Genomic DNA, 72,089 nt, shown 5'->3' with positions numbered 1-72,089 from the left:
CCTCCTCCAGGTACTCACCCTCCTAATATCCTTTACGTAGGGTTCCCGGAGAAGGGCATCTGCTGCCAATTGTAGGGGGCAGGTGGGCATCTATGGACGCAGACATTCCTTTAGATAGCCAGGTCCCAAGCCGTTAAGGGCTTTATGGGTCATAGCCAACACCTTGAATTGGGCCCGGACATCAATAGGGAGTCAGTGAAGCTGACGGAGAACTGGGGTTATATGAGAACAATGCCCAGTCCCCGTCAGCAGCCTGGCAGCTCTATTTTGCACCAATAGAAGTATCCAGACCGTCTTCAAGGGTAGCCCCACGTAGAGCGCGTTACAGAAATCTAGTCGAGAAGTTACCAGTGTGTGGGTCACTGTCACCAGGCTGTCATTCTCCAGATAGGGACGCAGCTGATGGATCAGCCAGAGCTGAAGGAAGGCACTCCTCGCTACGGCCGTCACCTGAGCTTCTAATGACAGCTCAGAGTTGAGAAGCACTCCCAAGCTGCAAACCCTGTCCCTCAGAGGGAGTGCAACCCCATTTAGGACAAGGCCCAAGTCCCCCACCCCGAAGTCCGAACCACCCACCAACAGGACCTCCGTCTTGTCTGGATTGAGCTTCAGTTTATTGGCCCTCATTCAGCCCATTACCTCGGCCAGGCACCGGTTCAGTACAGCCACTGCCTCATCTGGATTGGTGGAAAACGAGAGGTAGAGCTGGGTATCATCAGCTTACTGATGACTCCGCAGCCCACACCTCCTGATGACCTCTCCCAGCGGTTTCATGTAGATGCTAAATAGCAAGGGGGGACAAAATGGACTCCTGCGGAACTCCATGGCATAACTGCCATGGTGCAGAACCATAGTCCCTCAGCACCACCTTCTGGAATTGGCCATTGAGATAGGAGCGGAACCACCACAAAGCGGTACCTCCAACACCCAGTCCCGCTAGCCTATCCAGAAGGATGCCATGGTCGATGGTATCGAAAGCCACTGAGAGGTCCAGGAGAACCAACAGGGAGGCACTCCCCCTGTCCTTCTCCCTGCACAGGTCATTGTACAGGGTGACCAAGGCAGATTCAGTACCATACCCGGGTCTGAAGCCGGACTGAAATAGGTCCAGATAATCAGTTTCATCCAAGAGTGCTTGGAGCTGTCCCGCCACCACCTGCTCTAGCACCTTGCCCAGGAACGGAATGTTGGCCACCAGTCTATAATAATTGGTGGCCATCTCTGGATCCAGGGATGCCTTCTTTAGGACTTGCCGGACTACCACCTCCTTTAAAGGGGCAGGCACCTGGCTGTCTCTGAAAGAGGCCTTGACCACCTCCAGGATCCAGGTCCCAATCCCGTCCTTGGCATTCTTGAGTAGCCAAGATGGGCAAGGGTCTAGTAAGCAGATGGTAGGACGTACTTGTCCAAGCACCTTGTCCACATCATCAGGCCACAACAACTGAAATTCATCCGATTGAGGACTCAATGGCATCATTGACACCTCCCCAAAAGAATCTGATTCAATAGTAGAGTCCAGCTCGTGACAAATCTGATCAATTTTCTCCCTAAAATGCTTGGCGAAGTTGTCACAGTGGGCCTTCAAGGGTGGCACCAGATCTTTCTTTGGGCCCAGATTTACCAGCCCCTGCACCACCCGAAAGAGCTGCACCGGACGGCATTGTGAGGAGGCAAGGGAAGCCGACAAGAATTTCTTCTTCATCACCCTCACCACCACAGCATAGGCCCGATAGTGGGCTCTTAAGTGTGTTTGGTCAGAATTTTCCCGTGATCTCCTCCACCTACGCTCTAGTCGTCTCCCGGCCTGCTTCATTGCCCGCAATTCAGATGTATACCAAGGGGAAGAGTGGGCTCTGCCTGGTGGGAGAGGATGCTTAGGAGCGATTATGTCAATAGTCCTGGTCATCTCCCCATTCCATAGTTCAACCAAGGCATCGACAGGAGCACCAGCCTTGTCAACCGGAAAATCCCCCAGAGCCTTCAGGATTCCATCAGGATCCATCCAACTCTGGGGGCGGACCAGCACAATAGGGTCCGCACCCTTACAGAGGGAAAGGCTGCTCTCGAGCTCAAACCTCACGAGGAAGTGATCTGACCATGACAAGGGCATCAAACATAGGTTCCTCACCCTTAGATCACCCTCTTCCTGCCCTGTCGAGAAAACCAGGTCCAGCGTGTGTCCACGTTCATGGGTCGGGCCAGTGACATGCTGAGACAGCCCCATGGCCGTCATGGAGGCCATGAAGTCCTGAGCTGCCCCGGTCAGAACAGTCTTGGCATGGAGATTGAAGTCCCCCAGGACCAACATCCTGGGAGTCTATTTCTGCTTCCTGGAGACAGAGTTAGCATAAAAAAGAGAAGCACTGACTGCAAAAAGGCAGCAATGGTGAGATACGAACAGTGGTGATCAGATGCCATCTAGTGACAATTTATGGGAAGTTGTTGCTCATGAAGAATTGGGTTCTTTCTTTTTGCAATGTCACTTAATACTCTGGGTCTTAACGTTTATGACATCCCACCGTTTGAATACCTGAATCATATTTGGGTATTAATTCATATAATGCTAACTATGGATGTGCAAAACTTTAATTCCCATTCAGAAAACACGGGAACATGTTCCTCTTAACCTCAAAAGCAAACAGAAGGAGAGAGGTCATTTGCACAATTTCCCCCCTAGGTTACATTAGCAGGCATAAAAGTTTTGTCTGCAGATGCACACTTCCCACTTACAAATAATATGTATTTCCCCTGAAAATTACATTGTCATGCTTTAGCCCGTGGGAAGAAACTGTGCATTGAAAATCCATGTTTTTCATGCTAAAAATACAGAATGTTTTTTGGATGAGAAATATGCTTGTATTATGGAACAAAAACAAGACAAGACAAGACAAAATGGCCATGAACGTGGAAAATGGAGAACTTCAAGAAGCTCAAGCATTGTTCATTCTTCAGTCCCTAATGCACATACTTTTCATATCCTGCATTTTCTCTCTTTCTAAAGTATTCATCCGCTTGTTTTCAGTGTGTCTGCTGATTGTGTACGTCACAAAGTGCCCTCAAACTGGCTTTCACATGCAAATCATTTCAACAATACCAAAGTGATATGAAAAGCACAGTTTGAAAGCTAATGGAAGTTCTGAAAAAGCAAACTCAGAGTCATGGCCAGCGGTAGCAGCGGGGTTGTTCTTTCTGCATTCCCCTGAAGGTTTTTCTGGAATAGGGATGTGGCGAGTGAAAATGCCCAGCAGAACGACTTCAGGGCTCACACCAAAAATGGCATCCCTGTTTCAGATTCAGTGCGGCTTCGCACTGTGAACGTTTGGAGTGTGGGCCTACCTTCTTCACGCTGATGGTGAGGAGAAGTGCAGCCCTTCCTTCCGTCGCCTTTTGGGATGCCTCCGTTCATCTCTGGTCTGCCCCACCCCACCCCACCCCATCCCCTTATCCCCGGTGGCTTGAGCTGCCTGGCATAGGTGTGGCTGAGGAAGCAGGGCTGGAAGCAAGAGAAGGGGCGGCACCGTCTGTTCCCACCTGCCGCAATGCTCAGCAGCACCACCGCCCGGGAAAGGGTGGCTTGCGCTTTTCCGTGGGAATGTATTTCAGCAGAGTAGGACAGGCTAAGGAAGAAGCACAGCAATCAAGACTGAAAATGCCATTTGGGGCAGAGATGGACTAATTGTGCAATACCATGAACCGGCATGGTGTGGTGGTCAGGATGCTGGACTGGGGACCAGGCAGACCAGGGTTCTCGAAGTCCCCATTTGTCCATAAAGCTCCCCAGGTGCCTTTGGGCCAGTCACTCACTCTTAGCTCAGCGTGTCTCATAGCGCCGTTGTTGTGAAAAAATAAAACTGTGAGTTGCCTTGGGTTCCTCACAGAGGGAAAGGAGGTGGAGAATAATGATGGAGTAAAAGTAATGGTAGTACTATTTTTACTGGTTGAGAGAAGAGGACAAAAACAAGTAGGAGATCATGGGATGACTCTGACCAAACACACTTCAAAGCTCATTATCGGGCCTATGCTGTGGCGGTGAGGGCGGAGAAAAATATTTTTTTTCCCACGTCCTAACAATGTCGTCCGGCAGAGCGTTTTCGGGTGGTACAAGGTCTGGTTCATCCAGGCCCTAAGAAAGACCCTCGATGGCCCGTTGTGATGACTTTGCCAAGCATTTTAAGGAGAAAATCGCTCAGATTCGTCACGAGCTGGACTCCACTAGTGACTCAGAGCCTTTAGGGGAGGAGCCAATGTTGCCGTCTGGTCCTCAATTGATGGATGAATTTCAGTTATTGTGACCTGCTGATGTGGACAAGGTGCTTGGACAAGTATGTCCTACCACCTGCTTACTGGACCCTTGCCCATTTTGGCTACTCAAGACAGCCAAGGACAGGATAGGGAACTGGATCCTAGAGGTTGTCAATGCCTCTCTGAGGGAGGGCCGGGTACCTGCCCCTTTAAAGGAGGCAGTAGTCCTGCCTGTCCTAAAGAAGGCTTCCCTGGATCCAGAGATGGCCACCAATTATAGACCAGTGGCCAACATCCCGTTTCTGGGCAACGTGTTAGAGCGAGTGGTGGCGGGACAACTCCAAGCACTCTTGGATGAAACTGATTATCTGGACCCATTTCAGTCTGGCTTCAGACCCGGGTACGGTACTGAATCTGCCTTGGTCACCCTGTACGATGACCTGTGCAGGGAGAAGTACAGGGGGAGTGCATCCCTGTTGGTTCTCCTGGACCTCTCAGCGGCTTTTGATACCATCGACCATGGTATCCTTCTGCATAGGCTATTGGGCTTTGGGATGGGGGACTTTGACCTTGTCCTGAATGGGGTTGCACTCCCTCTTAAGGTCAGTGCCCATAGCTTGGGAGTGCTCCTCGACCCAGAGCTATTGCTGGAAGCTCAAGTGACAGAGGTGGCGAGGAGCGCATTCCTTCAGCTTCGGCTGATCCATCAGCTGCGTCCCTACCTGGAGAACGATTGCCTGGCAACAGTGACACACACATTGGTCACTTCCCAATTAGACTTCTGTAACTCGCTCTACATGGGGCTGCCCTTGAAGATGGTCCGGATACTTCAATTGGTGCAAAATAGAGCTGCCAGGCTGCTGACAGGGACTGGGCGTTTTTCTCATATAACCCCAGTCCTCCATCAGCTCCACTGGCTCCCCATTGAAATCTGGGTCCAATTCAAGGTGCTGGTTATCACCTACAAAGCCCTGAATGGCTTAGGTCCTGGTTACATAAAGGAGCGCCTGTGTCCATATATGTCCTCCCGCCCCTTGAGATCGGCAACAGATGCCCTTCTCCGGGAACCCTCCGTGAAGGATATTAGGAGGGTGAGTACTCAGAGGAGGGCTTTCTCCACGGTGGCGCCCAACCTATGGAATGCGCTCCCCAGAGAGGGCCGCCTGGCACCGTTGTTACTTGTTTTTCGGCACCAGGCCAAGACCTTTTTATTTAAATGCTATTTTAATTGTTAAGGTTTATTTATTGATTTTAAACTGATCAGGCTGTTTCCACTATATTATGTATTTTATTTTTTCTACTTATTTTTTTTTTGTATTTATAGACAGGATTTTAATGATTGTAAGCCGCCCCAAGGCTTATGCGAAGGGGGCAGCATACAAGCTGTCTACATTATTATTATTATTATTATTATTATTATTATTATTATTATTATATATATTATTATAGACTCTCAGCCCAACCTACCTCACAGGGTTGTTGTTGTGGGGATAAGATGGAGGAGGAGATGTAAGCTGCCTTGAGCCCTTTGTCGGAAAAAGGCAGGATATAAATTGAAAAATAAAAATAAAAAAATAAAAAAAATAAATTATTATAACATTTCTATGCCGCCCCTTGCCGAAACCTCGGGGCGGCTTACAACACGATAAAATACAATGAAATACAATAGCACATAATAAATTACCATTAAATACAAAATACAAAAAATACATTGGTTTACAAATATAAGATTAAAATTATCAGTATAACTTAAGTAAATAAAAATATAGGAGGAGAAAGAGAAGGAAGAAGAAGTTGCCCTGGCCAGATCATATGTTTTAACAATTCAGATGATGTTTAAATAAAAAGGTCTTTACCTGGCGCCGAAAAACCAGTAACGACGGTGCCAGGCGGACCTCTTTGGGGAGTGAATTCCATAGGTTGGGTGCCACCGCAGAGAAAGCCCTCCTCCGAGTACTTACTCTCCTAATTTCTTTCATGGAGGGTTCCTGGAGAAGGGACTCTCCCGCAGATCTCAAAGGGCGGTCGGGCATATACGGACATATATAAATAGTATATACGGACATAAATAAATAGGAGCCGTCTCTTCCCGTGTGGGCCTCTCTACCTGACCTGGGGCATGCTAAGATGAGTGTGAGTTTGGGAATGAGCACAACACAGGACCTACTCAGTTGTGGCACCTACACTTTGCACTTAGCTGGGAGTCTATGGGGTCGTCTTTGCTTCTCACCTTCCAGAGGATGGGGGAGTGCCAGCTCTATCAGCAAGGCTTTCTCGTAGGCCACTAATGTGATCAGGGGCTCTTAGAAGCACTGGTGTGGAGACATCTACTTTTGGCTTCTGGGATCATGCTGCTTGAGCCCTGCTCTCTGGCTGGCTCACTTGTTCTTGTTTCATGTTCCTTGATAGAAGCCCTTGGGGACTTAGGTGATGGAACAATGGTAGATAATGATTTTAATAGATCGACTTAGAAAAGGGCAACCTGGGGGCAAGCAGGGCTTGGGATCTCAAAGAAATGCTGGAATGACCAGGTCATGGGAGGATGACTCCAGGGTTCCTGCCCACAGGCAAAGCAGCAGACATCAAGGTCAGTTCAGTGGGGGGGGGGGGGAGTGCCAAGTCCTTCCACTGCCTACCACTTTTCTATTGCAATCCTCCCCTTAGAGGTGAGGTGGGTGGCTGCAGGAGGAAGGCTCTTTTCCTTGGTAGTGCTCTGCCTTTAGAACATTCTCCTTAGGAGAACTTCACCCAGCACTTAAACTAGTTTCTCTCAGGCAAAGTAGGGTAGAGGTTAAGCACCGTCCTTCTGGACTGTTTCACAGTTCACAGGCCATTGCCAACCCTCTTGCTCTGCACATTTCGGGTCTTCTTTCTCATTTCTCATCCGCTCTGATCTTCAGCTGAGGCTGCTCACTCATGCCATCTCCTAGCACTACTGATGGGCAATAGGAAGCTCTCAGCAGAAACAAGACAATGCCAAGGTTTGTGGAAGTACAAAATATATAGGGAAAAACAGTTGCATGGGAGCATATATGGAATATGCCATATTTATGTATAGTTTGGTTTTCAGACATTCTGTTAATACCTCTCGTGTATGTATGTGTGCCAGCCTATTTCAGATGTAAGGTTTTCATTTGAGCAGGAGAATAGGGGCCGGGCTAGGATGGGGGCTGTAGATTCCAAGTGCTTTATGCAGGATTGCGTATAGCAATATGGAAGCGCTCTCCCTCTCCCCATCCTGTTATGCTGACGGGAGAGTCTTAGGGGCGGTGGTTTGCAGCGCTTCAGCTGCTTCTACCAGGTGCTGTTCCAGCAGAGTATGGGGTTTGAGGGGCTGTGCCAAAAGTGTTATAGGAAATGTGGGCACTTAGGAAGCGTATGAAAAAAGTAAGGCCGCCATTTTTAGTATCCGGTTTCCATTTTCTAGAGCTAAGGGCAAGATGGGAGAATGGAGTGAGTTGTTTGAAGAGAGGCAGGAGAGCTTGCCAATTTCAGTCTTCCATTTTTCCAGCCTTAAACTTGGTCCACCCCTAACTTTGAGAATTTGAATTCACACATAAAGGCCCCTGAAGATGGTGCATATTTTTCAGAATTTTTGTGACACCATTTTGCCTAATGTATACAATTTTAAAGGATCTTTCCTGAGACTAATATATGATTAATGTTATTTTCACAGATATTTGCATTTCTTTGTGAACCATCCCATAATATAGATGTTTTTGTATACATTCTTCTGATGGACAAATGTCATTACTAAATTTAAGAAGTGAGTATTTCAACGGGCAACTGAGTTCTATCTGCAAATGTGGGTCAACATGCAGAACTGGTTCTTTTGCTTTAACATGCAGACGGCAAAAAGTTTTCCCATCAGGAGCAGGAAGTCTTTGGAAGGCGAATCATGCTGGTGTCAGAAGGAGCAAAAGTAATGGGCCTGGAAAATGCACTGAAAAATAAGAGTGGAGGAATGGGAATGGAAAAGAGGGTTTTGAAGTGAAGGATGAGAGGAGTTTGCTAGATTTTGGAATCTGACGGGGATGTGACAGTGGAGGCTGCTGGTGCCAGTGTCAGCAGTGCTGTGCACCCTTTCTGGATTTTGCTGCGAGGGGTAAAGGTGGTATCCATGGTGCTGAACTCAGCTCATCAAATGTTTGGTGTAAAGTCAGGGGTGGATGAACAGCCTCCACTGGAAACTGGAAACATCATGTGGGCCGACTGCTAGAAGATAAGAATCACTTTAATTAATTAATTAATTATTTAAAACTTTTCCAGACCATCCCTTACTGAAGGGATGATTTAACAGTACAAAATGTAAAATAATAAACAGCATCCTAAAAATTCAACTGACAATAAAACCCCAATTAAAACAATTGGATCTTAAAACATTGGCAAAATAAAAAGGTGTCAGCCTCACACCGAAAAGAATGAAGTGACGATGCCAGGCGAACCTCTCTGGGGAGCTAATTCCACAATCGGGGCGCCATCACAGAGAAGGCCCTTCTCCAGGTAATCACCCTCCTAATCTCCTTCAAGGAGGGCACCTGGAGAAGGGCATCTGCCCCAGAACTTAAGGGGTGGGCAGACAAGCATGGAAGGAGACACTCCTTCAGGTAACCAGCCCCTAAGCCATTTAGGGCTGTATAGGTCATCACCAGCATGCTGGTTTTAGAAAGCTGCATAGAGATGCTCGATAGAACAAGGAAGCCGAAGGCTTTGCCCAGCTAGGCCAGCAGTGACTGGCCCATGATCTCATGTCTGCAGAGAGGGCAACGAGGAAGGCTCATGTACCCACAGCGGCATTACAGGAGAATGCGGCTTGGCCACAAAGGGCGCCTGAGAAGCAAAGGAGAGAGGTGTGTTGGTGGTGTGGCCAGAGCACAGCCTGCTCAGAAAGAACCGCCCCCACCCCCATGCATAGCTGCCCGTGAGACCCCCTAGGTCCCCACTCCATCATCCTGCTGTTCTGCTTACTTTTTAGCCATGTGCCTTGCGATGATCACCTCCTGGGCTGTTTACCTTCTCTTGCTTTCAGCCGAAAGCTTTTCCAGGATATCAGCGAGCGGCTAAGGTGGAGGTCAGAATCAGTTTCCTTGTCTGATCAGGACGGCAACATATTTCCACCCGTCCTCAATGCAGCCGATAAGATGTAATTCTCCCTGTTGGAGATTATTGGGGTCAATCCAGGATGGAGCAAGGTCTTGCAGAAGAGCTCAGCAACCAGAGTCTCTTCTTCATGTGCCATTTAATCAACCGGTCCTGGTGACCATGAAATGCCCTCGTGGAACATTTGCTGGCAAAAATCCTAGCCAACGTGTGTGTCAAAATACCCCCGACACACCTCTATTTGCTGCCTGCTGCGCAAAGTGCTGTGTGCCATGTGAGGGGGAGAGGAGGAAGGGATGGGGGCCCTGCCTCTATTTTTGCGACTTCTGTCTGAAGTGGAAATGCATCCCCAGGGATGTTCATGGAGGGGAGAAAAACTTTCTTAATTGTCTCTCCCCTGGGTTCCCACTTCATTCCTCAAAGCAAAGGATTTATTGGGCTATAAATAAGGTGACTCTGAAAGTCATATGTTTCAGTGCTAATCTGGAGAAGAAAAGAAAAGGGGCGAAAATAACATTGCTTCATCAATGAGAGATTCAAGAAACCATTTGGGTTTTGTCCCCTCTGGATATACTGTATATCTCTATGTTTTAAACATTATTCTGACCTTCGTACTTTCAAGAGCTAGTGCAGAGTAATAGCTAAGCTGATGAGCTGAAAGCTGGAAAGTCACCAGTCCCAACCACATGTAACAATATTCAAAGCCAATTTGACAATGGAAAATGGGTGTGCCACTGACATCCGCGGTGATGTTCCCCACTCTGGAGTTTTCTCCAAACGTTTAAGGACATGTCCATGGTGTGACGGCTACTTTGGGGACAGAGTCCAGCCTGAGTCACACAGTGCAACACTTCAGAAAATGGATTGATGATGCTGGCATATAACCCATGTAACCCTCAGGTGTAACCCGTCAGAACCAGGCACCTTTGTAATGTTCAGGGTGCTAAGGAGCTCCTTACCTTCTAGGGGAGTGACTCAAATCTGTGCCCCCATAACCCCCACTTCATCCCCCCGCTCACCCAGGCACATCTCCCCCAACCTGCTCTGGGGAGAATACAGAAGCAAAATAACCATTTAACATCTGTACCTGTTCCCTTGCATCCGGTCCCAGATCCATCCAAGCAGCCCCACTCCCCTTCCTCTTACTATTGCACAAGAATAGAAGCCCCTCCTTTTTGTTGCTTTTAACATTCTTCACGAGCCTGAAGATCAGCAGCATCTTTTGCACCCCCAAGACCTCTCTTTTTAGAGCCATTCATCCTTTCTGAACTCCCGTGTCTTCCAGAACCCTCTCCCAGGACACTTTCCCCAGCCTGGCCTTCAGTTGACTCGACCTGGCACTCATCCCTGTTCTCCTGACCTTGAAGCATAGGATGGAGTGTTCACTTGCATCTGGAGCTCCCCTGATTTCTACATCAACTTTCCCATATAACAATGTCTCTCTCCCAAGATACCCTTTGAATCTGTCCTGTCAGCATATTGTCCACAGTCTTAAGTTGACCTGGTGGGCAATGGCATGCCCCCATTGTCAGGTCCCTGCCCCCATCTAGTCCTGCCAGTCTTACCCAGATCACCTCTATCTGGTCCCCTTCTACCCGGCCCCTCATCTCATTGCACCCTACCCCTTCCTTAACAAATACTGCTACCCCTCCCTCTTTTCCCTTCCTGTCCTTCCTGAACAGAGCATGTCCCTCCATGTTGGCATTCCAAACCTGATTTGTGTCCCACATTTCTGTGACCCCCACCAGGTCATACCCACCTGTTCCCAGGAAAGCCTCAAGCTCTTCCGGCTTGTCTCCCATGGTCCTAGCATTGGTGAATGTACATCTCAGCTCTTTCCTGTGAACCCCAGTTCCTAGCTCCCCCAGCCTCCTTCCAAAAGCCATCTCCTGTTCCCTCAAAAAGCCATCCTTCAAAAGCCTCCTCATTTTTGTGGGCAGGGTTTTGCATGAGGAAAAGCACTCTTTAAAACCCAATAAAAAAATAACTTAGAAGTAAAAGAGCAAGCAAGGTGCAAGCCAGACAAGTAACCATGGGGAAGACATCTCACCATGGGGCATCAAAAAGTCCTAGTTTCGGGAGTCATCAATGATGCTTCAGTCAGTGGGGCTGCTTGATCAGCATTTACACACAGACTAGAAAATGCCTTATGGTGAGAGACGGCAGTTCCGCCGAGCCCAGTATTTCAACGGACAGCACTTCCCATTAATTTTGGACAGGGGCCTCCTGTCCAACTACCCGTAGATGTTAGTGACTGAAACAAGTTCCTTCAGTTTGGTGGTAAAGGTGCTATTTAGCTTGCTTCTCATTTGTGGAAGCCTCGTAAGGTCTGGAACATGTGGGGAGCAGGTACTTTTTCTTTCTCTCCCTGTTGCCCAGAATTCCCTCTCTTGGTTACCAGGCAATGGAGGGTTTCACTCCACACCCTTGGCTCTGGTTTAGATCTGGGTCTCCAAGTTTGCAGGGTGCTTGCCAGAAATAAAGCCCCTTCCAGGAGGGGAAGAAGGCCTGTTGCTGTGAATGGCTTCAGGCTTTCTCACTCAGGAGGCTCCTCTCCCATGCCTGGTGTCATGCCACTGAGAGCAGCAAGTGGGGAGAAGACTGGTTGGTAGCCACTGTTCACAGAGCCCCTCTTCTGTGTCCTGTAGCCACTGGGAAGGTTGCTGGTTGTGCAGCTGGAGGTCTGCAAACCTTGGTGGACTTCTCCTTGGCTTGGCTCGCTCTCCATACTGGGCCTCTGCGGGGGCTAGAGGGAAAGTTTCTGAAAGGGCCTTCCCAACTCCAGCTCCAACCATCTCCTGTCACTCCCCTCCTTTGCATAGCAGAAGCAGAACAATGGGGTTTTCTTTTCTCCTTTTGGCCTCAGACTGACTCCAGCACCTTTCATTGTGAAGTCTTGGTGGACAACTTCTAAATCTCAAGCACTAAGGTGGAACTCTGAGATTAGACATGACCTTGTACATTCCAGCTACAGCAGAGAGTTTCCACAGGGAATCAAGTGGAGTTCAGCTCAGGTGCATTCCATGTGAGGGAAATCAACGCCCGGTCCCTCTCCAGCTCTCTGTGTTGCAGCCCAGCAGCAGGCTTCCCCGCCACTGGGGCTCTGTCCTCCCATTCTGGCGAGAGCTCCTCTGTGCTGAGACACATTGGTGCATACTGTACATCAGTGGTGGGCAGCCCTGGGAGGTCCCGCTGCACTTCCCTTTCTGCGGGGTATATTTTTTCTGGCACCACTGCTGCTGAATTCAGTGGCATACATGGTGGTGTGCCACCAAGAAAAACTAGATTTCCATGTAGAATATTCCACCTGCTAACCCCACTGTCATTTCTCCCCCCGGAAAGCCACGGAGCTGACCAGCATGAAGGAGACAAGAGTGGCCAACCCGATGGAATGACCTCAGTTTCGGGGTGACGGCTACCTGGTGATCAATCAGGTTTTCTAGTTCCCATAGATCAGTTGTGCAGCTTACCAGAAACAGCTTAGCATTTGCAGGCAGTGTATTAAGGACTTTAACATGGGCACACAAGGCCAGTCCTTCTTCCAGTCCTGGGATGAAAAATAGATATCTACTCAGAGTCCATCAAATTTCCCGAAAGGTGCCACCTGGGCTCGTTTCTTTCTGGTGCACATGTACAATTCTGTTTCCAGCTCTCTCCTCCCTGTGACTTCCTCTTGGGCTATTGAAGAAGCATCATATCCCTGCCAAGCACAGCCATCTGAACAACAAAAGGAAAACGTGAAAGCTTACAGTGGGGTCACTGAAAGAGGTGTGCTGTGCTTCGGAGCTTTATCATCAAGGTTGGAGGGTAGCTGATTATTTAATGTACAGTCTGCTGTCTTAATAGAAAATGAATGGTGTGCCCAGAATGTTTACAGATGTCCTGGCAGGGCAAGATAAGGATGGTGGAGGTGTTGAGTGGCAATAAAAAGACTCCTCTAGCTAAAAATTATCTTAGAAATGGGTGGGTGTGCTGTGAGGGTGGGTGCAGAGGTGTGTTTCTATTGCTAGAGGCCTTTTGACTTTTGGGCTGGGTATCCGGAGTGGGAGGGGGATCTAGCTGTATTCCAGTGACCTTTACCAGATGCATAATAGGTGTATTCCAAGGCCACAATGGAAATGGAAGTGGGTTAGCCAGAGCCAGAAGGTGATTTTCCTTGGGAGCTACAAAAAGAAAAGAATGTGAAATGGTTGCCAAGGAAGAGAGTCTGGGCTAGCAAACAGTATAATCATATATTATTCAGGTACCTGAGAGATACGAATGAGGATAATGGACCAATGTCAGGCTGCAGTTCGAGCAAGCAGGGTGGCTCTGAAAGGAAGGAGAAAGCAGGGCCTTTTAGAGGCTCACACGAGAGGCTACCGAATTCACGTCCGCCAAGGGCACACAGGATGCCCGAGGAAATCACGGTGGGCTCAAATGTGTTTGCATCTCTTTGAACCGGCCTACAGACTCAGTTTCAGAACAGCAGAACAGTTTTCATGAGTTGCCCATGTTCTACAGACCATTTTGTAAAACTTTCCATGTGAAAATTTAGTCACAGAAAAAGGCAGCCAACTGAAAAGAAAAACCAAGCAAAAATGCACATTTCCTCCCCTAGACTAACAAGTTATCAATACATTTGCGGGGGGGGGTGATTTTGGAGGGCTGTGCACAGTTTTGGAAGTGTGGATTTGTGCAAGGACCAAGGGGCAAATCTAGTCAATAAGTGGAACAAAAGGCATCTACAGTTGGAGATTTTACATTCTCCAAACATCCCTAACAGCACAATCATCCTCCCCAGTTTCAAAGGGGACGATGATAAGATGCAGCATTTTACTTGGGCAGCAAGATTCAAGCCATCGGAGAGCAAAAACAAACATACTCCCTGAGAGCTTTTCTATGCACTTGCAATTCTGCTGTATCTTGTCTGCTGTGTATTCTCTTAATTTGGAAGAATGGAAAAGCGATGCCTTCCTGAGGCATTCGTGACCCTGGAAGAACATTATCACGCCTAGAATCCAAAGCAGGATCCTGCACTTTCAGTGGTCCCAGCAGTTTCCTTGGTGTTACTGGGACTGCAGCAGTTCCGTTCCTTCTAGCCCCCACCAACTGAGGCAAATTTTGAGCTCGGTTCATAGGTGAAATACTCCAAGACTGACCACAAGATCCAGCAGCATGGCCTCTAGTTGCAGGGGGAAGGTGGAAGCCTCACAGAGAGTGGGGGGTCCTTTCCAGTGGCAGCTCCACATTCCTTATAACAGGTTGTTCTGCCATCCTTTTCACAATCTACTAAATCCCCTGGGCGATTCTTGACCTGGTGGCCTTCCATCCGGATGTCTTTCTGTGGCAAGTCTCTGTCTCACCACGGGGCTCTTTCGGTGACATTTCCCCTTGCAGATGTACAGTATCAAAGAGCACTGGCAATCCAGCTGTGTGGCCTGATGTGATAAACCCTTTAATTAATGGCAGGAAAGTAGCAGGTGCCCAAAGTCTGTTAGTCTTGAATGATCTTGCAGGATTCCTCTGGCTTTACAGGGCCTAATTAGAAGCTTGCTGTGGGGACTTGTCCCTTCCTCCACTTTCTAGGAGCTCTGGCTTTTAGCAGGTTAGATACTCCGTTGGAAGACTGGCTGCTTATTTTGCAATGCTGCTGGAATATGATGCTCGATCTGCCCCTCATTTTCCCTTTTCGGCACCAGTGGGTACATTTGTTAATTGTTTTACGTGCACATTGCATTTGTACACTGCCAAACTACTGAACTGATGAGAAGTCAAACTGTAGGGACTAGAACAACTTAACTTTGAAAAAATCAATTAATGCCAAGGACTTAAAATGCCCAGCAGTGACTCATGCAGCCTGGCTGAAGCTGTTCTGAAGGGTCTCAGGGACCAGGTCATTCTTTTTTCTTTTTCTTTTTTATTGATTTATATCCTGCTTTTTTCCTACAAAGGGGTCTAGGCAGCTTACATCATTCTCCTCCTCCATCTTATCCCCACAACAACAACCCTGTGAGGGAGGTTGGGCTGAGGGTCTGTGACTGGCCCAAAGTCACCCAGCTGGCTCCATGGCTGAGTGGGGACTAGAACCCAGATCGTCTCAGTCCCCTGCTCTTAACCACGACACCACACTTTCCATCTCCCCACCCACTCAGGGTCTGGAGACACTGCTCGGAGCTCCAAAGGGGTATTTATTTAGAATTTTTGTACATACAATAAATAAATAGTGCACATAAAATCCAGATTCACCCTGGCTGCAAAATAAAAACCTATAGATGATATTAAAAATTGTTAAAATATTGTTTAAATAAAAAGGTCTTAGCCTGGCGCCGAAAAACAAATAGCGCTGGCGCCGGGCGGGCCTCTCTGGGGAGCGCGTTCCGTAGGTGTTCCTTTATTACACTTTTATTTCACCCAATAGCCCGAAGGGTCCCTGGGCAGGTGACAGTTTAGTCTTGTCCATTCAACTCTCTATCAGATGAAGCACAATGCTTTATTGTTCGTGCAAACAGCGCTGTTCCATTAAGGAGCATCAACTGTACCAGGTGAAGAAAGCAGGAGTGCCGAGAGGGGGCAGCCAGAAGTCCTCCGCCTGGCCGTACTGCATGCAGCCCATTATTTGCCCAAAGGCCACATGTGTCACATGGTGTCTGCCCAGCAGGACTCAGGAGGTTCCCACTGCAAAGGCCCAAAGTGTCAGCAGGATCTGCACTGGAACAGCCAGCCTGGGGTGATGCAGCATGAAACCATAAACCAGCTTGGACAGAATGGCCTGACGGTATTTGTCCGTGGAGATGCTGACAAATGCATCCCTCGTGCTGTGCTCAGGACACCTCATCAGTCCCTTTGCTGTTGCCAGCGAAGCTAGACTGAGCACGGCAGCAGAAGGCGGGCTGAGCAAGCCCTCAAGGCCTGCCGAGCTGCCGCCTCCACGGACAGCTAGCCAAGGAACGCCAGGACTTGGACCTCCATGAGAGGATGGACACTGCTCCACTAGGAATCCCCAGAGATCAAGAGCCAGCAAGGAACGCAACGCCCATGGAGGTTGGGTTCAGCTTCGTGTAGGCCTCCTCGGTGGAACCTATGGAGGGGTAGAGCAGAGAGAGTTGTGCGCTGATCCCCAGCTCATGGTGCTAAGCAGCTTAATACAAGGTGGTGTGTGGGGCGCTTATCGAAAAAGGCATGGTTGATGGTGCCGTGGCAAATGTAGGGTATGAGATTCGGAGGCATTTGCTCCAGGAAGCCTGGGTGCCTATGTGAATGGTGTGCCATGCGGCTGAAACGGATTGATTAAGGCGTGGAGACACAACGGAGCCTGGGCAGCTTCCTTTCCCTGACTTCCCAGTACTACAAATGGCGGGAATGTTCATGTTGCTTGGGCAAACTGAAAAACATAATTTCAAAGAAGAGCCAAAATGATATTAATTCCAGATAGTTCTGCTAGACTCTTGACCCCATCGCCCCCTAAGGTGCCACCAATGGAGAGAATGAATGGGCAATTAGCCATCGTTAAGGCTAATAATGCAGCAACCACACTTGCTAAAAAAAAAATAAGATGTCGATGGAGAGCCCTGAGAACAGGACTGCTCCCTTTTCCAGAAGAAATTGAAAATCCCACATTCTGAAATCCCCCAAAGTAGTAAACGATGGCTGGACTCAGTTTGAGACCTTTCTGAGGAATATCTGAGCATTATGTTTAGCCACCACAATCAGATTCAAAGGCATAAAATTGTGCACAGGAGGAACATGGAAAACGTTCCAAAAAGGACCGTGGGTGTTTTCGGAATCTGAAATCATGCGAGAGGGAGCAGTGCAGAGAGGAGAATCCTGCGAGGGATGAGTCACACAGTGCATCATAAGAAGTGAATCAAACGCTGGGGTTGCCCTTGGAGATGGAAGCCACCCTTGTGAGGGATGGGCAAGCAGAAAGAAGCAGCAGCTGCTTTCTGAATTTCAGCGCAGGTTTTGCTATGGATCTGCAAATCAGAAACACTTCAGAAACTGAACTTTGGACTTCAGGCAGCTTCAAGAAATGTGCACTAGTCGAATGGGGGAAAGGAGAGAACAGAAAGGCAGTGGACCAAGCCTCAAAGCAGAACTCCGGGGACCTGAATGAGTCTCAGGCCTGCTGATCCTCCCATGCTGCCCCCGTCCTTTTGGCAGCCTCGTTTCATTTTTGAAATGCCACTGGTGGGGGCTTATTCACTCTTCCCCTAAATTCTGTCCTGATGTCAAACCTCTTCCGATTTCTTGCATGAAGGATTTATATATCTGTATCTATATCTACATCTGATACAAGCATTGCAGAGATTGACTGAAACAATAATCTAAATAGGGAAGTGAGGAAAAGCAAAACTCAAACTTGTAGAATCAGAATCGTAGAATAGAAGAGTTGGAAGGGGCCATGAAGGCCATTGGGTCCAACCCCCTGATGCTGCAGGACACCAAGTCACACCATCGCACTCAGAGGGCTGTCCAGTTTCATCTTGAATGTCTCCAGTGTGGGAGGGCCCACCACCTCTCCAGGCAGCTGGTTCCACTGTCCTATTGCTCTGACCCTGAGGAAGCGTTTCCTGATGTCCAGCCTGAATTTGGGTTGTCGCAGCCTGACTTGATTATTCTGTGTCCTGCACTCTGGCATCAGCAAGAAGAGACCTTGACCTTCCTCTTTGTGACAGCAGCCTTTGAGGTTCTTATAGAGGGATAGAGGAATAAACTCAACATTCTTCAAATGTCACCTTGAGGTGTTTTTTTCTTTTTCTTTTTCTGCCTTCTGCCCTCTTCAGATTGCAAGCTTTGTTTCTGTCTTTCTACATGACCATTCATGCATGCTTATCCATATGTATGCATCAATAATGATCTTTGAAGTGTACACATTCGTCTTTTATTGATTAAAAGGTCCTTGTGGGCATTTTTCAACTGGGAGCATTTTCTGACAGTGCAAATGCTTTCATATGCGTGTTTTGGTCCCAAAATCACATTGTAATCCCTGAAAGGTATGGATTTTAATTACAGACTGCATTTGAGCCTGTGTTTAGACAGGGAGGTCTGAACTGAGAAAATCCTGAGCAAAAATTGTCTGAAACAAAATCATAATACATTCCAACAACAGTTGCCCAAGTGTGAAGACAGCAGAAGCCCTTAATTCAAACACTGTGACTGAACACAGAGAAGATGAGGAAAACAAGACATGCCTTGGGTAACTGAACTCGGACCACCATTTCCAAGCATGAGTTTAATATATAATCTACCAGCACAAGGGACATATTTATTATTCTCCTATCTTCTAGCATTAAGGAAAGATTAGACCAAATGAGTCACACTAGACTATAATATATATGCAAATAGTTCTTTTCCCAGCAAGCATCCCTATATGACACATGATTTTTGAGTATTTATAAGCTATCAAAGAGCATGCACAAATTTGCTTGCCAGATAAAGTGTTTATAGTGATTTACATCCATTGCTGACGTGGTGTTGAATGTCCAAAGTGAATGAAGAGCTGGATTAAATATGTAGACAATAATGCTCTCGAAGCCCTGAACATCCAAAATGTAGAAAGCAAATTGGTTAGTGTAACAGGAGACTGAAAAGTTGGACCACCAGACCAAGCAATACTGTATGGGTATGGTTTGTTCAGTTCCACATAATGGCAAAGACATGGCCCATTCTTATGCATATTTGCTTGGAAATGTGTCAAAGCAAATTTAGTGGGTCTTATTCCCAATTAATAACATAATCCTTTGATGTTTGCTCAATGGAGCTTATGTGCTGAAAACTGCAGCATTATGAGTGGCACAAAACCTGCAAATTGTAAGTGGAAAGGCAAGAAAAATCATGGGGTAGAACCCTCAGACTGCTATCTTGAATCACTTTGCCCGTGAGCCTCTGAGTAGGCATGTCCAGGATGGCACTGTTGGATGAATCCCATTCATATAAGCTTCACCTGTGCATGATCTGCAATTTTAGTAACTTGCCACCAAAATGGGCAGGGATAGTAGATGAAATTCTTATTGTTTAGTTCCAGTTTAGTTCCAATGATGAAAATATATTATTTTCATATCCTGATCTGAATTTCATAGAATCATAGAACCATAGAATCATAGAATAGTAGAGTCAGAAGGAGTCATGAAGGCTATTGGGTCCAGCCCACTGTTATTTCACGACACCAGTTTACACCATCCCACGTAGATGACTGTCCAGTTCCTTTTGGAATGGCTAGTGTGGCAGAACCCATCACCTCTCTAGTCCCACAGTTGTATTGCTCTGACAGTGAGGAAACTTTTCCTGATATCTAGCCTGAACCTCGGTTGTTGCACCTTGAATAGATTACTCCGTGTCCTACACTCAGGCATCAGCAAGAAATCTTGACCTTCCTCTTTGGGACAGCCCTTGAGGTACTTACAGAGGGATACCATGGCCCGTCCCTCACCCCCAGTCTTCTCATGGCTGCATATTCCAAGTTCTCTCAGTCTCTCCTGATACAGCAGTGTCTCCAAACCCTGGATCATTTTTGTTGCCCTCTTCTGGACCCTTTCTAATTTTTCTGCATCTTTCTTAAATCTCGCTGCCCAGAACTTGGAACTCTAGATGGGGTCTCTGACTAGTGAGGAGTATAGGGAAACTACTACTTGTGATTTGGAAGTAATATTTCTATTATTCCAAAATAACATTTGCCCTTTTGGCAGCTGCATCATCTTGTTGGCTCATATTTAGCCTATTGTCCACAATAGCTCTAAGGTCTTTTTCTTGTTCAGTTCTGTTGAGCCACGTATTCCCCATCTTGTATCGATGCATTTGGTTTCTTTTTCCGAGGTGGAGGACTTGGCACTTATCCTTGTTGAATCTCCAGTGAAGAGATTTCTAGTGAAGAGCCTGCTCACCCCTGTAGCCATCTGGGTGTCACACTGACATAAAAACCCTTGTTTATCCTTCTTGTCGTATCTCCACCTTCAGAATATATGAAAACTATCAGATCAAAACAAGCATGCATGTGTAATGCCCAAATAGTTTTATTTTAACCCCTTTAGTATGTAGGCATAAAATTGACTAATTTTTAATACAGCCTTTGAAGTACAAAGACAGTTGAGCATGGCAATTGTCAGAGAAATGCTTCTGTTTCCAAAAAGTCTGGGGGCTTAGTGAAGAATTTGCAGCATGGAATAAACTGATTAAAAAACAGAACCAACTATGGCTCTTCAAATGTATTTTTTCTGAAAATCCACATCAAATCAAACTCCTCAATTGCTCGCTATAAAGTTACATGGGGAGCCTGTCGCGCATGTTACGTGCCATCAACTCATTTGTGACTTAAGGTGAATTGATGAGCGAACACTCCAAATGTCCTGCTCATGACAGCCCTGCTCAGCCCTTGTGCATGCAAAGGTTTGGCTTCTTTTATGGAGCCCACCCATCTCACCGCTGCTCCTTCTTCTCTTCTCCAATGAGTCTTGTCCTCTCGTGATGTTCCCCATGCATGTCAGCCTCCGTTTGGACATGGCTGCTCATGGTCTCGTTTGATCTGGGACCTGCTTGTTGGTCTCTCTGTCAGTCCAGGGAATTCACAAAGCATTCCTACTGCACCCTCTTTTTGAACACATCGATTTCTTCCTGCCAGTTTCTCTCACTGTCCAGCTTTCACACCTGTACATAGTGATTGGGAATACAAGAGTGTAGCTGATCTTGGCCTTGATCTTCAGTTAAATGTGCTTACGCTTGACAATCTCTTCCAGTTCCTTCACTTCTGCCTTTCCAAATCTCCATCTTCTTCAAACGTCTTGGCTGTGGTCTCCCTTTGAATTGTTGGGCCGAGGTATGTGAAATTTTTCGCAATTTGATTTCTTTATCATTAATAGTGAAGCTATGTAGTTCTTCTGTTGTTAAGATTTTTGTGTTGTTCATGTTCAGCTGCAGTCCTGCTTCTGTGGCCCTCTCATACTTTACTGAAAAAGTGTGAAATTGATCTTTGGATTTCACATTACAGGAGGCACCTGCTTATTCCTGGCTACCAGTTCAGGGTGTGGGCTCTAATGATGCAGGATTCTGCTGTGATCAGTTCTCTTTTTTAGAATTATTTTTATTATTTCCGTAACATAAACAGAATACAGAAAGAAGAAAATTATATGTATCTAAAAGTAAAATAAAGTTGTCAAGGGATTTGGAACAAGTATAATCAATACATTGAAGCCAACACATTTCGAAGAGGATGACCATAGTCCCTTCGCCATGTGGCCTCACCTGCTTGAACTGTTGTTCACGTCCTTCCTGAATCAGCCCCCTTTCCCACAGCTCTGGCTGCGTGATCCAAGGATGAACCAGAGTGTTCCTTTCCCTAATTGCAGGCCACACAGCCCTAAAGGAAAAGTCTCAGGAGTTATAATTAATTCTAAAATCTTAATTCTAAAATTATCACATACACTTGGGAGGATAAGTCTGCATAAAATCTTTGCATTCAGAAATGTGGAAATGTCTAGATGGAAATGTCTAGATGGAAATGAAGGGGTCTGCAGATTTGACACTTTCTTGCTTCAGATGTTTAAGGATCCGTTGTTTGTTTAAAGGAGGGGAGGACAACCACTAATTTTTTGGGAGCAAACTTTATTTAACAGCCAAGCAATAGCTCCACAGCCCACCTAGAAACGGCCTTTGCCATCTGTTGTTATACAGCTGCTGGATGCAACTTCTGACATTTGAATCAGGGAGGGGCAATGCGGATTGGCAAAGATGCTTTTGCTTGGAAAGGTTGCTTCCCTGCAGACTTGCTCTCCGAGGGCTGCAAAGGGACAGGGCAAAATGTCCAGGGCATGACAGTGTGGAGTAAACAGATGGGCTTGCTTTTGTGGCACATGGAACAGAACCCAGCTTCTCTTGGAATCTCTTTTCAGGTTGCTGCACCGAAGGTCTGGGGACAAAACGGCTTGTCTGCAGTTCATATGGGGAAAGCCTGCGTTTCCTGCACACATTATGTGCTTGTTAAGTAAAGTGTCAAGGGAGCATTTTTCTGCCAATATGCAGTTTTAGATGTGAGAGCAAATCCAGAATGTGAGGACATCCCTGCCTGTCCTTTCTGTTCAGGTTCAAAACCCACCTGAGTGTAGGCACACGAATAGTAGCATCTTGCCAGTAGGAGGGAAGGAGGGGCCCAGAGAGAGAGCCCGTGACATGCACCCAGGGGCTGGGGCTGCTGCCCGTCCAGTGTGGCCCTGCACGGCCGCCTCTGCCGCAGGAGGATGCCGCCAGAAGTATCGACTGGCTTCCTCCGGGCAGGTGCCCCGGCTTTGCACCCCATCCCTCGTGGTGGAGGTGATGCAACGTGGGGGCTGCATGGCAGGCCCTGTAGGCAGGGGGCCAGCGGCAGGCGGACACATTGCTGGCAGCTTGGTGGGAATGATGGCTGGATTCGGAAGAGGAGGTGGAGAGCAAGGTGGGGGTGCAGAACCTTTGGTGCTCCTTTACCTGTGCCTAGTGAAACTTCATGGGCTGAGTGTGGGCATCAGCCCATTTTGGAAGGGGAGGAAAGATTTTCAGGAGGGGGGGAGAGTAGGTGTGAGACCTTGTCCGTGGCTTGGTGAGATGTCAGCAGAAAGAGCCACTCAACAATTGTAGGAGCGTCATCGTTTGCGTTGTCCCTGCAAGGGCTGGACCAAATTTGGATTGAGCTGTTCACATGAGCAGAAGCCTCCCTTTTCAGCTTGGCAGAAGGCTGCTCAGAGCTCCGATGGTTCTCCATCTGTGGAGTCTCAATAAAGCTAGTCCTTCCTTGGCCACACTGGGCTGGGCTGCTTTTAGCATTGCTTTAATGGCATTGCCATGTGCCTTCCTGTTTCCATGTGCACTGGATGGCTGATCTGCACTGTTTCAATGGCTTTTAGTTTTGTAATTGCCATTTGTATTGCTCTTATTCTTTTTATTGAAAGCTGCCCAAAGAATCATTTGGGCTATGGGGTGGCATATAAAGATAATAAATCTAATATGATACAACCAATGAGCTGCGTTTCAAAGGATTGTTTTGAGTCTGGGAACCAGAGGGAAGGAAGATCATGACACACCAAGTTCTTCCTCAGGGTAGAGCTAAGGGGGCTTTTTATCCCTGAATGTGAGAAAGAAGAGGATAGAATTGGAGCAGAAACATCATTTTTCCTTTCGAGATCAGTGGGTCCTTGCTACCTTTTTCCTAATCGGGTTTAAGGCAACAGTCCCATGCACCTGTACGTAGCAGTGTGTTAGAATTGGGGACCACTCTTCCAAATGAACATGCCGGGGACTGTTGTACAAATTCCAGGGGCGTTCACTGGGCTTTATGTGCTGCCCTGTACCTGGGGCATATTTTCTCACATGGTCAACCTTTCAAGAACTTCTGCTCAGAACCCTGCCCCCCACTGCAGTTTTAGACATAATCCAAGGGCCAGAGAAAAGGAGTTCTCGCTGTGTTTTCATGAGATTTGTATCCTGTTTATTCGTCACTCTCCGTGTTGCAGTAAATCAAGGAAGATATTGTGCTAAGAGCTTGTTCTCCTCAGGCTCTGAGTCCCTGCTGTTTCAAACTGCCGGTGTCTTATTGACTCTGTGAAATTGCTCTGTACTGGGACTGCATTGGTAATATGAGGCATTTTGCAGCTCTGCGGAGTGCAATGAAACACGCCAGTGATAGCCGAATCCACGGTTGCTTCTGAACAAGCAGGAGAGATTTTCTGCATCTGAAATCTCAAACTATTGTAGATGGAGTTTGGCTGTCCCTCTCCTCCCCACCCTCTGCCATTCCTCATTTGAAGTACATAAAAATAATGCATTAGAAATCAAAAGATCAAGGCTGATTCACTTTCGAAGCGGGAGAGTGGGAGCTCTTGCAGGATTGCTTGCATTGCAAAGGGAGGGACTGAAATGAAATTTTTGATTCAAGCATTTATCACCATCAGTGGATGGGATCGAGGTGGGGCGAGTGTACTAACACGCGGTCATATGCATCCTCCAGCGAATGGAAACAGACAAGCAGATGAATTTAGCTTTTGCAGAAAATAATTACAAAGAAGATGATAGTCAATACAATATGTTCTCTTAGGAGGTAGGTCACTTTTCATTCCCTCCCCCATCATATTTTCTGCCTGGAGATCAGAAAACCCATTCCTAAAAAAAATAAAAAATAAAAAATCTACTGCGAAGAAGAATGGCCTAAATTTTTGGTTTCTTTTCTGACTCTTCTTTCTAAGCTGAAGATAAAATGTTTTGAATCTGTAACAACATTTGAATCTGTTGAAATCCATCGCCCATTCTGGGTAATTTTCCAGCAGTCTTTGAGAAAATGGCCTGACCATTTGACTGTCATTACTTTCTCATTGCCCGTGGAGTCACATGGTGCTTGTATGTTACTGTACATCAGCTAATCAAGCCTGATTAGCTTAATGCAACGGTGAGATCTGTTGCTAGATCCCTGATTGTTTGAGATGTGGCTAAATCAGCAAATACTAAAAAGCAGCACAGTAGTGGTGTAAAAATAACAGAAAACAGAGGGAACCCAGGAAAAGGGTGGCACCAGACTTGAGAAGAGAAAAAGTGATATTTTTAACACCCAAACCCTTCTTTTGGAAATTGCTATTTTGACCTGAACATTAAAAAAGGGACCCCCTATTTAAGGATGCATTCAGAATATTGATTGTGATAGAACAAGCAGTGGTCAAGTGGCTTCTTGTTATGTTAATAATGATATGTGATTTATCATGCTCGATGATTTCCTTAGATAACTATATGTACTGTTGCCACTGCCATGCAGTGTATTTTGAGTTGCCATCACCTGTTAGGAAATGTTTCAGCTGTCCTGATTCATTCATACCCATGAGTCAGAAGCAAACACCCTGGCAGTAAGAGAAACTTGACAAAGGAACCAATTACTTAGCAGGATGGTGGGTTCTTTCCTACCGGAGGGGAGACATTGTCATCTGGGGATGCTGTAGCTCTGTGTTCCCTGCCCTTCACAGCAATGGGGTGGAGGAGACGGCCAACAATGGCTTCTGACTCCAGGAATCCATGAGCTCTTGACACATCAGCGCTTTTTCAGCAACCTGCAGGAGCACATCCTTCTGTCTTGCAAGGATGATTCAGGCAATGAATGACATTGCGACCACAATTCCGGGGCTTCCAGGACATGAAACTTCTGAATAACTTTGAGGAAAGCCGGTCTTGGTTAGATGAAACTGGCAAAAATATGCAGTTTGGGAATATATGAGAGAACTGGCTATCAACTGATGTCACTTTTGCTTGCCCATCTGTCCAGTATCGCCTCCTTGCTGTGTTCGGGTTGACTGTAAGTCATTGTTAAGGCAGGCCAATGTTGCACATGGTCAAAAACCCACCAGTGTGCTTGCGTTTTCTCCTGGACTGTCTCTTAACTCCAGGCTAGAACAAGGCTTCATTCAGACAACTGGATCAGCTGAACACTGGACAGAGATGACCTCCTGCGGGAACTTTTACCCCCACAATGCCAAGGAACCTGGAGACATTGTTCCAAGTTATGCTTTGGCTCATTTTGCTTTCGTCTTGTGACCTTGGAGGTCACATTTCGTAGCTCTTGAATTAACATACTTAGGAACATGGAATGCCAGCTTGTTTATTTTATTTACTTGCTTTTCCTGGAGTGTTGTTTCCAAATGTTGCTGTAGTTTTATGCCTTTTACTCATACAAGTGCAAATGAGCTCATTTGTATACTTTTGCAAGTGTACACAAGCACTAATGAGCCCTTGCAGTAATGCGGACTAGCACAAATACAATGTAACAATGATGCAAATCAACACAATAAAAATGAAGTTTTGGTTAAAAAAAAGATTGTCAATAAACAGTCAACGGAAATAAATCGTACCTGATAATTGGCAAAACACCATCTTGCACCATCAGGTTTCTGAAAGGCAAGGATGGAATGATCTGCTCCATTTCCTGAGGGAGGGAGCCGAGGGAGCCAGCGTTTGTCCGCAGTCTCCGTGGTCATGTGGCTGGCACGACTAAACACCAAGGTGCACGGAACGCTGTGACCTGCCCACCAAAGTGGTACCTTTTTATCTACTTGCATTTGCATGCTTTCGAACTGCAAGGTTGGCAAGAGCTGGAACGGAGTAACGAGAACTCACCCCTTTGTGCAGATTCAAACCGGTGACCTTTTGATCACCCAGCCCAGCAGCACAGCAGTATAAACTACTGTGACACCTGCATCCCTCAGCATTTTTAGGAAAATCTAAAACTTGCAAAATGTTCATTTCTGGAAGGAGGCAGGCAGTGGAGCTGACCTGAGGGAGCTCCATTCACCTGCCAGCATCTAGAAACAAGCATTCTTGCTTGATTGGGACTTTTTCTAGGAAGTCCCAAATATCCTTTGAGTGATGGTGGGTCCTGCTTCCAGAATGCCATTGCCAGGCCCAGAACTTTTGGAAAGGAATCAGTGGGATGGAAAGAACCTGTTGGGTTCTGCCCACATTTTCACACATGTTCACTATACATTAATCTGTCTTTTAAGACTTCTGCAATATCTGTATTTGCAGATGTACTTAATTTATTTTCTCTGAAAATATACATGTAAAACATATTTTAATACATGTTTGAGTTGGGAGCTAAGGTAGAACAATTAGAAAGTAGGAAAATCGCTGGGCAGCTAAGTGAATGCTTCACATTATTTTGAGCAGGGTCAATTTGTATCAGAATTTGCTGAAGTCAAACTCTTGAAACTTCCTTACTAAATAGTCATTAAGGGAAGCCCTGTGTCATTAAGGGGGCTTAACACTTGAAGTGAAATTGAAATCACATAGATGTTGAAACTCCATAATGTCTGCTTGAAATTCTTGCCCTGTTCTGTGTTTTTCTCTTGAATAATAACATGAGGCATATCCAAAGTAAGCTTTTAAACTCTTATTTCACATAAAGGGTGTGTGTGTGAAGAATTGTCAAACATTATTTATTTATTTTATTCTTTGGCCAAGGCGACTTAAATTTTACTGTTATACTGCTAAATTATATTGTTTTATATTATACAATTTATTTATGATTGTGAGCTGCCCCCAGGCTTCAGCAAATGGGGCGGCATAGAAGTCCTCTAAATAAATAAATAAACAAATAGTTTCCTTGGCGATTAATAAAAGGCTAAGAACCAGAGGGAGCTCTGCATGTGTGTCATTCCAAGATTTAAGCATTCTATTTAGCTCTTCAGGAAATGGCCCAATTCAGCTGAGACCAATTTGGAAGCTGCCTGCTTTGGCTTGGGTAGCAAATCTGAGTCAAGACTCAAATCCGAGACATCATTCCTTCCACTTACTGTCATGGGAAATAAAAACGTGCATAATCCCCCCTCCCTGCCGTTTGGCATAAATGGTTTTAATGTTCATGTTTCATAGTCCCTTGTGAAGGAATCAAGTCCATCGCGTTTCAGACAAACAGGTGCAGGGATGTCTTTTGTGTAAGAAAAGTCTTTATATTTGTTCCTTGTCAACATTTCTTTTGAAAATAACAAATGGCATAGAGGTGGTCATTGCAGAGACCATCTGTGTATGCAGAAAAGGGCATATTATTTAGGGACCTGATTGATTACACATATATTCATGAAATATTGATGCAGCTTATCCATAAACAAGCAAAGCAAGGCTTTTACTCATGTCCTTCTGGTCACAGGGCTTCCTGATGTGATGGACATCATCATGGAGGAGACCTTGGAGGGCACAGATTTCCCATAGATCTGTGCACTCCAGTTCCAAGCCACAGTCACGTTTCTAGCAACCATGGTACGGATCTTACAAAAGTCTTCCTAAATCCTAGAAGCTGCAAGAAGCTGCAAACAGCCATTATTTATTTTTATATATTTATTACAAACATTTGTATCCCGTCCTTCCATACAATTGCTCAGGATGGCTTACATAGTATAAAATTAAAATAATACAATAATAAAACCAGTATTAGTAAAAGGGGGTGGGGAAGAAGGAGGAAGGTGAGTCCCACCTGTCCCTGGAAGTAAACATGGGCTTTGTGCCCTGTCTCATCCTTTGAGTAAGACCCTCACCAGGCTGCTGAGTTTCCCACAGCAATCAACAACTAACCATTGTGCTGTATATTGTAAACAGTTCACAGGTTTCCCAATTTCTTCACCATGTTTTCTGGTTAAAGGTCCAAGTACAGGAGATAGTCAAAAAAGCGTAGAAGAGTGATCCATCTCACCAGATCTTTTGGTGCCATTGGTATGAACATGGTGCGCATCCTTGATTTGCGTCCAGCTAGGGATCCTGAAAAGTGCAGGAAGGAGAGAGACTGAGTTATGCTGAGGGGTTGCTTTTCTTGTTTCATGGAGAGGCATTGGAAGATGAACCATGTGGCAGCCCTGTCCTTGCCTTCCCCGATGACAGCACAAGAATAGAAGAGCCCTGTATCAATATGCCCTGTGACTGGAAAGTGAATCTGTGACTCACTCAACTCCCTTCCTTTCTTCAGCATTTAAAGATAGGAAGCCAGAAAGCTCCATTGTTGGAGACACCCTGACTTCCTTTCCACAGCCACCTTGTGAATGAACCTCATGCAAGGCCTTCTTTCAGTTCAGCTTGGGGATGGCACTTTCACCCCAGGAAGCATCAGAAAGGTTTGAAGGGACCCAGGATAGCACAAGCTTTTCTTGAGCCTGATTCATAAGCTGCATCCAACTTCAGTATTGTGAAGAGCAAAATGAAGCAACCATGATCAGATAATCCAGCTGTTTTTCTTTTTATAGTTTTGCTTAAGTTCTCTTGGTGCTGGGAGTAAGAAGGATGGCATTCTTTGGCATTTGTTCCCACAGATGGCTGGCGGCATTCCAAAAGATTTGAAATTGGAAAGTGAAACATTTCAGTGAGATTGGGCAGAGTGTGCCTGGTCAAGATTCTGAGCTGCAGGAGGAGGAGGGCCGGGTGCTTTACCAAGTTGGGCAGTTCCTGCCAAAAGGTACAGCCAGTGGGAGGGGTCTTTGAGGATGAGAAATTCTCAGATGTTGCCCAGGATCATCCTGCCTTGATCCAATGGTGAGGTGCCACCAGAGACAGGAGGCCGAATTAAATGAGAAGTGCATGTGCTCACCTTCAGACATGTGCTCACCTTCAGAAAGCCTTTCCTGAGAGGGTTCATAAGGAGCATTCCCAGAGTTAAGAGCTGGTCCCAGTTCAAAATACCACTCTGCATGGTCAGAGATCCATTTTGGGTGGTTTGTACTTGGAAGCAATAAAGTTGCAAGGAAAATAGTTTGTGACTGGTGAAGGAGAACCCTCAGTTCACGATGCTTAGGTATTTATCAACTCGACTGGTGTTTGGATTTGCATTTAGAATGCTTAAAATATTCTCTGAGTAGCAGGGAAGGAGGAAGCCTTTGTTCTGCAATGCAAAAGTCACAAGCTGTGCATAAAGGAAAGACAAACGCTGTGATGGATGGAGAAATTGTGTGTTGCTGTTAGTTCCAGCAGTGAGCAGTGTGTGCAGTGAAACAGAATCTTGCCGTTCTCTTCAGTCAGTGTCAACAATTTCCAGAGGGGAAAGAAAAAAAATCTTCTTGCCCTAACTGGCTTTCCTGGACCGTATGATTGACCCCTCTTGGTTCTTTATCTTTCACATGGATGCAGACCCAACATCTCTCCCGAGGGAGGACCACTGATTGCTCATCAAATGCTGGATAAGGTAGACCGCCTGGGCAGCCTGTGTTCTGCACTTGTGCTCCTCTAAAGGGTGGCCTAAAAGGAATCTCAGCACAATCACAAATACTTTGCAATGTCTTAATATGGGACCGTTCATAACTCAGAGGAGTTGGAAACGTCCAGTGAACTTAGCAAATTCTGCAACCTTGAATTCCAGAATGGATTACAGAAATTCTCCCAGTCACACTTGAATTCAGGAATGAAATGTAGTGCAAAGGGAAGCAATTTTGAATGTGGAAAATCCTCAGTGCTGTCCAGCCTAGTAGTGGTTGGACACCCAACTTTTCTTTCCTGGCTTACGACTCCTCCTTTCCACAAATGTGGCATTGGGAAAACTGAATGCTCTCAGGTCATATGTACAGTGACCTGCAGTACCTGCTTCCTCTAGTGCTCCTTAATAATTCTGAGAATCAGGCCCTGTTAGGCTCACCGGTGCAACCTTTGCTACTTGCCGCTCCCCGCACCCCACACAGAGAAGATTCTCAAGCAACCTTCCTGGATCCTGAACGAGTTCCTATTTTGACCTAGGGAGAGTTAAGCATTGAGTTTGATGGGTGATGAGGGAAGAGGCTCCTGGTGGCCACTAGCTTCGTTGACTATGTGCCAGCTCCTTGACCAGAAGGTGGCCTTGTACCCCTCCTGCTTGAGGGATCCTGTGGGCAGCTGGTTTGCCACCACGCATATGGCGTGCTGGACTAGAAGGAGCTTTGGTTTGATCCAACATGGCTGGAGTATATTGGTATGCTCTTTTTGATTCCTCCAAGGGGAAAGAAACATTCCTCAGTCTCCCCACCAACATGTGCATGCAAAGCCAGAGGCTAAATATCTTCCTCTTAAACTCTGTGATGCAGCCAAGTATGACCATTAACTCCCTGGGCTGGAAATCCTTTGTCAGTCTCTTCTTGTTTGTGTTGAATTACAATTCCTTGGATTTCCTGACAATAAACCTATTTTCTATCTATGGTACTAAATTGGTTCTGAATGTCACATGTCAGTGATCTCTATCCAATCCTTGGTAAACAGATGTTGCACTTCCATAGGAGAAACTGAAGCATCTTCAAACATCTAGAGGGCTAACAGGAATCAATGATAGATAGAGGGTTGAAAGATTGCTTCAAAAAAATCAAGATTTATTTTGCTTGGCCCCCCCCCCCCCAATTCCCTCTGCCCAATCGGCTATTTAAACGGCTGCTTTTTATACCTAAATAAACATCCAGTCTGTATATTAAGTAATCTCCAAACATGTTTAGCAGTTAAATTGTACAAATCAAACAATATACTCAATCCACTGCTCCATGTGGTGTAATATAACAAAAAATTAAAATCCACCAAGCCAATTACCCAGGAGAAACCTGCCCAATCCCACCCCAGCCCTGTCACTCTCCTTCAACACCACCTGGTATGGCTTCAGTGAGCATTTTGAAGTCAGAATGATGAATTGTCCTCTGCTTTTAAATCAAGACTCCTCAAATACTCCACACTGCAGCTGCCCCTGGAGAAAAAGTGAAGAGTGGTATTTGAGTTTTAAATAAAGGAACATCAAACTCGGAGAGGTGTGACAAAAGCAGTCCCTTTAATTTAACAAGCAGAGACATATTCACCATCAGTTCTATTATAAATAGAGAAGGTGTGCACGCACGTGGATGCCCATGTGTGTCCATGCATTAAATCTGTGCTAACATTTATCAGAATACATTTTTCTAAGAAAATTTCTGAGTGGATTCTTTTTCTCCCCTCTGACGAAAGGAAGGCCACTTTGCCGAATTGTCTCTGAATAATTTTTATTGTTTTCTTTATCTATACGCTATCATTGTTACCCACAATGCCCCAGACCAACACAAGTTCCAGAGGCATTCACAATTGCTGCTGGTGACAGCAGGGAAAAAACGGGTTGTGGGGAAAAGATAGTGGAGTGGCTACAGATGAGTTCTACCCATGAGAAATATTTCTCTCATAGGAGAGTGTGTGAAATGGCCCCTTAGAGTGCTGTCTCCAATGATGCTGGATAATTTTAAGGTTCTTTTAATGTACACAAACTCATCCATAAAAACATGGGGGGGGGGGGACATGCAGAGGTCATCTTGCTAGCCCTCAGTCAAAAGATAGGGATGGGGAAGCATAAGAAATGATGAAAGTTGGAGCCAATGGACTATTGGAAATCATTTAGATGCTCATTTTCATTTTGTACCTCATCTCAACATTGTGCATCCCACTGCTCACACTTACACTATCCGTGGTGGTGGTGTGAAGCCTGTCAAGCAGAAGCTTAGGTAGCTCTGTGTGTTTGGCTTTCCCACAGGACTGAATTTCTGAAATTGCAGTCAGGTTAAAATTGGGAGGGCTACTTCCTCCTCCCCCTCCTCCCCCTCTGCCCCTACTTGACAGCTTACCTTTTCCAAGTTACTATTCCTGCAGAATATGAAGGCTGAAGCAACATTCTTTAGGAGATGATCAACAACCAAGGGCTCCTTCTAAGAAGAAAAGTGAAAGTAAACACCACATTTAGGATGTGGGGAATTCCAGGCCAGGCAAAACCAAGGTCAGATATTGGCTGAGGCAAGAAACGAATAAATAGCACCACGGACAGCTCCAAGTAGAACTGGGCTGGAAACCCAGAACACTTGGCTTTAATGTTGCTCCAGCAGATGGCAGACACAATCTGAGTCTTAAATCGAACTTCCTAGAAGCCGCTATGACCATCTACAAATGTCATGATGACGATCCCCTTGAAGGGGGCATTCTTGTTAGTGAAGCCTTTCAATGCAATGGAGCGTACAATCGGAAGGCAAGTGTGAGGTGGCTGTGGCTTCAGAATTGGGACTCTCGCAACTATAGATAGATGAGATCTCCTGAGGAAGCCAGGTTGTCTACTGGAACCAATTAGCAATGTGTGAATCAGAAGAATTTATGTTTGTCAAAATTTCTCAAGTTCCATGATTAAGGTTGGGATGAAACCTGGTAGAATACATTCCTTTAGCATTTGTGGACTTCTTGTGTTTGGCCAAGTCTGAAAATGAAATGCATATTACAATTTAGCCTAATGGTAAAATGCACATTTCAATGGTTCTTTTAAAAACTTTTCCATACTTTTATATGAATAAATTTGCCTGAACTGATGGGAAGCAAATAAATAAGTTCTACCAGGCCACAGAAGCTTTTCTCAGCTTGAGAAAAGCTGGCCCACGGCAAAATCAATGGGTCAGATTCTTAGCAATTTGAATTCATTTGAATCTGCTGTAGCTTTCTATGTCATTCCTATTCTCAGATAACTGCAGAATTTATTGTAATGTTCTTTTGGTGGTTTTTGATCTTACCTAATGAAGTGGCTAAAAAGCAGACATCATCCTGCCAACAAAAGTGCATATAGTCAAGGCTATGGTTTTCCCAGTTGCAATGTATGGCTGTGAAAGCTGGACCATAAGGAAGGATTCAAAGGATTGAGGCCTTTGAATTGTGGTGCTGGAGGAGACTCCTGCGAGTCCCTTGGACCACAAGGTGATCAAACCGGTCAGTCCTAGAGGAGATCAAGCCTGACTGCTCTTTAGAAGGCCAGATCCTGAAGATGAAACTCAAATACTTTGGCCACCTAATGAGAAGGAAGGACTCCCTGGAGAAGAGCCTAATGCTGGGAACAATAGAGGGCAAAAGAAGAAAGGGACAGCAGAGAATGAGGTAGCTAGATGGAGTCACTGAAGCAGTTGGTGTGAGCTTAAGTGGACTCAGGGGGATGGTGGAGGACAGGGAGGCCTGGAGGAATGTTGACCATGGGGTCGCAATGGGTCGGACACGACTTCGCGACTAACAACAATGAAGTGGCTGAGGGAACTCTGTTTTTTCTGCTTCTTTCCTTTATCCATCTCTCCACATCTGTTGCCTGACTGTGCTTTCAAAACCAAAAAGACCCAATGGGCGGAGTTCCCTAAGGTCTCTTCCATGGACTTCAGGCACCTCAGTAAAGAAAGCACAAGAGATGGGTACCCCTGAGAATGTCACCAGTTTTCTTTGAGATTTCTTTTCGTTTGCCATTGAACTGAATGAGAATGGTCAGAAAATAACGCAGGAGAAAATGCTGGCACTGCACTAGGTTGGACATGTGGGATAACCACATCCAGAATCGGGAGGGCCCAATTCTAGACCTGGCAGTCCTGGAACAGCACCGATGGAGTCATTGCTAATCCTGTGCTTCAGCAGAGGAACTGTGTCAGAGATAGCAGTTTATATAATGGCAACATTGCCCTGAGTGGATGATGTGCTTTGTTGTAGCTCTCTGAGCTCTGCAACCAAGAAAGAAAGAATGAAAGGTCTACAGATTCAACTTCATGTTCCCTTTGGAAAATAAGGGTACTGTTAAAATCCCAGCATCCATTCCCATTATATAGTGATGTTGTGCCCTTACTTTATAAACTCCCGAGGACATTAATCAATCTCATTCTTCTGTTGGGATTCCAGGGAAGTTTAAAGGTTATTCAGTTGGTGGGAGTGCTTGGGGTGATTACTTCCAGCTTGCTTATTCAACACTATTTCCATGAAACAATAACATTTTATGCACAGTAAGCTCTATTACTTCTCATTTGTTTGTGATGCTTCAGTTCACATACAGGTGCCAGCTAGCTTGGATATTATTCATCTCTGAAAAATGCTTAGCCGTGTTCCATCCATTGGCTACTACTGCAAATTGATTCTGATTAATCATACTCAACTTGCCTTACCTCTTGAAATGGACTCCATAAGGAGAAGGAGCCAGGACAACTGAACAATGGAGGTGCCACTCCTTGGTTCGGCATCAAATCCAAATGGAATTCACTGGGGTGAGAACCGTGGATTGGCCATCTAATTTATGAGAATAACCTTTAAGAAATTGAATTAGGCTCATAGGAGAACGTATTACTGTTGATGTTGATGAAGAGCAGAAGGAAAATCAACTGATCAGACAGATAGATGAGAGGTGCCTTTGTCTTGGAGCATTTTTATTAAATCCATAACACCTTAGGTACATTTTTCTTTGATAAACATAATGTAATTTATTTAGCCTATGTATTAGTGAATTCTTCATCCATATAAGTGAAGTTCACAACAGCTTTGGGGCTTAACTCATACTCATTACTGGTTTAAATTTAATAGAGAACATTATACAGTAGTTTTATTGTGCTATTATCTATTTTGCATGTCACCTCGGGCGTTCCAATGGAGAGGTTATTCATAAATTCTACAAACAAATAAATGAAATGCATACATTGTCACACTTCATCAAACTGGGAATGGCCATCAACTTGGAAATATGGTCAGCATTTATATGAATTAGATTACAAATTGGACGTTTGTCTGGAGATTGATGATGTGTTGTTTTATATATTGCGTTTTGTGAACATGGCTGAATATGGTGAGCAGAGATCTGGTTCCTGGAAGCCAGGTTTTCCCAGCCCCACCGACCTCACAAGGCTGTTGTTGTGAGGATACGCTTGAGAGCCGAAGGAGAACTATGCATGCTTCCTTGAGTCCCTGAAATGGAAAAAAGGCAGGATGTAAAGATAATAAACAAAGAATGCAGCCCCGTTTCCCCTTCCCTAGGAAACGCATGGGAACGTCTGCAGTCGGAGGCCTGCGAGCCTCTGATGGAAGGAGAGAGCTACTGCAGCCGCAGCAGCAGCCTCTGTCATTGCCGTACTTGGCACCATGCATTTGCTCTAGAAAGCCCATTTTCTGCACTGGGGAATGAAGGAAGCTGGGGCGCTAACCAGAATCAGTGCATGTCTGCAGCCCCCAGCCTACTCCCCCGCCACGCCTAGTTGCAGTCTTGGGCGTTAGACAAGGTTCTTTCCATGCCAATTGTGAATCATGGGTTCTGGGAACTGGGACGCCCCAAAATCCTAAAGCCTTCCAGTCAATGCTGTAAGCCCATTGGCATGCACCCTGTGGTGTTTGCGTTAACTTTAGAAAGGCACCTGCATATTTTATATTGCTTTAAGAAGTATATCAACACATGCTTCTTTGATGACAGACGAACCTTGCAGAATTCTGTGACAAGGATTCGAGGTGGCTAGATGGAGGGGATGTAGTGGAAGTGACTTATCTGGATTTTGAAAGGGCATTGACAAGGTGCCACGTGATATCCTGGTTGAGAAATGGATGAACTTCAGGATAGATCAAGACACTATCTGCTGGATTGGAGCATAGTTGACAGACTGCAAGCAGAGGGTGATTACCAGCAGAAAATTATCAGGATGGCATCCATTAATGAGCATTAATGAACTGAGGGCTCAGTTCTGGGACCGATTCTGTTCAGCATCTATATCAGTGATATGGAGGAAGGAATCTGCAGAGACTGTGGAAGTGGGCAGGGGATAACAGGATGTTGTTCGATACAGATAAGTGCAAAGTCTTGCACTTGAGACACAGGTATGGGTGTCACAGATACAGGATGGGGAACAAGTGGCTGGAGAGCAACACTTGTGAAAGAGATCTCAGGGTAATTGTCAACAGAAGGATGAACATGAGTGCAGTATGATGTGGCAGTTAAGAAGGCAAATGTCGCCCTTGGACGCATAGCCAGAAGTGTGGCTTCCAGATCGAGAATAGTGTTAGTGCCCCTCTATAGGACACTTCAGTGTCCACAACTGGAGTCCTGTGTCCAATTCTGGGCTTCACTTTGTAAGGCAGTCATAGCTAGGTTAGCATCAGTTCAGTGCAGGGTCACAAGGTTGGTAGCTGGATTTGGGGGGATACCATATGAGATGAGATTGAGGGAGCTGGGTCTTTTCAGCCTGGAGGTGATTCAGAGGGGATCTTAAAGCGACATATAGGTATGTGAAGAGGTATCACATCGTAGAGGGTCATGACCTCTGTGGTGGGGAGAAGCCCTTTTCCCAATGGAGCGAAGCTCAAGGAACTGGGATTCAGCTTGGATGTCAAGAATGACTTCCTGACAGAATGCCTAGGATATGGAATGGGCTTCCAAGGAAGGTGGTTGAGGTCCCATCCATGAGGGTGTTCAAGGAAAGATTGAACCATACCATGCTGGGTATAACATGAGCAGAGCCAGCTGGAGCCAAGGGTCAGACTAGATGGCCCAGGAGACCCCTTCTGACTTGCTCTGTTTCTTTGTTTTTATGTGCAGAATTGGATGCAAACTCAGAAATGCATTGATTTCTGACAGAATTCAGCCCACCTACATTCAGTTAAAGGGGATCAAAAGTAATATTGCATAAAATATGAACCCATACATCTGAAATGATTCCATCAGTTTATTGAAATGCAATGCCTGAAAATATATTCCTAAGGAAAATAAGATCCCAGTAAGAGTCAATACCCACCTACTAGGAAAACATGTATGCCAACATAACACATTAGCCAGTACACCCTAATGAGGGAATAACACCTCCCAAATTACACACGAATAGGTGAAGAACGTTTTGTGCTACACAACCTTTTACATTTGATTCTTCTATTAGCTTTTCTTTCTTTTTTAAAAGAGGAATGTCCTTCCTTCCTTTTTAAGAGGATTATTATTTCTTGGCAGAATTTGGTCCAATTTTCAAAGAAAGCTGCCCTTTCAGAAGGGTCAAACCTATCTCATTTGAGATGAGTAAGTCCGAAGAGCATTGTGCAAAAGCAAAACAAAAGACTTGCTATGTAAATGGCATGCAACATTGAGGTGGGGACAGGAGACAATGCAGGCAAAAGTCATAGGAAGGTTTCCAGGACAATATCATAAAGTTTGCACACAACAGTACTGGTACAGTAATTCCCCAGTAAAATACCTCAGCGAGCTTGTTTCTGTGCAAGAGACAGTGTGAATTATCTCACCTTTGCCTGGAGGTATTGCTATTGCATTCAAAGTGATAATGGTGTTTGACCAAACTGATTTCTGGTGTCCCATTCAGAGCTCTCATACTACCAAAGCTACTCAGTTTATACGAAGATTTATCACCTACAATATACTAGGTTCTGCTTCCATTTTTCATTGTTTCTCTACTATTGGCACATGCATCTTAGGGCACTTGAAGGAACATAAGCAGGTCTGGGTGTGGCAAGGTGAATGGTACCCGGCACCCTCACCATTGAGCAGAAAGGCTCAGCCTGAGCCATGACGTGTAGCTGAGCAGCCTTGTAGTGACCTGCCAACGGACAACTGTTTCTGTCTTCCAATGCAGCAAATGGCATATTTATCAAAATACGTTAAAGGGGGCCAAGCAACACCCCTATGACAGCGACATTATGCCCAACCTCACTGGTTGCCATTCCAGGACTTCTGAATTTAGTCCAAAATATATGGAGAATTGACCCACCAAAAAGCTAGTCATTTTGGAGGTGCTAATGGAAAAGCAACGCGGCAAAAGTACGGACATGTGTGTCTATGTAGGAGCGGGGCAAGTATGCTAGAAGGGCAAACAATTAGGCACGGTATGGAAAAAATGAAGGAGACATTTTTCTCCCTCTTTCAAAACATTAGAATCCAAAAGCGGCCTCCCATGAAGTAGAGGAGTACCTGGGGAAAGGCACCCACCTGGGAACCCGAAAGGGTCTTTGTTGTTGCCTTGCTTGTGGGCTTGCCATGCTGGTCGGCCACTGCATGAAGTATGGTACTGAGCAAGCCAGACGTCTTGTCGGGACAAGAAGGGCAGCATTTTGCCTGGTAGCTTGTAAGGGCATAAGGAGAGCCCTGAAGGACGCCTGCTCCAGCCCCTCGCCTAAGACAGGCTCCGATCGAAGCAAGCAGCCATGGAAGAACAAGGGGTGATAAAAAACGGAATAGGCATAAAATTAACTAAACTAGATATAAGTGGATGGAATGAGATTTCAATTACTTTTCTGTGTTGTATATTAAGATGGATTAATTATGGTCTAAGGATTAAACTCACTGCAGCACTAGTGGGAATACAAAACTGTGCTCATTATGAGTACAGGAGAATTGGGGAAACAAAGGCAGGCAAACCAGAATAAAAATGCATCACATTCCTTTCCCATTCTTCCCCAGAAGAGGGGAGGGCTTGCGGCTCAAAGATGAAAAGCAAAAGTGGCTCCTAACCTGCCGTTTATTTTTGGGTGGGGGTGAATGTAGGAATCAGCATGTGTCAGCCATATTTATTTTCAACATGCCTGCTTTTTTCTCACATTGGCAATAATGTGCTTGTGCGTGCTTTTTAAATATCTGAATGTTTTAGCTCTATGCACCAAAGCCTCAAATTGTGTTTCTCATGTGGATACGACCTTTACTTTTCTGAATTATGGTTAGTTAGTTGACAAGCACCACCTGGGAACCCTGAGGGAACAGCTATATAGGAACCAACTCTTCCTCCAGATGCAGCCTTGGCAATGAAGGTCTTTGATGTTGTTGGAGCTTCCTGTGCTTTCTTGAACCTGTTTCTGGAAACTGCCCACCACCTTGCTCCTGCCTCCACTTATGGATCCTCTCCAGTCTTTACCTGCTCCACCTTCCAGTCCAATCTCAGGCACCACTTCTCCTCAGCTCATCTCTCTGGCTTTTGACTCTTGACCAGCTTTGGCTACTCTTTGCTATTGGGACTGTTATCTCCTCGTACTTCTGTTACCTGCTCTGACCTCTGGACTACGGTCGTGATAGGCCCTTGTAGCACTCCGGCTGCCTGAGTCCTGCTGCCCTGATCTGATACCCAGCTGTCCACACCCCAGACCAGGGCTTGCCCACTGATTCCATAATCCATTCCTTCTTGTCATCAGAGGAGCAAACCACCACAACTTGTAGCAACAGACTTACTCTGTGGCTTTGGGGGCTTCAGTCCTCCTCCTTTTTGGGTGGGTGGGGGGAAGTTTAGGATGCACCTACAAGAATGTGGCTGCAGACGGTGTCAGCAATTACACAACTTGCTCCTGCCCCCTGCAGGAGCAGCCTCACAGCGGCCTGAAAACCAATCTCTTCCCTCTTTCCCACAATCTCATTTGCACCAGGAATAACAGCAACTGAAGCGAAGGCCCTCAGCTTGCACAGTATGAGCTGTGCCAGTAGATGATAATCCGGGCAGCCGAGGGAGCCAGGAAAGAAGGGCCTTCAAATTGGTATCACCCATCTTCACAAAATCCAGACCAGAGGGACCAACCTTTAAAAAAATAACCTTTGCTATACATACCAGCACATCACCAGAAGGTAAAGCTCCCTTGGGAAGAGCATCATGCTAGGGGAAGTTAAGGGCAGAAGAAGAAGAGGAAAAACAAATAAGAGAACTTATAAAAGAACTTGATAAAAGAAGCCACAGCACTGAATTTGCAAGAGCGGAGGAGGGCTGTCATGGGTACGGCATGCTGGAGTTTTCATTCATAAGGTCATGCAAGTTGGAGGTGACTTGATCGCAGACAGCAACTAGAACTAGGACCTGAGTGAAATATTGCTCCGCTCGGGGGATCTTAAATGGCAGCCGTCGTGTGCACAGAACCCTCCCAACTTGTGATTGTGCATATCCAGTGGCTGGATCAGAGCATGGTGGTGGTGCTGTTTGTTCTTCACAAGTTTCTCATGCTTTTCTTCAAGACAGCTGTTTTTGGCTACCTGGTTGAAGAGTTGGGGAGGGAAAAAGAAGCTAGATGAGATGCCAATAGGAATTTGTATGCATTTAATTTCTATTCCATCCCATAGCTGGACTATCTAGGAAGTTCAAACTATTAATCAAAATATGAAAGATATAAAAAATCAGTCTAAAATTCTGCTATATAAATTTAAAACAGCTTGAAAATTCCTACAGGCAAAGGTATAAAACAGTTAAACATCTAAAACAATTTCATTGAAAACGAGACCTAATTAAAACCACTGACGTGCTATTAAATGCCTAAGAGTAGAGAGCAGTTTTAACCTGATGCTGAAAAGATAACAATGTTGGCACAAGGCAGGCCTCAGTGGGGAGAGCATCCAAAACTTGGGGGCCACCCCTGGACAGGCCCTCCTCCTTGTGGCTCCAAGAGAGCTTTTAAGAATTATTTCACTTAGTGTTATCTGGTGGCTTATCTCCCTCTCTCAAACTTTGGTTTCTATAAAACAGCAAACGCGAAACATTTGAACCCTCTCCAGGCACACATGCAAGCACAAGCAAGTGCTCGGACACTTGCTCACCAGAGAATCTTTCTACACATCACAAGCAATCTTTGGAATGAAAAAATATTCCTCATCTTTGAGCATCTAGTTCAACAAATCAAAATGCATTATTTGACAATAACTTTCATCTGGTGCCCAAGCAAAAGTATGAGTCCCACAAGCCACCAGCTATGATCCCCTCTTCATTTGGAGGAGAGCTTTGTGAATGCCCTGGGCTGACAGAAGGACAAACAAGGGGGTCATAGATCAAATCAAGTATTTTATTTTAATTTCATTATGATGATAATACTGTATTGGACACGCACATGGTGGGCATGTCATAAGCAGAGCTGCCTGGAGCCACGGGTCAGACTAGATGGCCTGGGTAGTCCCTCCTGTCTCGCTCTATGTTTCTATGTGTTGTAAGTTGCATAATGTGTAACAACAGTATTATTTTAACTGCATTTTGCAATTTTTGTTGTTTGGTGCTTTGGATTTTAAAAAGAGTGTAAAATAAATAGAAGGGGAAAAAACCCTTGAAGGTGGAACTGAGGCACGGACGAATGAAAACTGATTTGTTACAAGCAACTTGCAATGGAAGAAGAAGTGTAATAAGTGATCTGGAAAAAAGTGGCTCTGATGGGCACAGAGGCTGAGTACTGAGCTGAAGCTGAGGAAGGCTGTACAGTGAAAAATGACCCAGTGAAAAATAGAATTTCATCTCACCACGGCACAGAATTGCTTCTCTGCGTTCATCTGAAGCTTGGCCAGATTTAATTCCCAGTTAAAGGCTCAAGGCACAAGTACATCTGTGTTAGTAATTCCCCCAATGGCTAAGACCTCAAAGGAGAAAAGAAGCCAAGTTTGAGACTGGATCTCAGACATTTGGTGGGAAAACTGCAAGGCAAACTCTCATTTGGTGAGCCCTGCTTGGGCAAAGTACTTGCAGAAAACAAAGGATGTGAAGGAAATGGTGATCTTTCTGGAATGACTGCAGGGGGCAGTGTGCACATCCAACCTCTTGGTAAACTGGTCACATAGAAGGAAGGATGCATGGGTCATGTTTGACTCAAAGCTCTGAGTTTACTGGAAATACTCTCCGCTGACAGTTTTCTGACTTCTCTACAATAAAGCTCCATCTCTTAAGTTGTCTTTCATGTTTAAACTCAAAGCATGATAAAAGTGTGGAAGGAAAAGGGGAAAAGGAACTGGGAGCTGTATTTTAGCCATTGTGGCACTGAAATTCAAAATCAAGGACACGGAAGAAGAAAGAGCATCCTTTTATTAGCAGAGGGGGATAAAGATGATCAGGTTGCAATGATCCATTATTTATAGGCTTGTGGTTTTCTTCACTGAAACATATTGATAGATTAATGTTCAGGATAAGTATTCATGTCCTCCTTTCATGTCTGCATTCATTTGGTAGGGTGCATGATGGAATTCAGGACATGACGCTAAGGACAAATAAAAGAAACTGAACCAAAAAGCCCTAATTAAGAATGTCAGTCATGGATCTTATGACATTCAAAACTGCCGAGTTCTGATTGTCATTTGACTCGCAATAAATTACTGAAGGCCCACTAAAATTGACCCTACATAATTCTTTTTAATCATCTTTGATGTTCACCTTCATGCATCCTGTGGATGAGGGTCAGAGGCCCTTGGGCAGCTGTCCTTTGAATCGTTGCCCTGTTGCCACCTCTCACACAGCAGACTGTTTCTCATAGAAGACTCCCCTGCTCACCAAAATGTTATGGATATTCACATCCAACGTCTTGGTGTGTGTAAACACTTGTAAAAATCACAGAGGTGTGTGTGAGGGTGGGGTGGCAGCTTAAGGCTTTACATGCACAGATTTCAGAACTAAATTAGTACAGATTTTAGTAATTAGTACAGCTTGCTTGCTTTGGCTGGGGGACTCAGTGTATGAAGGGTTATCCTGAGTTATGGCTGTATGGTTGGGTGAGAGCTGTAAACCGTGACATTATTGGGAAAAGATCTAGAGAGTTAGGCCAGCGGTAAGAATTTTATTTCAGATTGGTTTAGAAGTTTTCTCTAAGTTCCCCATATTGACAGAAATAACTTGAGATTTAAACAAGTCTCCCTGCCCCACAAAACATTCTAAGAATTGGCGAAACCAAAAGTGACTGATTTATCCATCCAAGTTCAAGGTGTTGAGTGCTTAGTTCTTAAAAACCTGGGTTTGAATTCCTGATTATCCAGTCGTGTTGGTGGTTCGTTTGGGCTGCTCATTCTTTTGAATGGCAGGATGGGAATCACTTTGCTTTGCACTGGCCCAGCCAGTGGAGACACCAAATGATATTGACTGACAGGGTGTCAGCCTGGAGATACAAAGGATGAGACTTTCTGCTTGCCTGGATATTTCCTACCACTGAGCTACAGTTCACTTATCTGCTGCAAGAGAATGGAAAGATATGCAAAAGGCTGCAAAGAAACTTTGGTGCTAATTAATAGTCAGAACAAAATGGTAAGCAATAGAGGAAGCAGTTCAGATTAAAATTGTCAGTTCGTTTTCTAAACCTTAGGTGGGCTCATCAAATAGATTAAAAGAAACTGAGAAAGTGCAGATTCCAAAAGATTGGGAGGGACCTTTTTGTGTGTCCCGGTTATTTGGAAAAGGTGCTGCCCTTGCTTGTCTCAGCCTTCCCTTACCCTTCCTGCCCTGATATTCATTTCCCAAATGTTATGGTTCAGTGTCTCCAGTTCAGCATTGAAATATGGCTTGCTTTGTTCTTGCATGAGATTCCAAGCACCACTTCACCAGAATGTTGAACCTTGTTTCCTCGCAAAAGCTAATCCGTAACGCATGTTGCTATGGTTGTTAACATTTGGCGAATCATCCTCGGAGTGATGCGGGGAATGTTGATTCTGCTAATTGCACTGGGACTGCAGTTCTGTGTAAAACAACTCAATAACCCAGCAGATTTATGAGCCATTTAGAGATATGCTCTTGTTCACAATGCCTATTCATGGCATTACCAAGTCCTTCAAAAGATCTATAGGTGAGAGACTTCTGGGACACTTGGAAGGAATATAGAACATTTTAGACATGTGCAGATTTATGGGTGTGTGTGAAACATTATCTTCTAGTCCTCTGACAGACAGAGATGCAGCAGAAAACATTTGGGCTGGGCCCATATTCTACTAAGCTCCATTTCCACTGGACCATTTATTCTTCTGTGAAGACGGATGGAAGATTTTGGAGACTTTTGCAGTCATTTTTCAGAAATTTCAGGTGGAGATGGCCTTTCCTTTTCCTCCCTGCTCCCTGCTCTTTTCCTTTTCATAGGGGAAAAAACTTCACTGTTCATTTGAGTGTTTTCCTCCCATGGGACATTCTCCAGTACAGACAAATGCCACTGATGAGCTGCAGAGGGCAGCCTAAACCAGCCTTTCCCAACCCAGTGACCTCCAGAAGTTTGGTACTCAGCTCCCAATATTGCAATCAATAGGCATGCTGGCTCTGCTGATGGGATTTGAACACCTGGAGGGTATCAGGTGGAGGAAGACTGAGGCCTAGACTCTGATTGAAGGCAGCGCTCAGTTGCAGCTGCGCTTTCTTGCTTTGGCCTCTGTTGTTCTTGTTTAAGGAAACAGTGCTTCCACATCTTGTCTTTAAAGATAAATCTACCCCACTCCTGTTGAAAGTTCAGATTTCTGTCTCCTAAGATGAAACCAGACTAGGGGTTTGCTTCACCCAGAAAAAGCCACACACAGAAACAATAAAAAATATTGGTTCAGGACTAGAAAGGATGTCGGTTAATATTTGCTTGTTCGATGTTTAAGAGAAGAATTCTGTTTGATCCACATTTTTAAGTAAAGCAAAAACAAAACACAAAACAAAACAAAACAAAACTGCTCCCATCTTCCTAGGCGAATATGCAAATCAAAACACAAATATTTATCAGAATTCATGCTTCTCTGCATTTTGCAATATGGCTCTCAGCTCAGACATTGATGTGTATGTTAGGGGAATGTGCATATTTGGGAAAATTGCATATGAAATTTATATGTTAAGGAAAACAATAAAAACAAATGCACTTCTGCATGCTGGGGTTGTGCATGTAAAGAAGAAATTGCAGTCTGATACAAACATTGGTGGAAAAGAGGCACAAGAGTACATGTGCAAAAGTGAGATACATTGAAATGGACTTATTCATCTATTTTTCCATACCTCACTAGACGCAAAACTGCCCCTGCCTTTCAGTTTCCTGGCTTAATAAGTGCACAGATACATATTTAGAAGGGCTGTCAAAGTTTTCTGCTGAGGCCACTTAATGACACCTAATATTAACTCTATTTAAAATTCAATATTTAAACACTAAATGCTGTTTCAGTGACATGGATTAATTTTTCTCCTTATTTGACTGAATATATGTTGCTCCCTCAGGCAGCCATGAGCCTGAGACCTGCATTCCTGATTCAGTGCCGCTCATCTGACCATAATTCATTTTTGTGGTGTGCCATGGTCTATAGTGAATACGGAAACATGGGGAACACAAGAAGCTGCTTTTTACAAGGTCGGACTATGGAGTCATTTAGCCCAGTATTGTCAACACTGACCGGAAGCCCCTTTCTGGGGGTTCAGGAATGTTTCTTTCCTAACCTTTACTTGAAGATTCAGGAAACAGGGATCTGCATAAAAGCACCTGTTGTCACACTGACCAAACCCTTCCCTTTCTGCTTTTGTTCGTTCTCCATTTTGGATTTTCTCACCTCCTTTCTTGGATTCATCCTTGGGTTCAGTCTCCAGGGTGTTTTGCTCCTCCTGAAGTCTAAGTTTGAATACCGTAGGATAATTTCTGAGGTTAATGCTGGAGGGGGAACATGCATAGATTTGGTTCCTCTGGCTCCTTTCCATCTCTCCCTCCTGCATGCGAGTGCAGTACCCATCTGCATAGATAATGCACACCAAGAAAATAATTCAGTTAGTTGAAGGTTCTTTCCCTTGGTGTTGCTTTATTGGTGTGCATGAGCACTTTGGCATATTATGAACACCTCACAGAAGAATCTTGCTGCAGTCATACCTAAGAACAAAGACCTCAGGATTCCTCATGATCTTATCCTGAAAGACAGCTGTTCCGCCTCCGCCTCTGCCTCCACCGTTCCTGCTCCTTTTCACACTCAGCCTATGGGAATGTTGTGCAAGTTGCACCCCTCCTCTACACACATGATGCTTTGGTTGTACTGCAGATTCTGTGAGAGAAGCTTGCCTGGTTGTAGAAGAATTCTGCCTGTGTTTGCAGACTTTTGTGGACTCCTCTCAGCTCAGCTTGCTTCCTAAGCCTGGGCTGAGCATGAGAAAGAAGCCTGATGAACAGAAGCAAGTCCCATGGATCATTGCAACCCTAGGCCAGCCTTTCCTGACCTGGAGTCCTCCAGATGTTCTTAGACTATCGGCATCAGGGATTATGTCTATAGCATCTTGGAGAGCTCCAGGTGGAGGAAAGATAATCTGAGTCCAGACAAACATATTAAACCAGGCCAAGGGGAAAAATATGGAATGGAGGGGCTGTGCAAAGAAACAAACAATAAGAAACACCTTTCAGGATTGTGGTGCAGTGGTTGGCGTGCTGGGGTGGGAGTCAGGTGACTTGGGTGTGCATCCTACTTGTCCATGAAGCTCACTGGGCCACCTTGGGCCACTCACAGTCCAGCCTACCTGAAGGGACTCCTGAGAGGGTAAAACAGGAAGGAAGAAGCCCGATGAGCTGCACTGAAGTCTTTGCAAGCAGAGATACAGCTGTAATGAATTAAATCCTGTAAGGGAACGATCCTGTGGCTCCTAGCATGTGGTGTGGGGAGCCAGACCACCTCAGGAGTGGGAATTGGAAGCCCTTCTCTTCCGACCTCTGCCCATCCCCCCACCCCCACCTACAGCGAGCATGGAAGCAGAGGAGGGGAGGGAGCCTGGGGAGGCCAGGTTAAGATGCATCTTGCAGCCCCTCCAGCCTCCTTCCATCCTCCTCCAAGATGCTGCAGGAAGATAAATGAAAAACCCACCGAGTGAAAACGCAGAGATGCTGCCACTCCTTCCACTTCCCTAAGCTTAGAACCACGCAGGAGTGACAGGACTGGGAGCTCAGGGTTTCCGCTCTCTTTCAAGCCTCAAGGGGCAGCAGAACCCTCCTCCCCATTCCACGGTCCCACAGCCTCGCTGCAGGAATGGGTTCAGGCACCCCACCCCACCCCTCTTTGAGCATTCAGTTTAGCTCGGAGAAAAAAAGGGGGGTTGGGAATGTGCTCTCTCAACATGATGCTGTAAATTTCAGTCACATCTCCAGCTCTGCATTTAAAATTTAATGTTCCTTGAGCAATGCAAAGTAATTATAGCTCCCAACTGTCATGGTGTATTGTATTAGTATTATTTTTTGTCATGTGCTGTAACTCATCAGCCTCCACCACTCCAGTTGCAAAATGCCAACCTGGTGCAGCATCCGGCATGCTTTTTGTACTCTTTGAAAAGGATGTGAAAGCAGAGATTCTCTCTCCCCACCCCGCAAAAATTCTCAATTTAAATCTCCCTTCACTGTGCAATATGTTTTCTGCACCGTGTTTGAAACTGGATTTCTCTTTACAGAAAGGACACCGTAAAATGTGTGTATCTAAGATTAATAACTCTGTCCATGGTGCTAGAGAAGAGATGATGCTGATTCCCAGGTGATTCGGTTAGAGAAATTCATATAGGATCTCTGCAGAACAGATGTAGGAATAAAACAAAAGAGTTCTTTCACATCCCGAGGCCTCCTGGAACGTTACCTTACGGGGAATGCTCACTTTCCTTGCTGAGGTCATTCGAGGATGGACCTGCACTGAGTATCCTCCAGTTCTACTGGGCAAGCAACTGCAGAGATGTGTAGGTAGCAGAAGAGCAAAAGTTGTACAGAAAAGTCCTCCGAAAACAGAGAAAGGAGAAATTATTCAACAGTTTCTGGAGGCTTTCAGTGAGAAGTGGCAGAAACACAGCTTCTTTCTTGTTTCCCCAAAATTTTTGCTCTTTGTCTGCTGTCTAACCAGCATTTGGCATTTCTCACATTGCCTTAGAATAGTGATTCCACTGAAGTGTATAATTAGTTGAGTCTTTGGTCAAGACTCTTTTGTTCCTAATGCCCACCTGTGTGGCAGCAGCGTTTTCTTCTTGCCAGGAACCAAGCTCGCTTACATGGCCCTCCCTCCCTTCTGTCACCTCTGGTAGTTGCCCAGCGGGCTTCCTGGCCAAGTGGTGGCTAGAATGCCTATCCCCTGCGTCCCGGTCCAGCACTCTGCTGCATCCCACTGGCTTTCCACAACTGACGCCTGTTAAATGAACTTCACAATCTCTTTCCAAAATAGATTACAGTGAGAGCACGCATGGTCTACCTCTAGACTGCTCATTTCAGCCCCACCCCTCAGACTCACCAGATCCCCCATGTGCAACTGGTTCCTAGTCGTGCAATGGAATTGACAAGACCAGCTTTGAAAGAGAATTACCAATAAGAAAAGAAATAGGCAGGGACATAACTGCCCTCTTGGATTCTGCTCAGAGTGAAAGCAAGTTGGGATGAAAGCTATTAGAACTAGCAATCTCCTCAGCCCCTTCCTGGCTGGTGAATCCCCTCTGCTTTCCAATTATTTTCATCTCTCGCTTCCAAATGTCAGTTGACCAGATTCCTGGAATGTTTAGGCTTAGCTAAAGTCTCCAATATTACATCAAAGCTTAGCTTAACTCTCTGCAGTTCTGGTTTACAGTGGGGAATGTGTGCATTCTTTAAAAAAAATGGGAATCTGGAAGCTGTGCATCTTTCAAGTGGTGTCTTCTTAAACAGTTGTGCATTTTTCAAACTTTATGCATTTTTAAACTTTTGCATTTTTAAAAGTGCACATTTTCCAAATACAAGTTGGGAATTTGTGAACAGATGCTGAAGATCATGTACTTCTGTTCATATTGAGAGCCACAAATAGGGCATTTTCAAATGAACTGAAAAGTGAAACGTTCTCATATTTGCCTCTGAAATTCCCACTATCAATCTAACTTCCCACTGCTAATCTGTGGTCAACATTCCCTTTACAGTTTGTACTCCAAGTAATATTCTCCCTGTCTTGTTGCCAAATACAAACTTAAAAAAGGTTCATTCTGCTCTTATTTTCATCAGACTCTGCACAGATTCTGCAGCTGAAAAAGTGTCACTTTGCTAATTTGTGCTTTTCTCAATCCATTGGGTCCCCTTTCTCTCCTTTGCCCTCACAGTTCTTTCCCTCATTTTCCCACTGTCACTTACTCTGAACAGCTGGGGCAATGGTTACCACTTGGTTTACAAGCAGCCATGATGTAATCAATTATATATGGCATTAATGATGCAATCGTGTGTTGTCACAGTCCTGTGCAGTAGAACAACCATGCCAGCAGTATGTGCAAATACAGGTGAACCTTTTTTCAGGAAAGAAAAAGGGTACCAAGTTCTCCAATGAACAAGAAGGAGGTGTCTCCAACTTATGCCAACAGTGAGAACATATTCAGAATTACTGAAAAGTAACATGATAAGTTGCACAAATGTATCTCAGCTCTAGATTCCATCTTTGATATTATGATGCAAACTCATATATTAAAGGTGAAATTCTATGCACATGTTTATCTGGGTATTAATATGCATCATAGGACTTATTTATGGATAAAAATGCATAGGATTGAGCTGGATTACACTGAAGAGATACTGCTCAAATAATTTCAGACCGTCTGTAGTTTCTTGACCACAAGCTGATACGTAGCGGTTATTGTTCTACTTGAAGGGGAGAGCGATACGGTGGGAGTAGCACAACAGCCACTTTCTGCAGAACAGAAGTGCGAGGGCCGGGGAGTGCGACAGATCAGATGGGCATTCGATCATAATTGTCTAAACCTATTAGAGAGCCTGTCAGCTTTAATAATGAGCCAGCCCATTGGTTGAAATGCATGGATGTCTTTGTAGTGAGGCTGGATCAATGCTTATGACCTTGACGTGCAGAACGGATAGTAAGCTTTCATGCAGCAAGGCGGCCCACAACCCCTGCACTGCTGCTGTTACAGTGATGGCCACAATCCCGGCTCCAAAGAGCAGGAGGGCCGTTGGAGCTCAGGAGCTCAGCGACAGGAAGCAGATGTCGCAGAACCCCTGGGCTGAGCCATTTCTTTACTTGTTTGTACTATTTCTGCACAGCTTACTTTCCTGTACTATTTCTATTTCCTTATAAATACTGAAATTACATTTAAAATTTAATTTTAAAAGCAATTCATTCATAAGATTTAATAATTTAAATAAATAATATTTAAATTTAAATACAATTTAAAAGCAATTCATTTAAAAGAAGAAAAAGAAACAGGAGTGTAGGACCAATGAAACCGAAAAGCCTGGTTAATTCAGTTATGGGCCAAGGAAAGCGTGGAGGATCCAACGTGTTTTCAGGAAGCTTTTGAAAAATGCTGCATTGCTCTCTCTTCCAAACTGCATGAATGAATCTGCCCCCCACCCCACAAACAAAAGGTTAAAGGCCACTGAAAGGCCCAGCAGGAAGTGACAATCTGGCAATTTCAGAATGATCTGCAAGACCTGCTGCAAGTATGTAATTGGTTTGCTGGGAATATATATGGGAAGGTGGTCTGGTCCTAACTTGTTTGGGGCATTGTATGGCAAAAGCAGACAAAACAGTCGTACAGGGTCAACCCGGTGGTCCATGCAGTTCAGTTCTCCATCCATATGGTGGCAAGCCAGGGGCTCTCAGCCGGGCAAGAGACGGGTGCAGGAGTTCCACGTACGGAAGCTCCTCAGTCACTGGACGATGCAGGAGTATCACACCCGATAAGGGAGTCGGCACCTCATCCCCAAGGCTAGTAGCACTTTTTAGCCTTCTCCTTCATGCATTCTAAAAAGGTGCACCGGCAGAAGAGGCTCTGTGGGATGCGGAGGGGATCAGAGTGTGCGAGGGCCGGTAGCCTGTGGCTTCTCCACTCCTCTGATGGCATTTGCTCCTCACCACACCAAACCGTCCCTTACCCATGAGCACTGTGATAGGATATCCTGCACTTTTCCATCGCCTCCTGAGGCATCCTGGCCTTTCCTCCCTTAGTGCTGAGGAGAGGAAAGAGGAATGAAGAAAAGGAGCAGTATTCAAGGGAAACTGCACTAATTCAGCAGACCATCTGTCTTTTGGCACCGCCACCCCCACAAGTATTTTTTCCTTACTAGCAGATCCAGACAAGATCTGGATCTTGTAACTGGGCCAGCTAGTTTGACTTTGTGAGGCAAACGTGCATTGCAGAGTTTGGTAATGGTCGATCAGGGGAGTTAAGAAGCCAGATGATAAGGCAGCTCATGCCAAAGAGTGCGCTAGCTCCCAACTGAATTTCCCTCCCCCTTTCCCAACCACTCTCAGGGGGGCTCCTCCTACGTGTGGGCCAGACTGCAGGCACGGTGATTCCTTGGATCCGATGCTGGATGACAACACTACCTCAAAGGGCGGTCTGGCTCTTCCTGGCCGGTTGGACTGGCTGGTCTTGGCCCTTCAGCTAAGGCATCCTATCCACCACCCCTTCCAGTTCACGTTCTTCTGTATTCTGGAAGGACTGGCTCCAGTTCTTGCACTGGCTAGAAGGGCGTAATAAAGGTCAGTAAGGACACTTCCATGCATAAGATCCGAAGAGGTGATTACATCTCACTCCCAGTCAGATGAAACATGTCATAATCCATATTCCGTTCCTTCTCTGCCATGATTTCCACTCAGGGGTTCACATGAATTACAACTTCTCCCTACACAGGTCAGTGTCACAAGGCCCGCTGGCCGCATGGGAAAGCGAACTCTGTGGCAGGGTGGCGGCGGCTGGGAGTAGAAACACTACCTAGTTCTACCCGGCCCTTTGCAATCACACGGGCAGCAGAGAGGCCTCCCCGCCCATGTGACTCTCTGCAGTGGCAACCCAAAGGGGCAAACTTTTCAGGAGCCATCCCCTCATAGTTGGCCCCATCACCCATGGCAGGACTGGTCTTGATAAGCCTCTTCCTAGAGCTAGTCCAGTAATGTAAGGCTTTATAGCAGGGAAGGAATATCTTCATAGCCAGGCCTGACCTATCCAATCCACTTTCTGCCCAACTTTTTCCTAGTCCTTCCATGATAACCCACCACTAACCAGCAGCTCAATTACTGTCAACTTTCAACTCCTTAATGATCATTTCTGACAGTTCTTTGCCTGCCAACTACAGCCCCCAACTAGTGGTGTGTGACGAATCTGGTTTGTGGCTGAGAATCTGTCGGATTTTCTCAGCTTGGCTCCCTTGACTCTAGTCTACCTTCTCTGTGCCAGAAGTCTGACTCATGCAGGAAAACAGCCAGCTGCTGTGCATTATATTTCCAAAGCCTGGGAGCAGCTAGCAGCGCTGGCTTGTGCACACACCGCCTGTCCACCAGGCACCCACAGAGCATGTGAGTTCTGCTTCTTCACACAGGACTTGCGGGGTTTGAGTATTAGCGGGAGAGCAATTCAGTGCAAAGGAGAGTCCTGCTAGAATTTGCAAGTATTTGCAGACTTGTCCTCTGCTTGGCTTGCTCCCTAGGCCAGGGCCAAATGGAGGAAAGCAGCCCAAACAGCACAACAGGGAGGTATTACAGCAAGATCTTCCCATCAACATAGAAATCTAGAAACAGAGCGAGTCAGAAGGGGTCTCTCAGGCCATCTAGTCTGACCCCCGGCTCCAGCCGGCTCCGCTCACGACATGCCTGCCATGTACATGTGTAGCCTATCCTTGAACACCCTCACCGATGGGGCCTCAACCACCTCCCCTGGAAGCCCATTCCATACCCTCGGGGTCCTAACTGTCTGGAAGTACTCCCTGGCATCCAAATTGAATCTTGGTTCCCTGAGCTTTGCTCTGTTGGAATGCATCCTGCCCTCTACTGCAGGGGGAAAAAGGTCATGACACACCTCTGCATGGCGCCCCCTCACATACCTGGATGTCACTAGCAGGTCCCCCCGAGTCTCCTCCTCTCAGGGCTGAAGAGACCCAGCTCCCTCCGTCTCTTCTCATAGGGCTTCCCCTGCAAACCAGCCTCCATCCTTCGCTGCACTGATTCCATCCTTCCAACACAATGCTCCAGTTGCAGGTGCACCAGAGTCATACAGAGTAGCAGTAAAACCTCTCTCAGTCTAGAAGCCACACTTCTGACTATGCATCCAGGTGTTTGCCTTCTTGACCATTTAGCCTGTAGTTGACCAGCACCCGGAGATCCGGTTCAAGCAATCGTAACAGTCCGAGACCCCATTTCTCTCTGCCTTCATATGACAATAAGCAACTGTTACATAGGCCTTTGACAGCAGCAAGCCGAGGATTCTGGCCTTCTCAGATACCTTACAGCTTCTCAAAGGGCACACAGGTAAACAATAGAAAACAACACTTGTTATACGCACTGCATTTCTTCACAGACTAAATAATGCTTTTGGAAGCCTTGTCACAAGGAGCTTGCATGTTTGCATAAAGAAAAGTCCCAAATGAGGGAGGGATTTTCAAGAGAATTACTGCCTAAGCTTCTGAATTTTACCCACATGCTACAGATGTTCCATACAATTGTTTACTGCCCAGCATTGGTTTGGCTCAAGTCAAGTAACCTTTTTATTACCTAAAATTAATTTTTCTTTAAACAATAACCCCCACCTCTGAGGTCTCAAGCCAGTTTGGTTCAACTCCTGGAAGAAATTTTATCTGTTTGGTGGTATTATTGGATTTCTTTTCCCATCTGCTGGATTTTCTTCTGTCTCTTTCAAGTGGGTTCATTTAAACGTGTTGCTCTCTCAGAGGCACTTTAACATGCAGCTGCTTTGTTGTTGTTTGAGAACAAAAGATGATCTTCCTGTCAAGCAAAATCTGAGATGTATTTGTGGGTTCTTGCTCAGTCTGAGCAATGTAGATGTAAGCTTCAATTCTGAGGAATGTATGGCTCTCGGTTAGGAATGGACCTTCTCTCACCGTCTTACCTTATTTTTTCTCATCCTAAGTTTAGCTCATCTCAAATTTTGAGATTTTTAAAAAGGACTCTGCCTGTAAACTGAAACACATTTGGCATGCATTTCAGCTAATACATTCATCTTTGTATACCATTTTGCCTAATTTAATATTTTGCAAACATTTTTTCTTAATAAAATGCATAAAAACTGCATGGCGAAGGGACACTGAAAAGCTCTGGATGTTAACATTCATGAGAGTGTTAATGCGCTACTTGGGGAGAAATTAAAGTTTAATATGGATAATAAACCTTCTGCAATAAAAGGTAGGGCGAGTTGAAAGAAATCTCCCAGCTGCACAAGTCCCACCTCATTCTAGAAGCAGGAGGCAAAGAAAATATGGCACTCAATTTGGTGTGAACTGTCCATGGGCTCCTTAGTTCAGTGAAGAGACGCGTAGAGAAAGTGAGAGTTTTAAGGATGCAATCCTGTGTCTGTGGATCTGGAGGTAAGCCAGGTATGAGCCAAGAAAGAGTAGTGCCCACCCATGTGTAGGATGCTGCTGCCCAAAACGTCCGAAGCCATCCTGGGTCTAGTGAACCACAGGAAGCAGGAGTGGTCCTCTGTGATACAGAAGTGTCACTTCACTGGGGAGGGAGGGAGACGGGGAAGCTGAAATCGAGCTCAATCGGAAGACCGAGTCCCTTGTCAATAAAGCAGAAGCTCTGCGTGGTGAATGCCCCCCGAAGTGTTACACTCCGGTTGTGGACAGAGTGATGCCTTGACTCATTTGTGGGGCAGATTTGGGGCGCCCCTTCACCAAATATCTCCAGGAGGAGAGAAATCCATTTCTTCGTGGCAAGGCTTACTAGTCACAGTCACGGTGGCCAAGCTTCTTTCATTTTCTTTCCCATCCCAGTTTCTCCCTATTTCTGTTGTGAGGGTTGTGATTCCATCTTGGCCATCATTTTGGATCTTCCATAATGGATGTGAAGGATTATTCCAGGACCTCAGTGCTAGTTGTAATGACTCAAAGGCACCTCACATAATGCTTGATAATATTCAGGGAAACTTTTGGGAAGTGTCCTCCTCTCCTCTCCTCTCCTCTCCTCTCCTCTCCTCTCCTCTCCTCTCCTCTCTATTGAAGGACTCCACAGCAAAATTTTGAGGTCCAATTTCTGATAGTCAAATTTCTCTTCACATTGGTCCAAATGTGTAGAATTTGATAAATTTATGTAAATTGTGAATGGAATAGTTTATTCCTCCTACATTTTTGTTGGCAGTCCTTCTGTTTGGAGAGTAGAGAGGATAGGCCTCAAATATGAAACATGAACTCATTGAATTAATCCCCCACTCCTAATACTGACATATGCGTAGCATTATTTCTGAGCATGTTGGTACCCCCTTAGGCTGTCACAGTGCAGCATTTGAAGAGTTTGAAATGGTCCATATAAACCAACTAAGGGAAGGAAGGAAAAGGAGGTTTGGTTCGGGCTGATGTGGCTATTTTGGGCAGATAAGGGATGGGACATTCCCTGAAAGATACCCCCAGTCACCTGCCTTGCTAGCCTAATGTGATAGTGCCACCCAGGAAACATGGAATGAGGAGTGTGGGTGATGCTGTTTTGGGAAGGATGCTCAGTGCTGCTGGTGATAGTGGCAAGCAGATGGTATTGGTTATGTGATGGTATCACATAGGGAGACAGGCAAATCTGGGCATGAAGAAAGTAAGCTGGCAGCATATGCGCCAGCTCCATCAGGGCTCTCGGCTACCACGTGTCCAGCCCTAAAAGTGTGGGCTCATTTAGAGTGGCCATGTCCTACCCCTTTACCTTTCTTGGCTGGAACTTTATTTCATCTGTTTTTCCCTAGTCAAGCACAGTTTTCTTGTGGGAGAAGACCGGGCAAAATGGGAGCTCAGCCGTTCCATCTTCTTTCTGTCACCAACTAAGATTTCTTCTCTTTCTCTGCACAGCAGTCTGACCAACTTCATTTTGGCCCTTTTGTTCCAGTCCTTTTTAAACATTCCTTTCAGACGTACATTCATCCTGAGAGTGACCCTATCCATGACCCTCGTACAAGCCCCGACTCATCCCGGGTGGTTTGCCCTCTTTCCAATTTTCTATGCATGCACCTTTTAAATCTACACTAATCAGAAGGCTGCTACAGGCATCACCCCTGGATTCTTTAGACATCTTGCATTTCGGTTGCTTACTGGAAAGGTTGACAATCATGTCTTCAGTGTCCCTCAGATAAGAAACTCCCACCCATCTTGAACTCACATATCCTGGAACACTCCTACCTAGCCTTTCTTCAAGCACATTCAAATTAGGTTTTCTCAAGTCTGGTGTGCACATTGGACTGCAAATCCTTCCCTTTTCCTTGGTATGACTAATTCCAAGACAATATAGTCACCTCATCACAGGGCCCCACTACTTTCACCGCATCTAGTTTTTCTTCCCTGTTGCTCGGCATCAGGTCTGTGATAGCTTGTCTCTTCTTCCACCTTCTGGAAGGTGAAATTGCCAGGAAGGCAAGTCAGAGATGTATGAAACCTTTCATTCATGGCAGAGTTTCTCTCTCAACAAATAGCAATCTATTCTAGGAAGGCAGTGGCTCTTCTGCCTAGGTTGGTGCTCTAGAAATGTGATCACTGGTATGTCCATCTCCTTTTATCTTTACCTTAATGCTTGCAACTAGCAGCAGTGGAGAAATTGATCATTTTTGCATTTTAATTCACCTTTACATAATGCCGTATTTTCTAACCAATCCAGAAAATGACATTCATTTCTCTCCCCCATATACGCTTCATATTTTGCAATTTATTTATTTAGGAGACTTCTATGCTGCCCCATTCACCGAAGCCTCGGGGCGGCTCACAACCATAAATAAACTTCAGAATAGAATAATATAACTTAACAATGGAGTTGTCCAAGGGGGAAGAGATAGGTACATGCAAGCATGTGTCTATTAAAGGCTAGTACACTCAAAACTGAATAGATGAGTGTGAATAACATGAAATGCTTTGAAAAACAGTTTGCAAAAACATGTATGTTGGACAAATCTACGTATAAAGGTGCCTGCACTGGGGGAAATGCAAAAAGTTTTCCAGATTTTTTTTTTTTTTTGGAGTAAGTTTTATTCTTAATAGACCTAACAAAAAAGGAACTAAAAAGTCATTAATCATCAAAAACATCAGACCTACTGGGTCAGCCCCCCACATTTTTTCTTATGTTAAACTGTAAACATATTTAAATCTATGCATAGTCCCATTTTTCTAGCCAATAATAAAAAGAGTCCCAGGTATGATAGAAGTCTGTATCTTCTTTCTCCCTCAGAGACAAAGTCAATCTGTCCATTTTGGCACAGTCCAAGATCTTTTTTTTAGAATCAGTTTGTCGGTAGGTGGCTCTTCACTCTTCCAACGTTGGGCAAATGCAATCCTCGCCACAGTAGTTACATGTAGACGTTTTCCAGATTTTCATGTGAAAATTTTAAACAAATGATCACAAAAATGGGATGAACTGAAAATATCATCAGTATAAGGACAAAACTAAATTCTACCCATCATTCACCCCTGGTCATTCAATACTCATCACCATAACTTTCCCCTGCCAATAGTATCTACCTCCAAACCTGTTCCTTCTACTTCTCAGTCACTATATTCCAATTATAAGCGTAATCACTTAGGGATGTATGATAAATTCATTTCAGGAGTTATTGAGATTACAGTTTGGAGCTGAATATAGACTAGGACACAAATCGGGGCCGAAGTCTGTCCATTTCTCGGCATGCCATGTGAACTGTGGCGCCAGAGAGTTTTTTCTCTCGGTATACAGGAAATTGAAAATGTGCACGATCAAACGTGACACTCATTAAACTGTGCACAATTGTGCCTTGGAATACAGTCCCAGGGCCCCCAGAGTGGGAAAGGGGGGCATGCCAGGGGGCAGAGATGGGGTCACAGGTGTTCACCAGCTCTAATTGGCACACAGCTCCCCCGCCCTCCTTACCGCCATCCCAGAATGTAGATGGCGAAGAGAGCCACTCCTGAGTCAAGAAACTGCATGCATCTGACTTGGTGTGGGGCTGCCAGGGATGCATTCTTAATCAATGAAGGAAGTATTCATACGTTCCTGAGACATGCAGACTCGGTACATGCATTTGGGGAAAATATGCACAGAAATAAGTAGAGTTTCAGCTGAAAAGACACAAACTAATCTCGTATGCTGATACAGAAAAGGCATGGACATGGAGTTTGGAGAACTCCAGAATACTCAGAGTTTGCTGATTAGCACATCTCAGGTTCTTGTAATGGTTATTAAATCTTCTTTAATGCCTATCAAATCCCTTCATTCCTGTGCTCCAGAAGGATTTCAGCTTCATCCGTTTTTGTGTCCAGTAGTTCTTGCACTCAGAAAGAAACTCTCTCCTGAGTTTTAACATGCCTAGTAATGGGCCCCATGATCATTATCTGATTTAACTCCTGCTCCTGTCCAAAGCATGTGGCTTTCTTCTAAGATTACATGGCCCTCCTGATCTGGTTTGTAAGGTACCTGCCAATCACATCTTACACTTTTAAGGTCCAACTTGACCTGGATGCAGAAGGGAAGGGTGGCTGGTTTTAGGATGTTATCTGGGGATGTGCACCACATTAATAGGCACTATCTGCATTTGGAAGAACATTTCTGATTCCAATGAGCATCTGAACTAGGCTAGGCCTTTCTCAAAATAAGGAAATCTGCATCATGTTATAGAACAGAAAGGTAGAAAACCCTGTTGAAATATGAAGACTGATCTATGCATTCCTTCTCGAGACAGTTGCTCAAGCCCAGAGATGGGACATCAAAGTCTGAGCACCTTTCCAAGTCACAGGAGCAATATCAGAGGTGGAGCTCTGTGTTCCAGGGCACAGGGAGGGGAAGGGGAAGACAGGGAGGGCTACTCTGCTGGTGCCCCCTCCTTCCTTGCTTGCCCATCAAGGCAAAACGTTTAGATGGCCAAAATGGGCATCTCACTGTTTTTCAGGGCAGGTAAAGAACAAAAGCACATTTGAAAGGTTATGGGCAACCTAAGAGAGGAGGTACCATGCCTTAAGACAGTATTTTCTGCATCTTGTTCACTTGCACTGTGATTCTCTGCTGTGTGTCATAATACTTTCAAAATATCATTATAATGCAGGAGTGGAATTCCTTTAATCTTTTATATAAATAAATGATCTTTTATATATAATTGGACGGTTGCTAATGTTACAGTTGTTTCATTCATCCTTGGCCTAGCTTTCAGGAAAGGGACATTTGTGAGAGGGGAGAATGACGTGGACATAGGATGAACTAGAGCTTCTAGTAAAACCAGGAGATTATATTATCTCCTCACAAGGATCTGCATGTGGGAGCTAGGTGGATCTGCAGGCAAATAGCCTGCCATGCAGAGTGAACTGTTCTGCTTGGTTAAGAGGCAGGGCCTCTGCTGCCCCTGCTCCTTAGCTACCATCATGGTCTTCTTGAGGTACCTCCACCTGGAGCCTCACCGCCCTGTGCAGTGGAGTCAGGCCAGTCCCAAAGGCAAGTCCCATGGAGACCTGAAACCACAAGGGTGCCTTTGAGTGCTTTACCTGCAAATCCTCAAACATCCTTTCCAATAGAGGAAGCCAAGCCTTAACTTTGCTCCCCTGCTGCCTTGGATGAAATCCTACAGCCCCGGATGCTATAAGAGAGATGTTACCCATGTGGGACAGGTCAATGTCATTGTCCAAGGAAAGTTCTACCCTTGTTTCTGACTCTTGGGATGGAATAGGCCTCTGCCGAAAACCACCCTATAAGGACAATCCAGTTTCTCAGTCCACCTAGCTTGATCTGTTCCAAGAGCTCCCACCCTCTTCATTTATGCCAAGACAGCAGATTGGGCCATGCAGTTTGGGTGCTCAGCCTCCTCTGCTTCATGATCTCAAAATATGCCTTAGCCATCGATATATATAAGACCCAGATTGTTCCCACCCAGGTAGAGCACTAACACACTGGGACCTTTCCTGCAGAGGCAGGGCCTGGGGCAGGATCAGCCTCATTTCATGCCACACCTCCCAGATGACTGGCTGAATCCCATCTGGCTGAGCCCCAATTTTGTTCTATCAAGACATCCTCCAGCTGGTTTGGCACATTGTGCGCTTGCCACAGATGAAGGTCCTCACAGTCTGTGCTCTCCACCTGGCCACAGTCTGGACATTGGTTACGTGACGGGACATCAGCAGTTCAATTTTCCAGTCCAGGAATGTGGCAAGTAAAAAAGGTGACACTGAAATGAAGATACCATCTTGTCACAGATCTCAGCAACAGCATGACTTCTGGGTTCTTGGATGACAATGGATTATTGAAGATAGGAGATCTGTCCCTAGCAAAAACAGACACTGCAGCAGGAAACAACCCAAGGAACGTTACATCCCTGGCGATTAAGGGTTCCTTCCAGCGCTTTGGCCAGGGCTGATCACACCAGTGATCCCTGAATATAACCCCAACGCTCTATGGTCAGAATGGGTCTGGTGCTCCACCTCCACTAGAAGCTTCTTTTCCCAGAAGAAAACTCTTACGATGCCCCAGGAACTTGCTCCTATGGTAAATTACTCTCTCGTCTTAGATGTGACCTGGACACAGGAAAAAGAGTGCCTGATACCCCTCATGACTTCACAGAAGCGACACAAGATGGCTTGACCTGGTGCTTCCTCCTGGCATGCAAAGCTCAAGCATCCCACTAATTTCTGCAGCTGCTTCAGGGTGGAACTTGAATGCAATCTCCTCATTTTCTAATGGAGGGTCACCAACTTAGCATCTGGAAGGCAGCTCCTGCGCTTACCCACAGCCAGCTGAAGAGCTAGAAAAGCCAAAATACATATTAAAGCCAAGAAAACCAGAGCAAGATATTGAGCAGTCCACTGGAAGAGAGGAATGGGTATACCTGTGTCCCTTGCCTGCAGAGCCTGAGACTGAGATCAGGAGGACTGGGAGAAGGCAAAATGCTTTCCCATGAGCACAGCCTTACTGCAGTGCTGGGCTATTCGGACAATGTTGTCAAAGGCGGATTAGTAGAGTGCAAAGAGGCCTGCAGGAACAGCATCATTCTACTTGAAGCAGTCATTTCAATCAAGTACCCCTTACTGGGAGTCTGAAAAGCTGGGAAACTCTACAGTTGTCCAGGCACTACCCCCAAACTGCCATGCCCTATTTTTCGTCCACTGTCCTGTCATAGGCTGGAGTCATGAAGATGTGACTGCCTTTCACTGGCATCATCCCAAAGAGCTTTGAAATGGGTGGAGAGGTGGACTGTCAGAAGAAAAGCTTAATCAGAGAGCACTGAAGGAATTCATGGTAGTGATAACCTGTTTTGCAAGCAGGAGGGATTCCCATTCCTCAATCCTTGGAACTGGGAAATGGTTCTAAACCCGGTCCTTTGGTCTAAGAAAGGTCTTGTGACAATGGGCTTGTAGGCATGGGCATGCATGCGGAATCTGACCTTGACTGCTGGCACAGGAATCAGCAGAAGGACCATGCTAATCCACAGAGCTTTCATGAGACCCTGATGTAGTAAAATTGTGCTACATGCGCAATGGCAGTGTTTTGGTAACGGCACAACTATTAAGTGCATTTTAAGAAGAGTGCCTCGTATTTGTTAATTAAGATTCTCTCACTGAAACTATTTTGCAATCATAAAAGAAACATTTGCATATTCTTCTTTTTTTTGAAACAGTTTCCTCCCGTGAAAGTACTTCATGATTGTGGTTTGCTGTTAGCACATCCCACATACTTGGTATGCAATTCTGTACTGATGGAGCTTTTTTCTCCTTCTCTCTCTTTAAGCAAGAATGCAAGGAGTTGATGCGGCATGAGCCATTATTTTTAGTTCTTCCGTCTTCTCCCCAACACCCATTCAAGCCCTACAGGAACCACACTGAGAGCGATTAATGTAAATTAATTATTCTTCCTGCCAGCTCCTTTGCAATTTGCTCAGATGAGAGATTCTTAAATGTATTGTGCATTGTAAATTTGTATGCATTAAAAGCATAATCATTGCTGCTGGGCCATTCCTTCCCAACCCAACCAAATCTTCTGATCAAGCTACCCAAGAATTTAAGAAGCAAACAGGCAAACAAGCAGGAGCAAGCAAGCTTGAGCGTTTTGACTCTTAATGCCTGATAGCAAAATCAAAACAACAGTGTTTATATAGTACTTTTAAATGCAGAAACTATGTAATCGATATCCCAATTTGGTGCCTTTCAAGGGTCTCAGGCTACATCACCTGTCCAGATCCTGTTGGCTGGGGATTACATGAGGAGGGGTTTTAAAGTGTGACCTGTGGTCTTCTTCATCACATTGGAAAAGGCTGCCTTATAACGGCCCTGTAAGGTGTATCCATGTTCTGTCATCTCCTTCTCCTTACAGAAGAGTTTCTGCAGCAGCATAAGCCAGGCACGGAATCTATTCCTGGACAATTACTTAAGTTTTGGCATTTGGGCTTTCCTTTTTGCTGACCTGACAATTAATTTGTGTGTGCACACATGTGCACATACATGTGTGCAATTTAAAATATGCCCGTGCTTCCTTTTGGAGGTCTGGGGTCATTTTCTCCCTGTGTTACGTGTTATGTTTTGTTCTTATGTTTTGTTTTTTAAGTACTGTCTTTGGGCTACAGAACACCAAAAGAGTTCTGAAAAGGGGGTTCAGTATGGACTTATTTATTATTTTTTTAAAAGGGAGGGTTCAAGAGGCCAGATGTTCGCAAACCCATAAAACCCCTCCTTAAGAGGCTTTCATGTAACTGATAAAGCATAATACTAAATGAGCCATTCCAATAAAATGCAGCCATTCAAAGCAGCAATGTAAAGGAATTCGCAAGCCAACAGCACACTCATAAAAGCTAATTCAAGCTATTTAAGAGAAAACTATTTAAAACCAGGATGAGGAACCTAGCGATGTGCAGATCAACTCAATGAGGCTGAGCTCGCCGAAGTCCTTTGAACTGCGTACCGAATCTTATTTCACCCCATGTCAGTGTCCTATCATTGCTTTTTGCTTTGTGCTTGGAAACTTCTCCAAATGTACCTATTCATTGTGTACAAGTTTTGAAATGCGCAATTTCCCCAAATTTATTAAAGCATGTTCATGCCTATTTCTTCTTCAAATCACACATTTTTCACGGCCAGGTGGAGTTTTCACATGTACATATTTTTGAGCAGATTATGTGTGTGCACTGGAAACTGCCTGAAGCTTGGAGAGGAATGAGCTTCAATGGCAGACCGCATGCCAATCCACTTTTGGTTTGGAGGGTTGAGCTTTGCAAATTCTGGCCACAAATGCTAAGAAACAATTGTCTGAAGCACTCTGTGGAGAGCTTTCAACTTCTGGCTCAGATTCAGTCCAGGGGAACTTTCCATTTGGCCTAGAGCCTCCTCCTCACCTGTGCGCTGATTGATCCTCAGAATGAAGGATCCATTCAGCTCTAGCTTCAGGCCATGTCAGAAGGTCAAGCGTTCTATGGCAATGGCTGTATATCTTAAGGTGGGAGGATCCAGAGAGCAGCCACCTGTCCAAGTGAAGCACACCTTGTCCACCTGTGCAGTCTTTAGATCTTTGTGTGCCAGTAAATCTTGAGATATCCGTATGTACAAGTTCTCTGCAGATCCCCATCTTGCAATGAGACTGCCCATGAAGATCTTTGGGGCAGAGCCATCAATTTTTATTTTTATAGTTTCCATGAGCAATTGTAACAATACCAAGAAGACCATGAAAAAGTGGGTGCGTGGGGAAAGCCACAGAAGAGGAGGAGGAAGAGACTGGTGGTCGGAGGAGAGCATAGCATAACATATAGCCATGCACCATCGTAATTTACATCACCTTTTGTGCATGGAAGAAAAGAAAGGGAAAGAAAGGTTTGGCTTATCTAATCTGAAAAGGTGTGGGAATTTAAACAACCCAGAAACAACACCCATAGGAGGGTGATGATTGGAGGAGATACGTTCCATTGCGGCAAAAGGGAACTTGAGAAGTTATGGGCATCTTAAATGGAAATCACCAGAATCCCCAACAATTCGGGACTGGAAAAATAATCTGGCAGAATACTCAGGGATGGCAAAATTAACTGATTATGTAAATAGAAGACTGGTTGAAGAAAGTAATGATAAATGGAAATTCTATTATACCCAGCATGACTAATGGGATGTAAAAGGGAGTTCTTTAAACAGTAATGGAGGACTTAAAGCGATTGGAAAATTTGCCAATGTACAGAATAGTAATTTCTTCTTTTCTCAACTCCCATCTAGTGCTGAATGATGGAAAGACCGATAAATGTGTGGGTTTGAATGCATCTGCTGTTTAAAACCCCTTGGCAACTTTTCGAAAGAGAGCTGTGAGCACCCTGTGCAGGGCAGAGGCAGTCTTTGAACTTCCCCCCTCAGCAGAAGGGTGCACTGGCCAGCTCCAGCATCCAGAGCAGGCGGGGCTGGCGGCAGGGCCTCCAGGCAGCATGGCTCTGCGGCTGCGCTGGTCTGCTCCCCTCCCTGCTTTCAGCCCACCTGCAAGCCCCTCCTTTAGGGCTGGTCCTATGACCTCAGAGAGGCAGCAGCTCTTTCCTTACCAGCTGCAAGAGGCAGTGAAGACAATCTGAAAATGCATCCCAAGCTGTGCGGTTGGATCTCTTCTCTGAGCTTGCTGCCAGGGGCTGTAGAAATGTAGTGTAGATTCCCACCTTCACTGGCTACCAGTTGAAGTCCGCGCCCAATTTAAGGTGTTGGTGACGATCTATAAAGGCTTAGGGTCTGGTTGCCTGAAGGAGCGTCTCCTTCCATGGGTGCCTGCCTGCCTCTTAAGATCTGGGGAAGGCGCCCTTCTCCAAGAGCCCTCCCTGAAGGAGATTAGGAGGGTGACTGCCTGGAGAAGGGCCTTCGCTGCAATGGCACTCCAATTGTGGAATTCGCTCCCCAGGGAGGTTTACCTTTATTCTTTTTGGCACCAGGCTAAAACCTTTTTATTTTGCCAATGTTTTAAGGTCTGATTGTTTTTGCTGGGTTTTTATTGTCAGTTGATTTTTTTTTTAGAATGCTGTGCTTTGTTTTACATTGTTGTATTAAAGCATCCCAAGACTTTGGGAAGGGATAGTCTAGAAAAGTTTTAAATAAATGAATAAATAAATTGCTCCAAAAAGGCCTTTAGAGACTCAATATAAGGCAGTTTTCACATTCATATTTATTTAAAAAGCTTATACCACTCTAAAAGAGGGTGAAAGTTGTTGAAGTGCCTTACAAAATATATAAATAGTATACCAATAATAAACAAATATTAAAACATGTTTGACAACAAGCTGAAAGCAGCAGCAAAGACAAAAACAGATGAAAAATTAAACCTAGCAGTCAGTAAACAATATTAAACAACAGTAGAAGCAAGTCCTGGATTATTGAGAAACATGTAAAATTGCTGCCAGATGTCAAAGGAAGATATTTTACTTTTGAGTGCCCTCTGGATATTTTGTCACTGCACTTATTCCTCCTGTTTCCTTTCATACAGTGGCATTTTTAAACATTACAAGCCATGCAGTTAAAAGGGGAGCAAAGGTTAAAGTGGTCACTGGGTTCTTCACAAGGTGTGTGCCACGCTTTTCTTATCTAACTGCTTCCAAGCAGCCCAAGACAAAGGCTTTTAAATGGAAATAAGTTTTATTGTGCTGAAACTGACCAACTAGGCTGGCTCTACCATGAAAAGGAGCAAGCAAAGTTAGGAAAATATGGATTCCAAACTGGAATTCAAAGTGGATTCCAAACTAGAAAACTCTCCACTCTTCAAATTAAAAAGAGCAAACCATGCCTTCAGCAAATATTCGAAAGGATGTCTTTCGCTAATGACCTCTGCAATGTTCCTTCTGTATCATAAAGTCAGCCTGGCTGGCCTGCTTTAGCATAATAAAGCCTCTTGTCCTGATCTGCTCAGAAGTACAAAAAGGAAGGGGAAAGGCCAACTTCTCACAAACTCAGCCGATAGCAGCCAGAGCCAGGTAGGGATGTGAGCACAAGCACACATGGTCACTTCCAAGCACACATGGTCACTTCTCCGTGGTTGTGAGGCTGGCATGACTAAACACCGAGGTGCACGGAACGCTGTTACCTGCCCACCGAAGTGGTACCTTTTTATCTACTTGCATTTGCACGCTTTCGAACTGCAAGGTTGGCAGGAGCTGGGATGGAGCAACGGGGACTCACCCCGTTGTGTACATTTGAACTGGTGACCTTTCGATCAACCAGCCCAGCAGCACAGCAGTTTAAACCACTGCGCCACGTGATAGTACAGCTCCTCAAAAGTTATTTTCTGAGGTCCCAAGTTTTCTCTTTCCTAAGACCGTCCATTCCTACCCTATTACTTCTTTGTTAGGCTCTTTTTCTAGGCTCTGCACTGGTGCACCAGTGGGGACAGAGGTGCTCAGAAATGCATTAACTCAAGCAATGGCAATTAGAGGTGACCCACCTGCCTCCTAGAGTCATTATGGTAGCCCAGCAACTTACCGAATTAGAGGGCACCCACATCTCACAATCCCTTAGCATGTCCCAAAATATATTGTATATTCTCCTTTTCTTTTCCAACCCCACAAGTTCTTAGGCCGACTTAGGAACAACATTCCAAGTAGCTAATATTTCTGAGCGAAGTGCCTTCTATTCAAATGATCAGATATATAATTTGGTTCGTGTCACTTTTTGTTAGCTTGGGAAGAAGGAGCGAGGGAGGTAGCATTACATTTTGAACTAATTTCCCCTGGGTGGAAATAAAAATAGGTCTTTATGTTGTCAATGTGATAATGCTTCCGCCACTGTCATAAAGCGAATCCCAGGACATTTGTAGAAGCTGTATTTATATTGCTTCTCAGGATGAAACACTAAACAGTTAATAAATGTTCCATGAGACCCCCTTGGCATTTTGTTTCTGTGATTGCTGATCTCCAGAATTGTGGCTTGGCCTGTGGCTAGGCTATATCACAAGGCCAAAATAAATGGATGTGCCATTTGAAAAAGGTGGAGGTTGGATGTGGAACATGAAACCTAATTAGGAATCTTCACGCTACAGTTTAGAGTTGCCAATTTTTAACAGCCCTTAAGATCCATTATCTCCTTGCTAGAAGATCTGGGCTCCTTCCTATTCTATTATGGCACCAAGAGTCCATTAAAGTTGTTCCATCTTCTCTGACTGGTCTACGTAAATTGCTGGCCTCAGAATTCATCATGTATCAACAAGTGTTTATTTCAGGTTTAGAACCGCATTATTGTTTCCTAAGGACTGGTTTCCTTAAACCTTTCAGCTGCAATAGGAGCTAAAATGAGTTACGTCAGTTTGACATCTCATTCATTAAAGCCATTTCCTGATGGACCAAGTGCAGTGGTCACAAGCCAAGGGGAAGATGATGTGTTACTGTTTCAGAAAAAAGATATACGATGGTTCACGATAAGAACCCGGAGGCATGACTGTGCAGGATCATTAGTGTGGCCTAAATGAATCAGAGCCAAACCTACTGGGCTGAGGAAGGCTGTCTCACCTAGTACTGTGCTGACATTCCCCCCACCCCATTTCCTGAAAGTCTCTTTCCCAGAGAAAAGAAGCTTCTATTCTTCCACCTCCATTTTTAAAATTTTCATATAAAATGCAATTTTAAAAATTCCTGAAGCTTTCTTTGCCACTGCATGTCAAATCAGGTTGCACAAGGGAGTAACATAATCACATCAGGACCAGCTTGCTCCAGCTCTCTCTCCTGACTTTCTCCTCTCCTTCTCCCCTCTTTCTCCCTTTACGCTGCTGTAACTGTTGGTAGTCCACCTTATGCCGTTACTTTCCTCCCTTGCAGCTGCACTGCAGCTCAGCCCAGCCCGTCTTCGTCCCCATCTGTGGCAGGCGGAGGCTGCTATCTGCAGGGGGTGCTGCTGACAGCTGGGCTGGTACATATGGCAAATGCGCCATCTGTTCAGTAGATGGGCTTGCTCTGTAAGTAGCTGCTGGGCCATTTCCTAAGCAGCTTGGCCACACTCAAGTGGGGAGATTCAGCTCTGCTCCCTGATGTCCCAGGCGAGGGTTCCAGTTCCATAGCCTCAGCAGCCGTCTGTTCTGCTAATAACATTTGGACACGTTCATATGCTGGAAAGTTAAGACCACATCTGTCACCTCCACATCCAGGAGTGAGGTGTCTGGAGGCAATTTGAGGATGGGGGAGTTTGTGTAGAGCCAGAATAAGGTCTAAATGATATGAAAAATGAATTCTGGAAGTGCATGCTGAGCAAAATGCTTTGCTGATACTTGTAAAATAATTTGCAAAACAACTTTGCTATTACTTGCAAAAATAGCACTGCATCATTTCTGAGGATTTCCAAGGACCTCGTAAACACCTCATCCTCAAGTTGTCCCTGTAAGAGGCATATTAGCATATAAATGGTGTCCACATGGCAGATGGTAGAAATGCATCCCAAAGTTGTCCAAAGTTTGCAGGCTACCTTAAAGACACCTACTCCACGCTTGTTATTCCGACTCCTGGCACTAGGTAACACCGAGTGTCTGTTCCAAGTTTTGCTGTATTTTCATTATTGCATGAAAAACTTTGCTGTGCTTTGTTTCAGAGGCCCATTGCACTCTTTCTGAAAAGCAAAATGTGGAACATGTGCAGGACCACTGTTTGAATTCCAGTTGCAGTGAGGCTGGGGCTCCATTTTCACACAATGACCAGGACCCTGGTTCCAAATGAGAGCTGCCCCACAGTCCTGGGGCACTCTGGATCTAGTGGAGGACATGGTCTCCCTGGCGACAGAGCCATTTCTGCCAGGAACTCATGGGGCAGCACCTCTGGGATCAGGTGCCCTTTCAGAGCAATGGAATTCTCCTGCTGCACATGGTTCTCTCAGTCCCCAACCGCTGCCTCGAAAAGACTGCAACGTTTAATCTGTGAGATGAAACCGACCAGCAAGGGAGCGCTGGACTTTATTGTGTCAACAGCCTACTGGGGGCAGGACTCACCCAAGGTGCAGAGAGTCACTCTGCAGGTGCCTCTTGCTGGAGCGCAGGATCCATCCAAAGCACTTGGCAGACCTCCTCACCCCACATTGCCCAGGCCCGCTCTCTTGGGTGTTGCTCCCAGTTATTGCCCTCAGTTCTCTTGCCCCACAGGCCCCTGGCTGAGGTCGGGCCAGGACTGGATAGGACAAGCTGGTATGGGCAGATGCATCTAGATGAATCCTGAAAGGTCTGCTTGTGGAATTGTTTTGCTCACAAGAGGCTCAATGTGCCAACTGAGTGTGCTAACCCAAATACACATTTCTCTTGGGGAATTTTATTTTTGGAAAGAAAATAAAATAAATGTCACCCTTAGATAATCTGAAGGTAAACAGTAGATGGCAGGATGAGACTTAATACTCTTTCCAATGAGCCTATAAGTCAGGTTTCCAATAACTGGTGAACTGGAACTTGACTACTGCCAGAAGATATTTATTTCAATAAAACACTCAGTGGGGATTTTTATGGGGGAGGGAGGCTGGGGGTTTTCCCCCCAAGCGGGGTGACATTTAAGCAAATCAAGAGGTGATGGTTGGAATCCCATTGGGTTATCATTTTGAGTGAAACCTCAGAGAATACGTTCTGACAATATCCGTCTCTCTACCCTCCTCTTCTCCTATCTGCACAAGGACACAGCATATACTTTATGAGGAAATATAAGTGCTCCCAGCATGAGACAGAGAAGCAAGCTATTTCCCGATGTGAAGAGAACAACAGCGCACGCTGTTACTGTCTGGTCACGGAAGTCGGATTCCCCCTTTAACAACTCCCACTTATGCGCCTGACAGTAACCATCAGGCCGAGGTGATAATGGTGGGGAGCGGCCACCAAGGAATGCCCGTCTTCCCCGAACCTCCAGAGGTTTCTGATTCAAGCAAGTTGTTTCCAGGCACAAATTCAACCATGGAAGATGGCCATGGACTTTCTGCTCTCTCGAGCAGCAGCCCTTGGCTGGGGAAGAGCTGCAGGACCAAGCGTCCCTTGGAGGAGAGTGCACCAGAGATAGAGGGCCATTTTGGGGAGAGGTCTTTGGTCCTGCAGCGACTCCTTGGAGCTGCCGAGCCATGCCCAGCGAGAGGGAGCACTGGCCCTGCTCAGCACACGAATCCCCACTTGCCCCGATACTGGGGAGATGAGCAAGCCGTGGGGGCATCCCCTAATATTCTGCCTGCAGCCTGAACATCATGCTTCTGCTTGGAGACCAGCTGTGAACTGGATAAAACTTCAAAGGGGTCAAAGCCTCGCAGCCCATTTCTCTACATTTCTCTCCCAGCTCATGGGCCAAAGGTCTCCTGGGCCCCAAAGGCCATGTGACGATACACCGGAGGCAGGAGAAGGGAGCTAGGCAAAGGTCTCCCCTGCACCTGCCACCATTTGCCTAAAGTAAAATTGAAACAGAAAGCGTGCGGTTAGGGTGAAGCATCTAAAAGGTTTCAAGGAAAAACAAAAGAAGGGAGAGCTCTCTGGACGTCTCCCATAATTTTTCCAGATGGGTGTGCCATCATAGCATAACAGTGATTGCGGGAATGACAGGTTTTGTGGTCAGCAAAAGGCACCTGTACCTTGATTATCATTATATTTATTTCTGTTCATGCTGGTGTAAGGTGGAGCGGGGAGGGTGCTATTTGAATTTTGCATCTCAGGTGTCACAATATTCAGGGCTGTCCCTGGGAAGGAAGCCAGGAAAAAATACACACAAAGTTTTAGAAATATAAATAACAGGAAAACACAGGTAATGACAAGACAAAATGCTGATAATTAAATGATTTTAATAGTGTGTCAAGATGAGGGATAACAGTCTTGGGAAACGAGGCTGTTAAATTATTATTGCTCAGGCTTCCTCAGCTCATTGCCATTCAGGCATGGAGAATGCAATGCAGAAACTGCCTGAGTCATAGATTTGGCCTTAACACACTATTAATGCCCACTGACCCACGGTGGCAATCTCCAGAGACCCTAACCCTATGCTTCAAACATCCTTTGGTGTGGAAGGCATTGAAGGAGTGGCTTTTGAAGACAAAATGCACATTGAAACCAAAGGGAACAACTCACCCCAATGTGAATGAGGCGCCTGTCTCAGAAGTTAAGTCACATAACTGAGTTAAGTTTCAGCTGAGAAAAGCACTCCATATTTTATGCAGGGGTGGACAAATCTAGGCCCACGGTTTTGATCCTCATCAGATTACAAACATTTCAGTGCAGTGTAGGCCCACAAGGGTGGTGGCCAGATTGCAGGGAAAGTTGTATGAGGCGAGACTCAGGGAACTGGGTCTTTCCACCCTGGAGAAGAGGAGACTCTGAGGGGATCTGTTGGCAACACATAGGTACGTGACACACGGAGGTGGGCAGAGACCTGTTATCCCCTGCAGAGGAGAGCAGGACGCACTCCAATGGAGCAAAGCTCAGGGAGCCAAGGTTCAATTTGGATGCCAGGAAGCCCTTCCTGACGGCTAGGACCCCAAGTGTATGGAATGAGGGCGTTCGAGGACAGGCTGGACATGCACATGGTGAGCATGTCATGAGCAGAACCAGCTGAAGCTGGGGGTCAGACTAGATGGCCTGGGAGGACCCTTCTGACAAGCTCTGTTTGCATGTTTCATTGGCATCCCATCCACCTTGCTTTTAAGATGCTGTTTCAGCTTAACTCATCACGCAAGGAACAAGTAGGATTTGTCAAATTTGGCCAGAAGTGGAACGGAAAATTTGTCAATCTTGATTTTTATACCTTGTTGCCCATTTGCAACACAACCTCCTACCCCCATTGTTAATTTTCATGAATGGATTTTGATGTGTAGTTATTGCACAGTAAGAACTACAAGATCCACTGATGCAATATTGCACATCCTCACTCTAGAATAAAAGCACAAGGTATGAACTGGGTGTTAGGGATGGGAAAAAACTTTGCTTAATTCAATAATTTTAAATGTGACTTCCAAAAATTTACACAAAATTAATAAGGGGATAGAAAGAACTTGAGACACAATGGATTTGAATATAGGCATTCCCGCATTCAGCCAGTAGGTATTTCATTATT

The sequence above is a fragment of the Varanus komodoensis genome, unplaced genomic scaffold (assembly GCF_004798865.1).
Source record: "Varanus komodoensis strain SLA01 unplaced genomic scaffold, ASM479886v1 scaffold90, whole genome shotgun sequence".
Lineage (NCBI taxonomy): Eukaryota > Metazoa > Chordata > Lepidosauria > Squamata > Varanidae > Varanus > Varanus komodoensis.
The sequence above is the reverse complement of the archived record's forward strand: the minus strand, read 5'-3'. Positions refer to the sequence as shown.